This window comes from Arachis hypogaea, chromosome 2, assembly GCF_003086295.3.
Source record: "Arachis hypogaea cultivar Tifrunner chromosome 2, arahy.Tifrunner.gnm2.J5K5, whole genome shotgun sequence".
Classification (NCBI taxonomy): Eukaryota; Viridiplantae; Streptophyta; class Magnoliopsida; order Fabales; family Fabaceae; genus Arachis; species Arachis hypogaea.
In genome coordinates this window covers 178,170-239,117 of record NC_092037.1, presented here as the reverse complement: position 1 = coordinate 239,117, position 60,948 = coordinate 178,170, and the positions used below count along the sequence as shown (strand labels likewise).

The 60,948-nt window shown below is 35.8% G+C and overlaps 7 protein-coding genes across 8 annotated transcripts; 5 read left to right on the top strand and 2 right to left on the bottom strand.

Annotated features, from left to right (window-relative positions):
- The first annotated feature begins 2,209 nt into the window (after positions 1-2,209).
- On the top strand, positions 2,210-2,806 carry LOC112708264 (probable calcium-binding protein CML41). The gene has a single exon (XM_025760450.3). It carries the CDS (start codon positions 2,210-2,212, stop codon positions 2,804-2,806), a length of 597 nt encoding a protein of 198 aa, XP_025616235.1.
- Positions 2,807-3,824: 1,018 nt separating this feature from the next.
- On the top strand, positions 3,825-5,765 carry LOC112708265 (lysM domain receptor-like kinase 4). Its single transcript, XM_025760451.2, has one exon. It carries the CDS (start codon positions 3,825-3,827, stop codon positions 5,763-5,765), a length of 1,941 nt encoding a protein of 646 aa, XP_025616236.1.
- Positions 5,766-6,164: 399 nt separating this feature from the next.
- LOC112708266 (probable hexosyltransferase MUCI70) lies at positions 6,165-9,050 on the top strand. The gene is made up of 6 exons (XM_025760452.3): positions 6,165-6,821; positions 6,917-7,119; positions 7,287-7,463; positions 7,550-7,705; positions 8,002-8,278; positions 8,500-9,050. Exons 1-6 carry the CDS (start codon positions 6,479-6,481, stop codon positions 8,736-8,738), a joined length of 1,395 nt encoding a protein of 464 aa, XP_025616237.1. The 5' UTR covers positions 6,165-6,478; the 3' UTR covers positions 8,739-9,050.
- A 16,935-nt stretch (positions 9,051-25,985) lies between these two features.
- LOC112708267 (exocyst complex component SEC3A) lies at positions 25,986-38,197 on the top strand. Its single transcript, XM_025760453.3, has 26 exons — positions 25,986-26,614; positions 27,205-27,275; positions 27,814-27,894; positions 28,059-28,126; positions 28,219-28,321; positions 28,627-28,784; positions 29,068-29,185; positions 29,554-29,658; positions 30,600-30,701; positions 30,792-30,929; positions 31,251-31,379; positions 31,470-31,550; positions 31,665-31,739; positions 32,379-32,552; positions 32,632-32,761; positions 32,862-32,944; positions 33,351-33,521; positions 33,632-33,711; positions 34,538-34,619; positions 35,487-35,584; positions 35,736-35,844; positions 35,938-36,009; positions 36,501-36,566; positions 37,175-37,264; positions 37,540-37,652; positions 37,831-38,197. The coding sequence occupies exons 1-25, from the start codon at positions 26,437-26,439 to the stop codon at positions 37,648-37,650; spliced, it is 2,673 nt and encodes an 890-aa protein (XP_025616238.1). The 5' UTR covers positions 25,986-26,436; the 3' UTR covers positions 37,651-37,652; positions 37,831-38,197.
- Positions 38,198-38,402: 205 nt separating this feature from the next.
- LOC112708268 (uncharacterized) lies at positions 38,403-40,643 on the bottom strand. The gene is made up of 4 exons (XM_025760454.2): positions 40,273-40,643; positions 39,804-40,103; positions 39,203-39,543; positions 38,403-38,712 (listed from the first exon to the last, which is right to left on the bottom strand). Exons 1-4 carry the CDS (start codon positions 40,427-40,429, stop codon positions 38,494-38,496), a joined length of 1,017 nt encoding a protein of 338 aa, XP_025616239.1. The 5' UTR covers positions 40,430-40,643; the 3' UTR covers positions 38,403-38,493.
- A 524-nt stretch (positions 40,644-41,167) lies between these two features.
- Positions 41,168-44,383, top strand: LOC112708269 (uncharacterized). 2 transcript variants are annotated; one of them, XM_072212261.1, is made up of 6 exons: positions 41,177-41,350; positions 41,469-41,526; positions 41,666-42,034; positions 42,510-42,850; positions 42,940-43,062; positions 43,330-44,383. In XM_072212261.1, exons 1-6 carry the CDS (start codon positions 41,273-41,275, stop codon positions 43,411-43,413), a joined length of 1,053 nt encoding a protein of 350 aa, XP_072068362.1. In that variant the 5' UTR covers positions 41,177-41,272; the 3' UTR covers positions 43,414-44,383. The 2 variants fall into 2 exon arrangements, with proteins under 2 accessions (XP_025616240.1, XP_072068362.1); XM_025760455.2 differs by lacking the exon at positions 43,330-44,383 and having other exon boundaries at positions 41,168-41,350; positions 42,940-43,275.
- A 2,325-nt stretch (positions 44,384-46,708) lies between these two features.
- LOC112708270 (uncharacterized) lies at positions 46,709-48,414 on the bottom strand. Its single transcript, XM_025760457.3, has one exon. The coding sequence runs from the start codon at positions 47,901-47,903 to the stop codon at positions 46,947-46,949; it is 957 nt and encodes a 318-aa protein (XP_025616242.1). The 5' UTR covers positions 47,904-48,414; the 3' UTR covers positions 46,709-46,946.
- Positions 48,415-60,948: the final 12,534 nt, after the last annotated feature.

Here is a 60,948-nt window from a genome sequence, read left to right as displayed (position 1 = left end):
AATATTAATGACTAAATAATAGCTAAAAAAATTGATAGTCCCTAATATTTCTCAATTATATTAAAAATTTACAAAATACTTATTTACGTCTATATTTTTAAGTTTTATTTCTTTTGTTCCAAACTGACTACTATATATTTCTTTTGGTCAACATCAGAGAGTAAATGAGTCTAGTCAAGCCGAATTTTGACTTTAATGAGCTTAACTTATGTTATAAATAGACGGTCTACGTCTAGCCCTGTTACCTCTTATAATTTTTTTCTACTAACTTATGTTATAAATAGACAGTCTACGTCTAGCTCTATTACCTCTTATAATTTTTTTCTACTCAGGTTCAAATTCGATCTGTTTAAAACTTGACAAATCTATGAACCTATTTAAAAAGCTTGTTTGGTGAATTAGAATTCAAAAACAATAAACTTAAGAAATTTAAATTCACTTTAAATGGATTCTAAAATTTATAATTCATAATTTATATATTACTCCGTATTCACATATCATAACTATATTTAGAATTTATAAATTTTTTTAAACAAAAAATTATTATCTTAATTAATATTAACTATTGATTCTTTTTAGTCTTATTTTGTATGTAATATAAATAAATAATTAAAAATTTAAATTAATAATAATTTATTTTTATAAAAAAATATTTTGATAAATCAATCCAATAAATTTTGTAAGCTTTTTTAAAAGTTTATGATTTAACTTTTTTAAATCCACCTCCCGTTCATTCTGTTAAATTGAATTGTGATGCTAGTTGGTTTGCTCCTTCTGGCTATGCTGGTTTTGGTTGTATTATTCACAATCCTGATAGATGTTGGTTGAAAGGTTGCACTGGAAAAGTCGAAGTGTGCAGTGTTCTTTTTGCTGAATTGTATGCAATTTGGAGAGGTTTACTTCTTGCTTGGGAGAGTGAATTTCGTGAGGTTATTTGTGAAACAGACTGTTTAGAAGCTCTTTTCTTGGTAAACCAAAGAATGCTTAGTAAGGATATTCCGGAATGGGATTTGGCAAAGCATATTCAGGAGGTTATGAATTGGAATTGGAGAGTCTCTATTCTTTTAATTCAGAGGACTGCAAAAAGTGTTGCAGATTGTATTGCTAAAGCAGCTGCTTCTGTCGTGGACATTCACTCGAATTGGAGCCAACCATGGAGTGAGCTTCAACATTTAATAGATTTAGATATGATCCTAGCCAATTAATTTGATTTTGTCTCTTTTTTCTTTCTTTTCTATTTAGTCACCAAAAAAACTAATACATTTTACGAAAAATCTAAATCTAATATGTTAAATAAAATGAGCGAGTCAAGCCAAATTTAAAACGAGCTGAGTCACTCGAATCACTTACACCCCCTAGTCAACACCTAAATAACTCAACTCGGACAGGATCAGTATTATGGATTTGTTTTTTTTATTATGGATTTGTGGAAAATGGCAATGTCATAAGTATTGGGCTTTGAAAGTTTGTTAAGCTATCTGAGCTGTGGGTTAAGGCTCTTTCTCTGACAGCCCAGCCAAAAGAAAAAGAAAAAAAAAAGAAAATTAAATTTAATATGTGTATGGCGAGGCATGTGATGTAATGGCAAAGATGTATGCCTCAAATGAAGCCACACAGGATGGAATTCTAGTAGAGCTGTTAGGTTAGTATGTGTGGAATGTGTGTGTCAGTATTTTGTATGACCAAAAAAAAAAAAATTTAATATCTGTAAATAAAGAGCTTTGTTGACTTGGCTGTAGGGACACATTTTTCCTTTGTCCACCAAGGCAAACCCCTTCTTCGGGTTCTGACAGGGAAAATGCGAAGAAAAGAAGTTACACTTATCATGGATAGATCTTTTTAATTTATTTTTAAAAATATTATTTTTAAATATTAATTTTATAATTAAAATAAAAAAACATAAAAAATAATAAATTATCTTTTAATTTTTTTTAACAATTAAAAAATCCATTCTCACATTTATCTCCTACCAGGTTGAAATTACCAAGGAAATTAATTGCTTGCTTGGTTTAAAAAACAAAAAGAAACGAGTCAAGTCTTCATATCCACATAGGTTGGTCAATCATGCAATTTCCTTGCAATCACAGGGAGCGCTCACACTCTTTCTGTTTTCCAACTTTTGATCTGATCTCATAATTCCTTTCTTTTAACTTCCTATATAAATTACCTAACATGCATTGCTTTGTTATTGTAGTAAAACACCACACCCATGGCACACGCCATTGTTTCCAAGTCCTCCAAGTGGTTATTCTCTAGCAAGACTACCTTCTTCCTCTTCTTCAAGTTAGCCTTTCCATGTTTAACTCCTCCTCCTCCTCCCACAGACACAGCATCTCAGTTAATTATGCCATCCAATTCCAACATGCACAACACAAAAGAAGATGACAAACTCAGAGACGTTTTTGATCACTTGGACGTTGACAAAGACGGCAAAGTCTCAAGCAAGGAGCTCGTGGATTATTTGGGTTCGGTAGGCGAGTCGGTGAACCATAAAGTGGCAAAGAAGATTGTGAATGAGTTTGACTCCGACGGGGATGAGTTGCTTCATTTTGGGGACTTCGTGAGACTGATGAAGCAAGAGGACAATGGCGACTTGGAAGATGTTCTAAGGAGCGCGTTTGAGATGTTCGAAGTTGAGAAAGGTTGTGGCTGCATAACACCCAAAGGGTTGCAGAACATGTTACACCAATTGGGGGAAGTTAAATCTCACCAAGAGTGCGAGGCCATGATTCGACCATTTGATCTTGATGGCAATGGATTCCTTGATTTCCATGAGTTTCAGCAAATGATGTCACCGGTTCCTTGATCCCACCTACTTTCCAAATTCAACTTTTCTTTTTTTTTTCTTTAAAAAAATATATATTTTCATGTGAAAGCCAAAGTTGAATCACAGTTTAATACTCAAATAATTTAAATGTATGTCGCTATGTAGTTTTAAAATGTTATTCCTGCAAAAATTGTATGCATACTGATTGATGTGCGATGTACATATATTATATTAAGGAAAATGTAAGAACAGAGTAACTTCTTGTGAACGTTCATCTAGAAGGCTTACTTCACCACAACGAACAGACCTACTTATTTCATTGCCTCTGAATCAGAAAGTAAACAACAAAAGAAGGTCATACTCCAACGATTTTTTAGTCCTTGCAAGCCACTAAGCCAGTAGACTCATTCTCTCATTCTGTGCTTTTTTATTTTTTCGAATTGAAGCTATCACTATAACAAAGTAACAAACAAATGGTGTTAAAAATAAAGATTTGGTTAATATTGTACACCAGAAAGGGATGATGATCAAGAATCAAGATGCCTTGTCACTTGTCAGTTTGCCAATAAATATTATTATTGGTGCCTACTCGAATGAAGATTTAATTATTGTCATCATGTGAAGATATATTATTTTACAATTCGATGATAGATTTTAGGGTTTGATTTTATTTGAAGTAAAAGTGTTACCTTTATTTAAAGTGTTGCAAAATAAATAAGTTACACTTTTTTACCAAGAACCATCATGAGAAGATATTTTTGGCATTTTCATAGGAGTAGTTGCGAATATTATTTAGCAATGACTATATTCATTTGTTTGACCAATTCTACCGCTTCTTTGGGTTTACGGTGTCTGGATCCAATTGCAGCAAAGGAGTGACATCATCGGCAGAATCATTGATGTCGACCCTTATTATCATAATTTGCTGATAGTAACGTGAAACTAATAAAAATAATAAATAATTTTATCACTTTTTTAATCCAACCCGCGTTTGCGCTATATATTACGTATTCTGATATGAGAAATATTAGTCTATCATATCACGAGTCTGAGTCCAATGGATAATACTATTGTTCTCTTCACACTAAGCTTTCTTCTTGTATCTTCAAATGGCATCATGTCACAGCAGAATTATTCAGGAAACTCAGTACTAAATTGCAACAACAACGACGCAGAGGGTCCTTCTTCAGATTTCCTATACACCTGCAATGGATTCCAAAAATCTTGCTTAGCCTTTCTCATATTCAAATCCCAAACTCCTCACAACACCATTGCCACAATCTCCAACCTCACTTCCTCAAACCCAGAGGACCTTGCAAGGTTCAACAACGCCACTCATTCCACACTGTTCCGAACCGGCAAAGAAGTCATTGTCCCTCTCAATTGTTCTTGTCCAACCACAGAACATGATGATGATTATGATGAGTACTATCAAGCCCAAACCACATACGTTCTGCCAAAAGATCCAACATATTTTACAACAGCAAATGATACCTTTCAGGGATTAACCACGTGCGATTCTCTCCAGCGTTACAATCCTTATGGGGTTCTTGATTTGCATCCTGGCATGGTGTTGCACGTGCCCCTCAGATGCGCTTGTCCGACGGCGCGTCAAGCCGTCAGCGGCACCAAGTATTTGCTGACCTACTCGGTTAATTGGGGTGATAACATCTCTAATATCGCAACACGGTTCCATGTCAACGCAAGTAGTATGGTTGATGCCAATGGTTTCTCCTCAGAAAATGAAATGCTCTATCCATTCACAACTGTCCTGATTCCTTTAACAAGTGAACCCAACAGCACAATAACCAAAGTTCAAAATGGTCAACCACCTTCTCCAACTACTCTTTACACTGTAAGAAATGATAAGACAAAGACAAAAAGAAAAAGAATCATAGTTGCTCTTACTTCCTCTTCGAGCTTCTTGTTTTTTCTGTTTGTCGTTGTATCCCTAGTGTTTGTGCGTAGAAAGAGATTAGAAATTTTCTTCAGGGGAGATAGAAAAGGCAGAACAAAGCAAGTGTTTGCAGAACAAATACGTGAAGGGTTAGCAAGCATTGAGCTTCTTTCCAAAGTGTACAAGTTTGATGAAATTAAAGAAGCAACTGAGAATTTCAGTGCAAGCAACAGAATCAAAGGCTCTGTCTACCGTGGGGTATTTGGTAAGGAGAAGGAAATCATGGCGATCAAGAAGATGAATTTGGGTGCCTCTAAGGAAGTGAATTTGTTAGGAAGGATCAATCACTTCAACCTGATAAAGCTGGAAGGTTACTGTGAAAAAGATGGATCCTTCTATCTTGTTTTTGAGTACATGGAAAATGGTTGTTTGAGAGAATGGCTTGGGAGAAGAAACAGAACCACAGAACACCAATGTTGGAGAAAGAGGATTCGAATTGCTGTGGATATTGCAAATGGACTTGAGTATCTTCATAACTTCACAGATCCTTGCTATGTTCACAAGGCCATAAACACTGACAATATATTGCTAAATAAAGATCTAAGGGCCAAGATAGCGAATTTCACTCTGGCTAAAGAATCAGATAGAGAAGTAACAAGCTCTTGTTCTTATTACACATCACATGTTGTGGGAACCAGAGGTTATATGGCTCCAGAGTATCTTGATTCAGGGAGAGTCACATCGAAGATGGATGTGTATGCGTTCGGAGTGGTGCTGTTGGAATTGATCACTGGCAAAGATTCTATTATTGTGCAGGATGATGGAAGTGAGACGATGCTTTCATCAATCATATTGAACCTCATTGACAAAGATGATGCAGAAGAGAAACTCAGTTTGTTCATTGATCCTAGTCTCGTGGGAAACAGTGAGAAGGTCTATGCAATTCAGCTAGTTAAGCTAAGCCTAGCATGCTTGGTTGAAGAACCTTCAAGGAGACCAAACATGGCCGAAGTGGTCTCGAGTTTGCTTAGAATATATACAGAAATTGAGATAAGAACGTCACCCTGCCGCATCAATGACAGTGGAAGCACGGAGAGGTGAAATCGTATAGAGTGCTTTAGCTGACTGCATATGTTTGTTTACTTAAAGTAAATGTAAAATTTTTATGCTCTGAAATTACTTTAATAAGCATTTTAGAATCATTATTTGTACATTAATATTTGAACTCAATGTTGTCAAATCCATAATTTTTTGGCTGTCAAAATAATTACTTACTCTTGCAAAAAAAAAATTAAGTGGATACTTGATACCACCTACTGTTTTATTTCGTTAATTTTCTTAACTCAACATGAAATAAATGTGAAAGAATTCAATAGAGAATTAGAAATCAAATTAAAAGACTTGAATGAAAAATATTACATATGCTTTTTACTTTTCAGTTTTCATATGTGAAATTATCAAAAGAGATTCGAAATGAAATTAAATAAGGAAAAGTTTAATGCGAGCAATTTTATTAAATTCTCACGTGATTTGATAAAATTTTACACTATTAAAAAATAAAAAATAATTAAAAAATAATTATGTATTTCTGTATGCTTCACAACCGCCATCGCGGCAGCGCCATGTGGTTTTTACTTTTTATAACCAAAAAAAATAAAAGAAAAAAAACAGAGCGACTCAATAGCAGGGAACCCATAGAAGGAGAGAACCGTCCCTTTTGCAGCTTGCTACGGCCACCGTTAACAATGAACTTTCTTCGTATTCGGAAAATCCTAAAACCACTCTGAATTTTTCATTAGATATTCTACTTTTCGATGTACAACAAGAACAGCGTATCGATCCCTATCTCCGACCATGAATCCGACGAACATGGTGGCGTGCGGGTTCATACGCGACGGAAGCGTAAGATAGTGATTCACAGAGGAAACCACGACTTCAGAGAAAAAGTGTTGAGGAAGTTACTTAGACACTGGATCCTAATCATCATTCTTTTAGCTTCGGCTTTGTTTGTGTTCGAGGCCTTCACCATTGGTCGCAAACCTGATTCCACTGTCACCTCAGAGCTACGAACTCCAAATAAAAATGGTGGAATAAACTCGCAACTTGCATTGGGAAAGGAACCCCAACATGACAACTTGAATCGGCTCGATCCACCGCGTAAGTTCTCAGTTATTGTTACCAGCACGCAAAAACTTGCAATTGTAATTGTAATTAATTATGATTATGATGTGTGATTTGATTGATCCTGGTAGGTTGCTTGAAGCTTCTGCCAGTTGAAGAACTTGAACACCTTGATATTCCTGTGACAGAAGAGTCTAATGGCCCTGTTAATCAGGTTCTATATGTTTCAGAGGGCGAGTCTTCTTTTGTAGGACGGAATGCTACCTTTTCTCTTGCGAGATTTAATTTGTTCACTGGAAATCAAACATTAGAGCAGAGAGATACAAGTTTTGAGGTAATTATCTGTTTATCCTTATTTATTTTAAGACCTAATATTTGAATATTATTAAACGGGGAGATGGATTTCTCCTAAAGTTGTAGCAAGGATTTACATGGTTTTGTTACTTAAACTTTTTAATATGCTTACTATGCTCATATTATGCTCTCTTTTTCTTCATATAGATTAAGGAATCTATGATGGTACATTGTGGTTTCTACAGTTTAAATGGAGGGTTTAAGATATCTGATGAAGATAAAACTTATATGCAAGCTTGCGAAGTTGTGGTTTCTACTTGTGCATTTGGTGGTGGAGATGATCTCTATCAACCTATTGGGATGTCAGAGGCCTCACTTAAGAAGGTTACTTGATTAGCATAAGAGTTTCATTGTTATTGTAACTTAAAAGTCACCAATCTTACCTTCCAAATATGTTTAGTGGTATGCAGGTCTGCTACGTAGCATTCTGGGATGAAATCACCTTAAGAGCACAGGAATTGGCAGACCACCGAATTGGAGAAAATGGATTTATAGGGAAATGGAGAGTTGTGATTGTGAGGGATCTTCCTTTTGTTGATCAAAGGCTGAACGGCAAAATTCCCAAGGTATTCAATCTTTAAAATGATTTCATTCTATTAAAATTTTCCCATGTATATAATTCTGTATTTGCCCATATTCTTGAATTATTGATGTAGAGGCATAGTTTTTCTTTCCATTTATATATATGTTCAATAAAATAGTGAGCAGAATGAAGTAGTTGTGTAGTTATTTGAATTTTTTACTTTTATGGCAACACTCACATAAATAAATGTTAGTATGCAAGTAAGATCTTTGCTGCTCTGTTATTCTTTACCTTTGCTTCATCTACTTGATTCAACTAGTTTGTGTGCCTATCTTCTAGATGTTAAGCCACCGCCTATTTCCTCAAGCAAAATACTCTCTCTGGGTAGACTCAAAGTCCCAATTTAGGAGGGACCCACTAGGTGTGTTGGAGGCACTTCTTTGGCGCCCACATTCAGTATTTGCCATATCTGAACATGGAGCTCGTAGTAGTGTCTACGATGAGGCTAAGGCTGTAGTCAAGAAAAATAAAGCCAAGCCAGAGGAAGTTGAAGTGCAGTTGAACCAATACCGCAAGGATGGGTTGCCTGAAGTCAAAAGATTTAGTGGAAAGAAAGGTGCACATTGCTATACATTTCCCCCCATTATTAGCTAAAATAGCTTTGACTTTTTAAGTTTTAAGATTTGTTTTCCCTGTTCACGAAAGCATACCTTGCTGTTCTATTTCACCTAGAATATCTTTATGCAATCATTTTCTTTATGACTATGCTAGATGCTAATCCTCTGTTATCGTTATGCTAATCCTCTCATTGAACACATCAAAACTTGTTCTGTGCAGCTCTGTGTGAAGCCTCTGTTATCGTGAGGAAGCATACGCCACTAACTAATCTTCTGATGTGCCTCTGGTTTAATGAGGTGGTTCGATTCACTTCTAGGGATCAACTCAGCTTCCCATATGTCTTATGGCGGCTTAATGCTTTCAAATACATCAATGCATTCCCTGTCTGCACCCGCAAGGATTTAGTCAACAGCATGGGCCACATCCGCAAGGCCAAGCCTTTGCAATTACAAAGATAGTTGAATGGGGACGGCCTACATGCATTTATCTTAACTCATTCTTTAGTTCGTTCATTTGATTAGCCATTTGAACTAGATATATATTTTTCTACCCTCATCTCTCGCTTGATCATTCAATATTCGGTGTATGGTTATAATTTGGAGAAATTGTTCCATGATCATTGAGGTTGAATATGTTTCATCACCATTTATTAGATGACATTTTTATCTTGATTAGTTGATTAGAGCACATTTACGTTGATGTACCATTACCACATAAGTATTTATATAATATGTGATGTGTCCGTTTTAACTCGGACTAGCACCCTCAAAGTAATGGCATATGATTATAACTTGGTTACGAAATATACATTTATTCTAGTTATAAATCCTAAAAGAAAGGTTGAGCATAGTTATAAAATCGACTTGAGTGAAAAGTAACACTCCACATGCTTATTTGGACGTTTGAGTGTCTTTTGCAGGTACTCCGGGCATTCTGGAAGCAGGAACCGGAGAGATATTGGCTCATAGGACTCTACCTCGGAGCAACAAGTAAAGTAACAATTTGTTTTTTTTATTTTTTGAAACAAAGGAGCTCAACACCAAAGTGGAGCAAGAAACAGAATCAAAAGATTAAAACAGACAGAAACTAACTAACAGCTTACAGAACCAAACAACCCCATGTCATCTTCGGCATAGCCATCAACAATTGCGAGTTTGAAGCTCATCACAGTCATTCAATCCCAGAATCCTACTCGGAATACCACAAACAAGGTTTAAACTTTCCGGATTTTCATGAATGCCACCATCAATTCTAGCTTATACCACGAAGACTCTGATCTCACGAAATAGAAGGCTCAGTTGTCAGGCGAGGGCAACCATGCATCGTGCACCAGAAATCTAAGAGATACACACTCTAGCTTTCACTTGTAGAACGGAAGTGGTTGTCAGGCACGCCTTCATAGGGATAGATGATGATGAGTGTCACGGATCATCACATCCATCAGGTTGAAGTACGAGTAGTATCTTAAAACAGAAATAAGATTGAATTTGAATAAAAGATGGTAGTAATTGCATTAAAACTCGAGGTACAGTAGAGCTCCACACCCTTAATCTATGGTGTGTAGAAACTCCACCGTTGAAAATACATAAGTGATGAAGGTTCAGGCATGGCCAAATGGCCAGCCCCCAAAACGTGATCAATAGTCTCCTAAGATGAATAATGGAATAAAACCGAGACCAAAGATGTAACGTGGTCAAAAGACACTGAATACAATAGTAAAATCTTCTATTTATACTAGACTAGCTACTAGGGTTTACAGAAGTAAGTAATTGATGCAGAAATCCACTTCCGGGGCCCACTTAGTGTGTGCTTGGGCTGAGCTTGATCTTTACACGAGTTGAGGCTTCTTTTGGAGTTGAATACCAAGTTGTAACGTGTTTTTGGCGTTCAACTCTGGTTCGTGACGTGTTTCTGGCGTTTGACTCCAGAATGCAGCATGGAACTGGCGTTGAGCGCCAGTTTACGTCGTCTAATCTCGAATAAAGCATGAACTATTATATATTGCTGGAAAGCTCTGAATGTCTATTTTTCAACTCCGTTGAGAGCGCGCCATTTGGAGTTCTGTAGCTCCAGAAAATCCATTTTGAGTGCAGGGATGTCAGAATCCAACAGCATCAGCAATCCTTTGTCAGCCTTTTATCAGAATTTTGCTCAGGTCCCTCAATTTCAGCCAGAAATTACCTGAAATCACAGAAAAACACACAAACTCATAGTAAAGTCTAGAAATGTGAATTTAGCATAAAAACTAATGAAAACATCCCTAAAAGTAGCTAGATTATACTAAAAACTACCTAAAAACAATGCCAAAATGCGTATAAATTATCCGCTCATCACAACACCAAACTTAAATTGTTGCTTGTCCCCAAGCAACTGAAAATCAATTAGGATAAAAAGAAGAGAATATACTATAAATTCCAAAATATCAATAAATATTAGTTCTAATTAGATGAGCGGGACTTGTAGCTTTTTGCTTCTGAACAGTTTTGGCATCTCACTTTCTCCTTTGAAGTTTAGAATGATTGGCATCTCTAGGAACTTAAAATTTCAAATAGTGTTATTGATTCTCCTAGTTAAGTATGCTGATTCTTGAACACAGCTACTTTTATGAGTCTTGGTCGTGGCTCTAAGCACTTTATTTTCCAGTATTACCACCGGATACATAAATGACACAGACACATGACTGGGTGAACCTTTTCAGATTGTGACTCAGCTTTGCTAAAGTCCCCAGTTAGAGGTGTCCAGAGCTCTTAAGCACACTCTTTTTGCTTTGGATCACGACTTTAACCACTCAATCTCAAGCTTTTCACTTGGACCTGCATGCCACAAGCACATGGTTAGGGACAGCTTGATTTAGCCGCTTAGGCCTGGATTTTATTTCCTTGGGCCCTCCTATCCATTGATGCTCAAAGCCTTGGATCCTTTTTACCCTTGTCTTTTGGTTTTAAGGGCTATTGGCTTTTTCTGCTTGCTTTTTCTTTTTTTTTCTATTATTAATTTTTTTTGCCACTTTTTTTTTGCAAGCTTTTGCTTTTTCACTGCTTTTTCTTGCTTCAAGAATCAATTTTCATGATTTTTCAGATTGTCAATAACATTCTCTTTGTTCATCATTCTTTCAAGAGTCAACAATTTTAACATTCATAAACAACAAGATCAAAATTATGCATTGTTCAAGCATTCATTCAGAAAATAAAAAGTATTGTCACCACATCAATATAACTAAACTAAATTCAAGGATAATTTTGAAATTCATGTGCTTCTTGTTCTTTTGAATTAGAAACATTTTTCATTTAAGAGAGGTGAAGGATTCATGGAATTATTCATAGCTTTAAGACATAGTTACTAAATACTAATGATCATGAAGTAGAAACACAAAACATAAACAAACATATAGCATAAAAATCGAAAAACAGAGAATTAAGAACAAGGAAGTTAAGGAATGAGTCCACCTTAGTGAGGGTGGCGCCTTCTTGAAGGACCAATGGTGCTTTTTGAGCTTCTCTATGTCTCTTCCTTGCCTTTGTTGCTCCATCCCTAGTGATTTTGGTGCTCCTAACCTTAGTTGATCTCAATAGTTGTGTGGAGGAAAATGTATCCCTTGAGATATCTTAGGAATTTCTTGATGAGGGAATTCCTCCTGCTCTTGTTGAGGTCCATGAGTGGGCTCTCTTGATGTGCAATCAAATGTTCTACCACTGAGCTATAGACCCTTGAGATGAATCTCTCAATCTCCTATAACTCGGAGGTGGAAGCTTTTGTCTTCCCTTTTCTCTTTCTAGAGGTTTCTCTGGCCTTAGGTGCCATCAATGGTTATGAAAAAACAAAAAAGCTATGCTTTTACCACACCAAACTTAAAATGTTGCTCACCCTCGAGCAAAAGAAGAAAGAATAGAAGAAGAAGAAGAAGAAGATATGGAGGAGATGGAGAGATGTCTGTATTCGGCTATATGGGTGAGATTGGGTGGGAAAGAGATTTTGAATTTTGAAGGTAGGTGGGGTGTATGAGGAAGAGTGGATGGATATGAGTGGTGAATGAAAAACAGAAGGGATGACCGTGAATGGAGAGAGAGTGTGTGAGGTAGGTGGGGATCCTGTGAGGTCCACAGATCTTGAGGTGTCAAGGATTTACATTCCTACACCAATTAGGCGTGTAAAACGCCTTTGCATGCAATTATGGCATTTAGACGCCAGATTGATGCTTGTTTTGGGCGTTCAACGCCCATGTGTAGCATGTTTCTGGCGTTGAACGCCAGTTCCATGCTTGTTTCTGGCGTTCAACGCCAGCTCTCCTCAGGGTGTATTCCTGGCGTTTAAATGCCAGGATGTTGCTTGTTTCTGGCGTTCAACGCCAGATCCATGTTCTGTTCTGGCGTTGAACGCCAGCCAGATGCTCCTTACTGGCATTTAAACGCCAGTAAGCTCTTCCTCCAGGGTGTGCTTTTTCTTCTGCTATTTTTGATTTTGTTTTTAATTTTAGTGATTGTTTTGTGACTCCACATGATCATGAACCTAATAAAACATATAAGAACAATAAAAATAAAATTAGATAAAATAAAAATTGGGTTGCCTCCCAATAAGCGCTTCTTTAATGTCAATAGCTTGACAGTGGGCTCTCATGGAGCCTCATAAGTGATCAGGTCAATGTTGTAGACTCCCAAAACCAAACTTAGAGTTTGGATGTGGAGATTCAACACCAAACTTAGAGTTTGGCTGTGGCCTCCCAACACCAAACTTAGAATTTGATTGTGGGAGATTTGTTTGACTCTGTCTTGAGAGAAGCTTTTCATGCTTCCTCTCCATGTCTACAAAAGAACACCCTTGGGTCTTAAACACAAGGTAGTCCCTATTCAATTGAAGGACTAATTCTCCTCTGTTAACATCTATCACAGCTTCTGCTGTGGCTAGAAAAGGTCTTCCAAGGATGATGCATTCATCCTCCTCCTTCCTAGTGTCTAAGATTATGAAATCAGCAGGGATGTAAATGCCTTCAACCTTTACTAACACGTCCTCTACCAATCCATAAGCTTGTCTTACTGACTTGTCTGTCATTTGTAATGAGAATATGGCAGGCTGTACCTCAATGATCTCTACCTTCTCCATTACAGAGAGTGGCATAAGGTTTATGCCAGATCCTAGGTCACACAGAGCCTTGTTAAAGGTCATGGTGCCTATGGTATAGGGTATTAAGAATTTACCAGGATCTTGTCTCTTTTGAGGTAAAGTTTTCTGAACCCATGTATCTAGTTCACTAATGAGCAAGGGAGGTTCACCTTCCCAAGTCTCATTACCAAACAACTTGACATTCAACTTCATGATGGCTCTTAAATATTGAGCAACTTGCTCTCCAGTCGCATCTTCATTCTCTTCAGAGGAAGAATAGTCTTCAGAGCTCATGAATGACAGAAGGAGATTTAATGGAATCTCTATGGTTTCTATATGAGCCTCAGAGTTCTTTAGGTCCTCAATAGGGAACTCCTTCTTGCTTAAGAGACGTCCCATGAGGTCTCCCTCCTTGGGATTCACGTCCTCTCTTTCCTCTCTAGGTTCGGCCATGTTGACTATGTCAATAGCCTTGCACTCTTTTTTTGGATTCTCTTCAGTATTGCTTGGGAGAGTACTAGGAGGAGTTTCAGTGACTTTCTTACTCAGCTGGCCCACTTGTGCCTCCAAACTTTTGATGGAGGACCTTGTTTCACTCATGAAACTTAAAGTGGCCTTAGACAGATCAGAGACTATGTTCGCTAAGTTAGAGGTGCTCTGCTCAGAAGTCTCTGTCTGTTGCTGAGAGATGGATAAGGCTTGATATTCCTGAGCCTATTTCTTCCACAATTATTAAAGCCTTGTTGAGGCTTTTGTTGATCCTTCCATGAGAAATTTGGATGATTTCTCCATGATAAATTATAGGTGTTTCCATAAGGTTCACCCATATAATTTACCTCTGCTATTGCATGGTTCTCAAGATCATAAGCTTTTTCTTCAGAAGATGCCTCTTTAGTACTGTTAGATGCATTTTACCATCCATTCAGACTTTGAGAAATCATATTGACTTGCTGAGTCAACATTTTGTTCTGAGCCAAAATGGCATTCAGAGCATCAATTTCAAGAACTCTCTTCCTTTGAGGCGTACCATTATTCACAGAATTCCTCTCAGAAGTGTACATGAACTGGTTATTTGCAACCATGTCAATAAGTTCTTGAGCTTCTGCAGGCGTTTTCTTTAGGTGAATGGATCCACCTGCAGAATGGTCCAGTGACATCTTAGAGAACTCAGATAGACCATAATAGAATATATCTATCATGGTCCATTCTGAAAACATGTCAGAGGGACATCTTTTGGTCATCTGCTTGTATCTTTTCCAAGCTTCATAGAGGGATTCACCATCTTTTTGTTTGAAGGTCTGAACATCCACTCTAAGCTTACTCAGTTTTTGAGGAGGAAAGAATTTAGCCAAGAAGGCCGTGACCAGCTTATCCCAGGAGGCTAGGCTATCTTTAGGTTGAGAGTCCAACTACGCTCTAGCTCTGTCTCTTATAGCAAAAGGGAAAAGCATGAGCCTGTAGACTTCAGGATCTACTCCATTAGTCTTAACAGTCTCACAGATCTGCAAGAACTCAGTCAAGAACTGGTAGGGATCTTCTGATAGAAGTCCATGAAACTTGCAATTTTGTTGTATTAGAGCAACTAATTGAGGTTTCAGCTCAAAATTGTTTGCTCAAATGGCAGGAATTGAGATGCTTCTTCCATCAAACTTGGACATAGGTGCAGTATAATCACCAAGCATCCTTCTTGCATTATTGTTGTTGGGTTCGGCTGTCATCTCCTTTTCTTGTTCAAAAATTTCAGCAACGTTGTCTCTGGATTGTTGTAATTTAGCTTCTCTTAGTTTCCTATTCAGAGTCCTTTCAGGTTCTGGATCAGCTTCAACAAGAATACCTTTTTCCTTGTTCCTGCTCATATGAAGGAGAAGAGAACAGAAAAAAAGAAGAATCTTCTATGTCACAGTAAAGAGGTTCCTTATTGTTAGTAGAAGAAGAAAGGGAATAAGAGTGAAGAAGAATGAATAATCCAAACACAAGGGTGAGGATAGGGGTAGTGATTTGAGATGAAGAGAAGTGTTAGTAAATAAATAAATAAATAAATAGAATAAGGTGAGAGAGAGAAGTTTTCGAAAATTATTTTGAAAAGGGGTTAATGATTTTTGAAAATTAAGATAAGAAATAAAATTAAAATTAAAATTTAAAACAATTAATCAATTAAAAAGAATTTTGAAAAAGAGGTGAGGTATTTTCGAAAATTAGAGAGAGAAAATTAGTTAGGTAGTTTTGAAAAAGATAAGAAACAAACAAAAGTTAATTGGTTAGTTTGAAAAAGATTTGAAAATCAAATTTGAAAAGATAGGAAGATAAGAAGACATTTTGAAATCAAATTTTTGAAAAAGATAAAATTTTGAAAAAGATATGATATAAAAGATATGATTAAAAAGATTTAATTTTTAAAATTAAAATTGTTTGCTTGACTAACAAGAAACTAAAAGATATGATTCTAGAATTCAAAGATTGAACCTTTCTTAACAAGAAAGTAACAAATTTCAAATTTTTGAATCAATCATATTACTTGTTAGTATAATTTTTGAAAATAAAGATAAAATTAAGAAAAAGAATTTTGAAAAATATATTAAAAAAATAAATTTCGAAAATTAATAAAAAAAATGAAAAAAAATTGATTTTTGAAAAAGTTTTGAAAAGATAAGATTTTTAAAATTGAAAATTTGACTTGACTTTACAAGAAATAACTAATTTTAAAAAATTTTGACTAAGTCAACTCAAATTTTCGAAATTTTGAGAGAATTAAGGAAAATATATTTTTTTATTTTTGAATTTTTAATGATGAGAGAGAAAAACACAAATATGACCCAAAACATGAAAATTTTGGATCAAAACCAATGATGCATGCAAGAACACTATGAATGTCAAGATGAACACCAAGAACACTTTGAAGATCATGATGAACATCAAGAACATATTTTAAAAAAAATTTTGATGCAAAGAAAACATGCAAGACACCAAACTTAGAAATCTTTCATGTTTAGACACTATGAATGCAAAAATGCACATGAAAAACATCATACGACACAAAACAAGAAAATTTAAAGATCAAACAAGAAGACTTACTAAGAACAACTTGAAGATCATGAAGAACACTATGAATGCATGACTTTTCGAAAATTTTTTAGAAAAATAAAAATAAAAGTATGCAATTGACACCAAAATTAAAAATTAACTCAAGATTTAAACAAGAAACACAAAATATTTTTTATTTTTTATGATTTTATTATTATTTTTTTGGATTTTATTTTATATTTTTCGCAAAATATATAGGAAAAATAAAATAAGAAATTCATAATTTTTAAGAAGAATTCCAGGAATCTTTCAATGTTTAGCCTAAAGCTCCAATCCAAGGGTTGGACATGGCTTAATAGCCAGCCAACTTTAAGATATAAATCAGGCATGCAACAGCTGATACTTCATCCAACTCCATATACATGCCTTTTATGTTGACAAGTGAAAGCCTCAATCCAAAAGAATTTGGATATGGCTTTACAGCCAGCTAGGCTTCAACTTGTTACCATGAAACTCTAGAATCAATTCTTAAAAATTCTGAAGCCATAGAATAATTTATTCTCAAAATTTTTTTTTGAAAATTTTTTGAAAAATAAAACAAAAAGAAAATTACCTAATCTGAGCAACAAGATGAACCGTCAGTTGTCCAAACTCGAACAATCCCCAGCAACGGCGCCAAAAACTTGGTGGACGAAATTATGATTCATACTTAAATTGTTGTTCGAAATTGATTCCCAGGTAATGGCTCCAAAAACTTGGTGCTCAATACCATAGTCTAAACATAATTTCACAACTTCGCTCAACTAACCAGCAAGTGTACTGGGTCGTCCAAGTAACAAACCTTACGTGAGTAAGGGTCGATCCCACAGAGATTGTGGTATGAAGCAAGCTATGGTCATCTTGTAAATTTCAGTCAGGTGGATAATAAATGGTTATGGAGTTTTCGAATAATAATAATAAATAAACTGAAAATAAAGATAGAAATACTTATGTAGATCATCGATGAGAATTTCAGATAGGCGTATGAAGATGTTGTGCTCCTTCTGAATCTCTGTTTTTCTACTGCCTTCATCCAATCCTTCTTACTCCTTTCCATGGCAAGCTGTATGTAGGGCATCATCGTTGGCAATGGCTACATCCCATCCTCTCAGTGAAAAAGGTCCAAATGCTCTGTCACGGCACGGCTAATCATTTGTCGGTTCTCGATCATGTCGGAATAGAATCCCTTGATTCTTTTGCATTTATCATCACGCCCAACAATCGCGAGTTTGAAGCTCGTCACAGTCATTCAATCCCGGAATCCTACTCGGAATACCACAGACAAGGTTTAGACTTTCCTGATTCTCATGAATGCCGCCATCAATTCTAGCTTATACCACGAAGACTCTGATCTCACGGAATGGAAGGCTCGATTGTCAGGCGAGGGCAACCATGCGTCGTGCATCAGGAATCCAAGAGATACACACTCTAGCTTTCGCTTGTAGAATGGAAGTGGTTGTCAGGTACGCGTTCATAGGGATGGATGATGATGAGTGTCATGGATCATCACATCCATCAGGTTGAAGTACGAGTAGTATCTTAGAACAGAAATAAGATTGAATTTGAATAAAAGATGGTAGTAATTGCATTAAAACTCGAGGTACAGCAGAGCTCCACACCCTTAACCTATGGTGTGTAGAAACTCCACCGTTGAAAATACATAAGTGATGAAGGTTCAGGCATGGCCGAATGGCCAGCCCCCAAAACGTGATCAATAGTCTCCTAAGATGAATAATGGAATAAAACCGAGACCAAAGATGTAATGTGGTCAAAAGACACTGAATACAATAGTAAAATCTTCTATTTATATTAGACTAGCTACAAGGGTTTACAGAAGTAAGTAATTGATGCAAAAATCCACTTCCGGGGCCCACTTAGTGTGTGCTTGGGCTGAGCTTGATCTTTACACGAGTTGAGGCTTCTTTTGGAGTTGAATACCAAGTTGTAACGTGTTTTTGGCGTTCAACTCTGGTTCGTGACGTGTTTTTGGCGTTTGACTCCAGAATGCAGCATGGAACTGGCGTTGAGCGCCAGTTTACGTCATCTAATCTCGAATAAAGCATAAACTATTATATATTTCTGGAAAGCTCTAGATGTCTACTTTGCAACGCCGTTGAGAGCGCGTCATTTGGAGTTTTGTAGCTCTAGAAAATCCATTTCGAGTGCAGAGAGGTCAGAATCCAACAGCATTAGCAGTCATTTGTCAGCCTTTTATCAGAATTTTGCTCAGGTCCCTCAATTTCAGCCAGAAATTACCTGAAATCACAGAAAAACACACAAACTCATAGTAAAGTCCTGAAATGTGAATTTAGCATAAAAACTAATGAAAACATCCCTAAAAGTAGCTAGATTATACTAAAAACTACCTAAAAATAATGCCAAAAAGCGTATAAATTATCCGCTCATCACATACCAGCTCTGAGTGCGAGTCATTTCCCTTTTACTCTTAAAGCCGCAAAGAGCTCTAAGCTGGCCATCTATTTCAAGTAAACCATATTCAAGTGGAAAAGTAAAGATAAAAGTCAAGGATTTTACCCACTTGAAGTTGGAGTTGGGTGGTAGTGGCCTTGGGATAAGTGTTTCCAGTGGTTCTACAAGCTCCACTCTCTTGTGGTCTTCAGTGAATTCCTCCACTTCTTTGCAAATTACTTCAATTTCAATCATGTCTTGATCAAAGTCTTCAATATCTTCCTCATCACTTGAGTCATAATTGGGAGGTTGAGAAAAGTCTACCTCTGCATCATCTTCATATTCACTTGGGAAAGATTCCTCTATCTCACAGAATTCACTTGCGGATGCAAAGTTCATTACTAAGAGAACTTGATTTGTGATTATCATCATCAAGGTAACTTGCGTTTTGTGTTATTCCGTCCAGTTCTTCATAGGATACCTGTTTCGGAGGTTGTGCACTATCCTCCTTAGCATCAATTGTAACGTCCTTGACGGAATTCTCCACAACTCTAGATTTCCATAGGGGTTCAGCGTCTCCTAAGTCTTCAATCAACTCTTCTTCTTCTATAATGACAGCTTCCTCTACTTGTTCCAGTACAAAGTCATGCTCCTTACTATCTGCTGGAGTTTCTAGTGGCTCCTTTATGCTACGTTCTTCATTAAATTTTTCACATGAAGTCATGGAGGTTCCTTGAGTGTCTGAACGTCTGGAAGATAATTGATTTATCGCTTGCTCCAGTTGATGAATGGTTGCATGAAATTGATCCACTGATTCTTCGAAGCGAACCTGTGATTCTTGGCTTGATGAATATGGATATGGTGCATAGGGAAGTGGTGGTTCTTGGGAGTGATTGGATTGAAATTGGGGTGGATAAGGATCATACGGTGGTGAATGGTGAAAGGGAGCTTGTGAGTGTGGTGGTTCGAAGCTATGTTGAGAGGATGGTCCATAAGCACAGGGTGGGGGCTTGTTGGTAACTACAAGGGGATCCACCATATCTATCATCTTGATATGCATTGTAGAATGGTCTTCATCAATGATACCTTGGAGGGTGTTGTTGCCTAAAAGGTTTATCAGTTCCTCTTGGCTCCATCCATCTTTGATTGCTTAGACCTTGATGTATATTCCTGTTATAGCTTCCATTCCTTTCAACAAAAGTAGAACCAAACTCAAAGCGAGAGGGGTGAGAACTCATAGTAGCTAATAGAAATAAAAAGGAAAAACAAAAACAAATAAACAAGTAAAAGAAAAATATTTACAATAACCAATAATAAGACACACGTTTGCAATTCCCCGGCAACGGCGCCATTTTGACGATCGGATTTCCTATCGGTAAAGAAATATAAAAATATGATCGTGTTGTAAGTATAGCTTCTAAACCAACAGAAAATCCTTTCGTACAAACGTTTGGTTGTCACAAGTAACAAACCCAATAAAATTTATAAACCAAAGTATTCAAATCTCGGGTCGTCTTCTCAAGGAATTGCAGGGAAGTATGATTTATTATTGGTTATGGAAAAATGTATATTTTTGGGTTTTAATGTATAAAATAAAAAGTAAGAATAGTAAATGGTAATGAAAATTAAATGACTAGAAAAGCTCTTGGCAAGGTATGAAAACTGGAAGTCCTATCCTAGTTATCCTTATCAATGGTGATGAGAATTATATTTTTGCTCCCACTCAGTCAACCTCTAACTATGAAGGTAAGTTAAGTGGATAAATCAATTTAACACCTAAAGTCCTAGTCAACTCCTAAGGAAAGACTAGAGTTATAGGAATTTAAATCAATCAGCAAAGATAACAATTATCAATCACGATGAGTTTGACAACTCAAGAGTTACCAATTAGTCAACCAAAGCCAAAAGAGAAAAATCTAAATTATTTATATAATAAATAGAAGAAAGCAATCATGAGTCTGAAATACCTCAAATTATATTAAATAGAAAATCAATCTAAACATAAAGAGTTCACAAACTAAATTGAGAAAATAAATAAAAGGAACATTGAATCTGGAACTCAAAAGAAATTGTAAGTTGAAATAATAAGAAATCCTAAATCCTTTAAGAGGAATCCTAATCCTAAATCCTAAGAAAGAGGAGAGAGCCTCTCTCTCTAAAACTACATCTAAATCCTAAAACTATGTATGAATGTATGTTGTATCATCTCCCTTGATGAATGGATGGATTCCTCAATTTATAGCCTTTAATCTGTGTTCTCTGGGCTTGGATCTGGACCAAAAAGGGTCCAGAAGTCGTTGGGGCCGACTTCTGCAAATTCTGCAGATCGCGCACGTCATGCGTCTGCGTTGGTCACGCGGTCGCATCATCTGGAGTGTTGCTCTTCCACGCAGTTGCGTCAGCCACGCGTCTGCGTCATCTGTGTTTTGCATGATCTACGCGTTTGCGTCATGCACGCGTTCGCGCAGATGCCAATTTGCACAAAACACGCATTCGCATCGTCCACGCGGACGTCGCTGTTAGTTTCTTCAAAAACTCCATTTTGTGCTTTCCTTCCATTTTTATATGTTTCCTTTCTATCCTTTAAGTCATTCCTGCCCTATAAAACCTGAAAGTACTCAACATACAAATCACGACATCGAATGGTAGTAAATGATAATTAAATTTAATATTTTTAAAGCATAGGAAACATGTTTTCTCATAAATCATAAAACAAGGAAGGAATAGTAAAACCATGCAATTTACATGAATAAGTGGGTGAAGATTTTATAAAAACACTCAATTTAAGTACAAGATGAATCATAAAATATAGGTTTATCAAGTACCAAATCAAATCCTCTTAGGATCTTTCCCATGTTTGATACCCAAAATAAGCCCCATAGTTTTAAAATGGTGTCACAGAAGTTTACAAGCTTGTTGAGAAGGTGAAACAGTTAAAAACAAAAGTTTAGTTGAAAAACATGGCATGTGCGTACGCATAGGGGTGTGCGTGTGCACGCCCAGAGAGATTTTCAAAGTGTGTGCGTATGCATACAGGTGTGTGTACGCACAAGTGCAAAATTTTCCAAACTCTGTTCGCTCGCTCAAGGCGTGCTAGCACTCTCAACAGAGTGCACCTTCCAACGTGTGTGTGCACACATGTTGTAAAACTTCATTGGATATGTGCACGCACAGGTCGTGCTAGCACTCTCAACAGCAAGCCTTCCCCTGTGTGTGCGTGCGCACAGGTTCGAAAAATCACAGGGATGTGCGTGCGCACACAAATCAGAAATCACAACATTCTGCAACATTGCAAAATTTCAGATTTTGACACCAAACTTTCCACAATCATATCTTTTTCTACCAAATTCGAATTTCCACAAAATTTAAACTATTTTAAAGCTTGTTCAATTTTCTTTTATTTGATATAAAATACATTGAGTTTCAAGCACGGTAGCGTTTTTGGTTCGTTTGTCTCAAATTCAGGTCAAACCTTTAAAATTAGGGCCCGATTTTTCATTTTAAATATTTTTCTAAGATTTTCTACTGTTTTTAATTATTCTTGCATAGTACTGAACAGACTTAAGCCGGTACTGCCGGTTAATTTATCGGTACGCATTTTTACGTAATTTTTCGAAGAAAATTACATTTTCCAACTCAGAAAAATCTATTGAGTCCAAATATCATATTTATATTTTCTAATTAATATTCTAAAATTTTGGACCTATTCCGGGCAATTAAATTATTATTATTTTACGTTAATTAATCAGTTAATTAATTTACGATTCTTACATGAAGTGAGAAAATGCATGAATGTGTGAAAAGTGAATAATTGGTAGTTAAGTTTTGTATTAGAATTGAATAGGTTGTTGTAGGTTTGGTGGGAGTTAAACTAATCAAAGGTTTAAATTCTTAGTCCACTTGATCAAACACATCTTCGCCTTTACCCTAGTCCCATTACAATTCTTAAAAGTCCTCATAATATTTGTATGCAAGTATTGAATATTTTGTTGGTTGTTAGAAGAAGAACAAGTCTTAAAAAACAAGATTAGAAGAGAATTGAGTGAACCAACCCTAACCACTTGAGCTAAAACGAACTAAACTAAAATTTGAAGAGCGTTGCATTCCGGTTTAGAGCTACGATGAACTTGAGCCTTAAACTTGTAAAATTCTAAACCGATATCTAGCACTTCATCAAGTTTTTGGCACCGTTGCTGAGGAATTTATAATGTGTGCTTGTTATTGGCTATTGTTAATATGTGAATAGTGTGAATAGCTTGCTTTTACTTGTTTTTTTATATCTTTATTAGTGGTTAGGAATTTACTTTTTGTTTCTTGATATCCTTTATTTCTATTTTATCTTTTCATATGAATTCCCATCCTTGTTGTTTTGAATATGGATGTGACTATGTTGTAGAAAATGGTAACTTCAATGATGGTTCGCATTATGGGATGAAAAATCACTTTAGGGAGGAGCCGCATTCATATGAACAATTCTCATGGCAATAACCTCCTCTAGACTACTATAATCACAATCCATCTTATGGCGTATACAAATCCGATGAATATGGTGATTCTTACTATAAGTATGAACCTCAACTACCATACTCCTATGGCCACCATCATCAATATTGCCCTCAACCACAATACTTTCAAGTCTCATTTCACCACCAAACACTTTCTCAGGATCCAAATTCCTGTCCACCTTATATCCAACCTTATGAGCCTTATGAACAACCACTCTTTAAACCACCACCATTCCAACATTATTACTCTTCTAACCCTAATGAACCACCTCCCATACACTATGACTTTCTCGAACACGATGAACTCTCTTTTTCTCTACAACCCTCGATAGAAGAAGCTCTCCAACCATTAATCCAACAACAAAAAAGAGCTTCGATCTATTCTCTAAGAGCAAGAAGAATTCTAAAAGAGGCAAGAAAACTTCATAGCTACCTTAATCGAAGTGTTAACTCATTTAGTCTCACTACACTCATGCAAAAATCAAGACACTTCCATAGATAAATGTGAAGAATTAACTCCAACTAAAGAGCGTGGTATGGATGAAAATTTAGAGCCTCAAAAGAAAGAAGAGGAGTTTAGGTGTGAATTGAAACAAGTAGAGGATGTTGAGTGTATTGAATCGGAAGGAGTGGTTGAAAGTTTAGGAGAAGTTGAGTAAGAAACGAACTTCACCATTGAGGATGATTTTGCAACAACCAATGACCCCATTGAACTTGTTGAACCTTACTCCATTGGGCATGAAAACGATGTTGAGGAGGAATGTGCACAACCTCCAAGACACAACCTAAGTAATGAAGATGACTTGAAAAAAGTTGGCGAACAAGAGATGGAGTTCGAAAAAGTTTGTCAAAAGGTGGAGATTGTTGAAGAAAGGTCAAAGGGTGTAAGAACAACCATGGCACATCTATTGAAAATCTCTTTTCCTAACTTACCATCTAAAATACAATTTGAGTGGGTAAAACTCTCATTCTTTAACTTTCTTGACCCACATCAATATGTTTTGTTAGAAACGGATAGTCAACTTAGAATTTTTCTTGGGATTCTAAGTAAGAAGGAATTGGATGATGGGTGACAACGTGAATCGAGGTTTACTAAGGGTAAAATATCAAGATTTGGAGTTTAAATATGGTGCAGGGCTAAATTCATAGGATTTCAAATGAGGATTTCGAGCTTAAAGAAGGATTCTAATTTTGCGTCACCCGAATAGAAGCAAGAAGATCAACAAGAAAACGGGTGGCAAAACAAAGTTTGGGACCCCATAATATACTTCAATAATAAACAATTTGAGAGCTCCTTGCTTGTTTAACGAATTTTCAAGACTTGGTGTATATAATTTGGAATCCCGGAAAGCAAGTTAAGATCAAACAATGGTGGAGATTTAATAATGAATTCAAATACAAGCCTCTATAACAAAAATTTTACCAATTGTCCAACTTAAGAGCAATAGATAAAAGTGCTAGGTGGGAGACACTCCACCATGATAAAACATTCCTAAACTCACTTACTTTTGTCATTCTTGTAAATATTTTTCGTCATTGTTAGCTCAATTTGATAGATTTTTATTGTTAATTGCATGTTTGAGTGATGGAAATACTTTATGGAAGTTAAAAATTTTGTAAGATGTCATACATAAAAAATTTTTATTGTCACGTAAATTTTTTATTAAAATTAGTCTTTTATGATTGTGATATGTTTATGATTTGATTTTTATGATTGTGATATATTATTTTCTTTTTATGTTAAGATCAATGGTGGAAATTTTATGGATGTTGAGTCAAACTTATAGTTTTTCAGATTGTGAGCGTAACTGGAGTATTTTTGAACATATTTACTAAAAAAAAAAATCGGTTAGAGCATAAAAAACTTAATGATTATATTTATGTTCATTACAACTTAAAGCTACAACAAAAGTACTTTTTTATTATTCTTTCTTGAAGACATTATTTTAAATTTTTAGTCATCATAAGAATAATCAAGTTAATTGATAATACAGGAATCAAATGAAAAAGCAAAATTATGATCCAATTTATCTTGATGCATTTGAGGATAATTCGAAATAGATAATGAAAGATTCACCACCATTTTTAATTTCTGAAGAAGTTGTTACAAATATATTTCTCCAATAAGCTTTAGATGATTTAGATATGTTTTTATTAGGGATGATTTTGTAATACTTTAACCAAATGTTTTATCTTATTATTGAATATAATTTGTGAAACATTATTCAAATGTTAAATTAATTGAATCTGGAAGATAATCGAGATGATGATGGAACTAATAATAATTTTGTGAAAAATATAAACAGAATGAAATTAATTAGGATATTATTTTAAATTTGTCAAATAAAAAAAATATTCAAACTTTAAAATTACTTTTTAGATATAATTTATAAATTATTATTTTTATTATGTTAAATTGAGATATTAATATAATAATACTAATAAATTTTATATTTATTTTTATATTAATTATTTTTAAAATTTAAAATTTATTAAAATATTAATAAAAATATATATTTTAAATTTTAATTTTATGTCTTTAATTATTTTATATTTTTTATTTATGTGAGATTGGATTAACCAATTTAATCTGTGATTCACCTGTTAAATGAGTAATTCAGTATCGGTTCAATTAATAGTTTGGTTGTGACAAGTATGGTGTGCACACATGCTTTAAAAAAAAAAAAAAAAGCCAACGTCCCCCTTCCTCTCTTTCTCACCTCTTCCCAGTGCAGCCATACCGAACCCCTCGCCATCACCATAACCTCGCATCACCATCACCTCGCAACCAGAGATCAACAATGTGGCCCTCCTCCCTTCTTTTTCTTCCTCCCCTTTTTCTCATCTTTTCTTCTTCTCCCTTGACCAAGCACCGCCGCCGCTAGCCAGCCCGTGCCGCGCGCTCTCTCTTTTTCCTCCCGTCAGTCTGTTCTCTCCGCCGGCCACCCTTCTTGCCGCCACGGTTCCACCTTCCCCCCTTCCTCTCTTCTTTTTCTCCTCCTCGTGCAAGCCTTATCCACCGTAGCATTCACCCATCTCCGTCGCCGAACCAAAGCCGCCGCAAGCCCCTTCTCTTGAGAAAAAAATGGCGAAATCGAGCGCCGACGATGCTGAGCTCCGGCGAGCATGCGAGGCCGCGATTGAGGGGAAGCAGAAGGTGGTGCTTTCGATCAGAGTTGCAAAGACAAGCGGGGGCTCTGCATGGGGTAAATCTTCCAAGCTTGGCCGCCAAATGGCTAAGCCTAGGGTCCTCGCTCTCTCGAGTACTCTCTCTCTCTCTCTCTCTCTCTCTCTCTCTCTCTCTCTCTCTCTCTCTGTCCATTTAGCATGCGGCTACTCGTATATGAACAAAATCTCGAATCACTATTGAACCTTATGAATTTTGATCTATATTGCGGTTACCATTAACATTCACGTATAGAGCCAAATTTGGACGATTGATAACTCACCAACATTGCAATGGTTCTCCTTAAATCTCAATCCCAAAGTTAGTACGTTATCGAGGTAGCTGGTATTTATATATTCTTGAACAAATATATGTATGTACTTTGTTGCGTCGTTGATGTATGAATATTGATTAAGAAGACACTAACAGAGAAGTATAATATTCATTCACTTTCATTTCCCTGCGCCGCAGCATTATTTTATTAGTGATTGCAAGTTCTTTTCCCCTTTAGATTCTCCGAACAAACAATGAGCAGGAAAATAGTAGAAGTGCTTTTATTTTATTTTTTGTTTCTTAATTCCGGGTTGGGTAATTGTATGTGATCACTTCACTGTGTGAGACTACTGTAATGATTTGGTTGATTCTAGCTTTGAAGCATTGTTGGTGACAACATGCTATTTTGTGCAGCAAAACAAAAAGGTCACAGGACGAAAGCGTTTCTTCGAGTTTTGAAGTATTCCAATGGAGGAGTTCTCGAGGTAATCATCTGGCTGAAAGGTTAGGGATGCAACCTAATATGCATCCTCAAGCATTAAGCATTTCCCTGACCAACCGCTACTTCAGGTTTATCTGAGGAATAAAATTGTGAGGGGAGGGAGAATTAACACCTCAATTTGTTGAAGCTTGGGTCCATTCAAATAATATTCAACCGTCATTGAGGCACAAAATGACTCCGTACTTTTAGTAGTATCATTAGCCAAGTTCCCTTGGTTGTGAATTATTCCCGATATCTCATTCATATTAGTTGGAAAGCATGTTTTTGTTTTTCTTCATCAATGCATAAAGTACTCATGAGGTATAATTTATTAAATCTAGCTACTCCCCATCAGGCGTATCATTAAAAGTGAAGCAATCTTAGACCTTTTTATTGTTAGTATGAGAAACAAATAACTGAAACTGGCTAGGTTGATCATTCAGAATATGTGGTAGCATAGTTGTTGTTGTCCTTGAATTTCTCTTGTTCATAGCTTCCATCATATTTTTCCTGCTGTCCCTGAGATTTTTTTCTGTGTGTAGCCTGCTAAGATATACAAGCTGAAGCACCTTTCAAAAGTGGAAGTTGTAAGAGAGGATCCCAGTGGATGTACATTTATACTGGTAGTGTTCATAATTTCCTGCTGTCATAGATATCCATATGTTCTAAAGATAATGTTCTTTGTTGCTGTATCATCTATGTAACTATTTTTAGTTTTGAAGCTTGTTTCTTGATGTCTTTCTTCTGTATCATATATTTCTGAGCTGATTGACTGCATACCTTCTAGGGATTTGATAACCTGAGAACCAAGAGAACGGCTCCTCCGGAGTGGACAATGCGCAATATTGATGACAGGTTGTATAATTGAGGGAAATGTATACTCCAAGCATGTGGTTTTTATGTTAGGAGTGGAGTTTTGCTCATCATGTCTATTAATTTTCTCTTAGGAATCGCCTCCTGCTTTTGATCTTAAATATCTGCAAAGATATTGGAGGTCGCATTCCTAAGGTTGTTGGCATTGACGTTGTGGAGATGGCTCTTTGGGCTAAGGTGCATAATGATTTTCTAATCTCTTAAACTAGAAGTTGCTTTACAATCATGCTGCAGCTATTGTTTGTTGATGCATTCCTTTTTAGATGGATGTTTAATGAAAATAACTTAGTCTTTTATTACTCTGGAGTTTGGGTGAATTGGGACTTAACTCATTACTGGTCATATGCAGTCCTTGATTTCAAGTTGAGAATGGTTAAACTACAATGAATTATTATTACTCAAGAATAAATTACTGTTAGTTTCTGTATACTGTTGGTTTCTTATATTTTATGTATTTATTTATTTTCACCAATGTGAAATAGGAAAATACATCCACAGTTTCCACTCAAACCCACACAGAAGTAGATGGTCCTGTTGAATCTGCTGCTATTTTTACGACAGAAACAGAACTGAATGTCAATGTCGAAAAGGAACTTGTCTCCCAGGCTGAGGAAGAGGACATGGAGGCTCTTTTGGGGACGTAGGGGCTCTCTCTTTGACTTAAATTGTATTTTGAGGTTAAGTGTTTGAGATGACTAAGAACATAATTAGAGCTAAGGCTTCATCATTCAAGCTTTTATTGCAATGTGGCAGAAATGGAAAAGTTCAAATGAAATTATGTTCATACAGGGGTTCTGTTATATTTCTATTGTTAAAATAGCTTTTGTCAAGTCAAAACTCTTTTTTTCAATACCAATTTGCAGTTATGTCCATGCCATAACTGTTATTTTTTCAATAAATTATTTTAGTTCATGACTGTGCAGTTATGTCATGGGAATTGGTGAAGCAGAGGTATTAACTGAAAGGTTGAAGAGGGAGCTGCAGGCTCTTGAAGCAGCAAATGTCCACGCCATTTTAGAAACTGAACCTTTAATAGATGAGGTATAATTTTTATTTGAGTTGATCACCTTTCTTTTGCTGGTATTACCTTACCATTTACCGCATGTTACTGTAAAAAGACCACTTGATTAATAGATTACGGACTGAACAAATCCTTTGTACTGCCTAAGCTATCGTAATTGTTTAAACACCATCTTGTGTTGAATTATTTTGCTCATCAATTGCTTTGTCCCCTTTCTAAACCTTCAAACTTAGTGCTGGTATTTTAAGCTGTACTTTCATGTTGCTATTTTCACTAAAAAATCTCAGCTGTTTCGTCTTACGGGTATTCATTTTTCTCAAAATTAGTTATAGATAGGAGTATATTTGAACATGTTTTAATGTAGCACATACTAATTTGTGCCTTTCAGGTATTGAAAGGGATTGAGGCAGCAACGAATTGTGTGGAAGACATGGATGAATGGTTAGGCATGTTCAATGTGAAACTTCGACACATGAGGGAGGATATTGAATCGGTAAGCACTTCTAGTTGGGAGAACAGTTTGCTTAGTCAGAAATTACTCTCTAGTTAACTTGTCATTTTTTACTTTAATTCTTCATTGTCCATTCATAGTTTCTTGTCTAAAACACCGTCTGACCCATGCAACAGTTTTGTAGTTTTATTATTGATCCAACCTCTGCGTTTATTTTTATAAAAGGAATTATATCAGAGATGTAATGTAAAGAGGATAAGTTATACTCAGATAGCTACATCTCTAAAACTTGAGGGAAATATTATGTAACATTGCATGACAACCCTTTTAATATCAACATTACTATTCTTTTAAATAGTTTCTATTTTGTGTTATAAAATTCTTCTCCCAGAATAGGTACCTAAAGTGATGTGAAAATGAAAAAAGTAAGTAGGAGAATCAAGCTAAGTAAACTTATATTCCCTGGTATTTGTGTCATGCATAGCTCTTACCATGTTTAATTGTTTACACTCGAACTTCCACTTTCACCAGGAATATTACATGTAGTAATGTAGTTTGATATTTTTAGTGAATCTCAGTCTGAGGTATGTCCTTTCCAAATGGAGTAGTTTGTGTTAGCTTAAAATAAATAATAATAATAATAATAATAAAAAAACTCTGATTGGAGCATAATCCTCCTGTCTTGAAGTTGATTTCTTTGGCAAGCTCCGAACAGCTCCTTTGGCATAAGATTTAGGCATTCTGTTTCAAAGGTCATGGTCAATTCAGGGCTTTTGTTACAGATTTGTTGAGAAGATGTGTACCTTTTACTCCATTGTTGTTTTCTTTTCTCTCTTTCTGTTTTCTGTTTTTCTTTTTATATTTATAAGCTGAATTTATTATCTTCCTATCCCTTCATAATTATCCTCTTTATGCTTTAGCGAATTTCTTTTAAAAATAATACCGAGTTCTTGCATCTTATCCAATACTTTTATGATATTCAGATCGAAACCCGTAATAACAAGTTGGAATTGCAATCAGTAAATAACAGACGTCTCATGGAGGAGCTTGATGGGCTTCTCCAGATATTGAAAATCCCTCCTGAAGTAGGCCTTCCACTTGCTATCTATTGTGATTTGGGTTTGATGAGCTTACTTTGCTTGATATTTATTTTAATGATGTTTCTTTGGGTGTAGCATGAAGCATTTTTGACAGGAGATAAATTTGAAGAACAACAAATGCTTCAAAGTACAGGAGCATTGGAGTGGTTGAGTGATGCTATGCGTGGTATCGTTGCAACTAAAGTAGATCCTGTTTATGGAAATATGACAGCTGTATGTTCTCTTCCTTACTTTCCAATTGCTCAAAACATAGAAAAGCAAGCTGTTGATATCTTGAGAAATTCATGGTACTGTTTGTATTTTTTTATTAAGTACAACAACAGCAGCAAAGCCTTATCCGACTAGGTTTTTGTAAAGTAAAAGGAATTTGATTTAGGGTGAAAGACAACTGATTTTTATTCTTGGTAAAATTTTGATGGGTGCAAGAAGCTGTTTAAGATGTCATATTGTGCAGTGTTGGCTTAGACTAGCATGGCAAATAAGCACAGCTCCTAAAGTAATCTGTTTTGATGGTGGTTTCTGCTATTCCTACAGGTTCACGAGAAGCGAGGGGAGCTTCAACTATTAAAGTCTACTTTTGTTTTCAAAGTTACAACATTCTTAAGAAATTATTTCGCTAATTTTGTGGAATACTTGTTAAAGGATAAAAATAACTTTTCTCAGGTATGGTTTGCATGAATTCTTTATAGAAAATTTAAAAAATTTCAAGGTCTTGGAATCTTCGTTTTTCATTTTGTTTGCTTCTCAAAACAGCGTGGACAGTTGAAAAGACCAGATCATTCTGAACTACGATACAAGTGCAGGACATATGCACGTCTGTTGCAACATTTAAAGGTTCAATTATGGATGAAAATCAATTTCTTCTAAGAATTTTGTTTTGCGCACATATTCCTGTTGGGTTATTATTTTTTGTTTTTATCCTTAAATTATCTTGCTGTAAACTTGCAGATGCTTGATAAGAACAGCTTGCTTCAATTGAGGAAAAATTATTGCTCTTCTATGAACTTGCTTCTTCGCAGGGAGGTCTGAGATTACAATCTATCACATGGCACATTGATCTGATTCTTTGTTATTTCTTATTCATCTGATTGTAAATTTCTTGCTGTCACGTGTACTTTAATTTCTATTAACCGAGAAGTTGCTGCAGGCGTAGAATTATATCCATTGGTGTGACTATTGTATTATAATCAAGATCTAAACACAGCTAATTTGAAAAAAAGAAGAAAAGAAAAGGAAAAAAGAAGGGGTAATCCATCACTATTATGAAAGGTGTGAAATAACCCAGTGACAGAAAAAAAAATCCCGATTTAATCTCTCCTTACAGTTATAACAAATTTGAGGTTGGTTCAGGTAAAGAGGTGAGAGGCCACTGAAGCTGTGGCAGTCTTACACCTTATGGCTCATTATTAGTTTTGCAATTTGGATGACCTGGCTTAGGTATAACTGGGGTGCTCATGAATGCAATGTTATTGAAATTAAGTTTTATAATTAGCTTTCAGCTTGAGTTTTGCTTCCTTGGTATCAACGTGAGCCGATCAGCATCTCCAGTATTCGTGCTTTGTGCTTTGTAGTTTTTAGTTGTGTTCGAGGTCAAATACTTATTTGTGTTATTTTGTTTGTATAAAGTACATACAGAGTAAAGTCTCATGAATATTTTTCCAGGCCTGTGAGTTTGCTAATGAAATTCGTGCTAATACCAAAGCGCCTAGAAATGTAGCTGTTTGGCTTGATAGTCCTGCAGGTGCTGGTCAGAATGTAAATTCTGCCGACACTTCTGTAGTTTCTGATGCATACACAAGAATGCTCACAGTTTTTGTTCCACTTCTGGTTGATGAGGTGAAAGTTCTTGATATTCACTAATTTTCAAAACTGGTTTAATATTTTGAATGTTTAACTGTCCAAAACTTATTTTCAGTGTTCATTTTTTGCACAATTCATGTGCTTTGAAGTTCCTATACATGCTCCTCCAGGAGGAGTTGACGAAGATGATGATAATGATGATGATTTGGGAATCATGGACATTGACGAGAAAGACGGTAAATCTGGTATATACTTTGTTTTCAGCAAATATGCTGTGTAAATACGGTTTGACTTTCATCTGTTGTAATCAGTTGTTCCATGATTTAACCATTTATTTACTGACAGGGAAAAATCCTGCAAATCCTCCAAATCCTGATGAGCTTGCAGCTCTAAATAATTCACTTCAAGATTTGCTTGATGGAATGCAAGTATGAACAGAATGTGCACTATCTTTTTTAATGTAATTTTTAGCTTCTGATAGTTTTGAGATGAAAGGGTGTAAATCCTCTCGTGTTAAATAATAGCCATGATAGTAAGAAGCTTCTTATATATATATATATATATATATATATATATATATATATATATATATATATATATTTGTGTGTGTTCTAATATATTGTATTGTTGTCTAGCATAGCTGTTAGGATCAAAATCCAAGAAGATATGGTGATAAAGCCAATTGAATTCTCCAGAGCAGCACTGAATATTTCATTTATAAGTCTAGTAGTTATCAACACTGTTCACTATAATTGGTCAATTGGACACTTTTGAATGTTTATCATACAATTTCATGCTGTTTAATAAGTTTCCTTTTAATTTATATGATTTCAGGAAGACTTCTATAATGTTATAGATTGGGCATTCAAGATCGATCCTCTACGCTGCATATCAATGCATGGAATAACAGAACGCTATCTCTTTAGTCCAAAAGCTGATGCAGCGGGAGTTGTACGCATTTTGCTTGGCGACCTGGAGTCTCGTATATCTATGCAATTCAGCCGTGTATGTAGATTTATAAGCAATACAATTTTGCCTAATGAATTTGGAGGTTTAGACTATTGAAAAATTGAGTTGCTAATCTAAAGCATTTAACTTGGGTCTCTGTTTTTCAGTATGTTGATGAAGCTTGCCATCATATTGAAAAGTTTGAGCGCAATACTCGCCAAACAGGTGTCTTGCCCTACATTCCCAGGTGAACTAATGAATCATAATCATTGAATGTAATGGTCAAATTGGCCCATCAGGCATTAGTTTATGTGGATTTGGGAAATGTAATGGTTCCACCCAAATTCGGACTTAAAATTATGAAACTCAAAATTCAGATTTTCATGAAGAGTCAGTGCTTTTGGAGCTATTGAAGTCGCATTCTACTTTTTAGAATCAAAATCAATTTGCAGGATCAGAAATCAATTAAACAATCAATAAGTATTTAATGACCAAATTGTTCTTTTACCATCTGATTTCCTTTCATACTTAAACTAATATGTAAGCAATTTACTGAATTTAGATACGGCCTTACTGTAATCAATTAGGTCTGACCTCAAGATTAAAAACAATATTTGCGACATTATTTAAGCAGATCAATGCACCCCAGCTAGTTGGAATTAGGCTAAGTTATCATCCTTATTTACTAGCTATGAGCACCCAATTATGCGTGTTCATAGAGGTGGAGAGAAAATGGGTTGAGAGAGAAAAAATGGCAAAGATACGGGTGGGGAAAATTAGGTACTGTTTTCAAGCGATGTGTCTGTAATATTATGTGAAGTAAGGAATGCCTGTAGACGTGTGCACATATACAACCCCATATTGTCTATTTGTTTAGTTGTAAATCATGTGAAACAAATTAGACTTCTGTTTTTTTCTTCTTAAGAACAAAACTGGAAGACGAAATCATCCTTCCTATGTTCTCTTTGTTTAGGTAGCCTTAAAGGCCGCTACACATTTACCTCCAGTCTCTATTTAATTTGTAAAGTCTAACATCAACTTAGGTACTAGTACTTTTTTAATTTTTCACATAGATTTGCAACCCTTGCAACACGGATGGAGCAGTACATCACAGGACAGTCGAGAGACCTGGTTGACCAAGCATACATGAAATTTGTAAGTGAGCACTGTCCTTTCTTGAGATGACTCTAATAATACTTTCCTTAGATACCTAGAAATCTAGTTGGTTTCTCTTAGGCATTTGCTTCCCAAAGTTGATGGTAAAATAAGTGGCAGAGCTTAGAGTATTTTGGATTTAACAGTAAGGTGCATAGATCAAGCAGAGGTATATAGTCCAGCGATTACAAATTTAACGATGGTTGCCACCACCTTTTTTCTCCTTTAACAAGCATCAGAATCAGCTGATTAACTAAATATGAAACATCGTCTTCCTTCACATTAATCGTGTGTGTGTATAGTTTTTTTTCCCCTTTATAGAGAAAAGTATAAGTTTTTTCCTTTTCCTTACAAAAAGGGGGGTTAAATTCAATAAATCATGCAAGGAATAGACTCTTTTTTTTTTTTTTTTTTTTTTGAACATATGATATACCATGCTTCCATATGATCTGTGTTTGACAACAAGTTGATATAGTTTCTAAGTAAAAAATTGTTCATCTTGGATCTAGTTTGCTAAATTTTAATTTTCGTCTATTCCTTCCCTTGGAAACTAGTATTTTTTATTTATTCATTATTGATTTAGATAATGATGGTTCATTGCAAATGAAGAATCAATAGTTCTAGTCCTCTTCAGTAATCATGTTGATAGATACTATAGTGAATATTGTTTACTGATTACCCTCTTTGTCTGCGCTTGAAGTATTTAATCATTTTTTAAAACTTCGTCTCCACACTCTTTTGTTTGATTTTATTCTTCTATGGAGTGTATCATTTCTTGTGTATTTATTCTCTCCATCTCGATAAGATTCTTCTTTTATCCAAAACATATTTGCTATAACTTTTGCTGGTGGGATTGTGGCTTGACAGGTCACCATAATGTTTGTAACTTTAGAAAAAGTTGCACAAGCAGAGCCAAAATATGCGGATATATTTCTTTTTGAGAATTATGCCGCCTTTCAAAACAGGCAAGTTCTTTTATCATTGATTCATTCCCCCTTCTCAGGAAGAGGCTCAAGGCTGTTATACAATTCTTCCTTCTTCTCGTTATATTGAATTTGTCAGGGAAACAGAAGCCAATTTTCATTTTTCACTAACTATTTGTTCACTTTTGCCCAGTTTGTATGACCTTGCCAATGTTGTGCCCACTTTGGCCAAGTTTTACCATCAGGCTAGTGAAGCCTATGAGCAAGCTTGCTCACGCCACATTAGCATGATTATCTACTATGTAAGGATTTTATTATCTATTTCTATCGTTTTGCTGATCATGAATTATGGATTTTAGAACACAATTCATCATTCCATTTTTTGCACTGTGAAGCAATTTGAACGCCTCTTCCAGTTTGCTCGAAAGATTGAGGACCACATAAGCAATAATGTTCAACTCGAAGAGGTTTGTTATATAGCATCTCTTACATTAATTGCGGTAGTTCAAAAATTAATTTCTCGGCATCATGGATCACCTTCCCTTCTTACTGCTCAAATCGGTCTGTAGTTTTCTGTTTATATGAGCGAGCTTGTAAAATTTAGGCCGCTACACTGAGCTATACATTTGTCCTCTCCTCTTCCACTTCTCTGCGATCCAATTCCTAAAAAAGTATAATATTGTTATGTGATGGTTGTAATCATCTTCAAATTGACCTGACATCTATCCTATTTTTATTTTCTTGTCCCCTTACGAGTGCTATCAGATTTAGTGCACACCATAATATATATGGGCTTAAAGGGAACATAGTTGTACATCCGTATCTCCAAAGTTGTCATTTAAATACCTCCTCCAGAAAAGAGAGTTGTAGTTTGAGCTTGATACTAAACTCTACATTTCTATCGTGGATAACTCATTTTCTAATTTGACAATTCTTTGATGTTCTGCATCAATTTCAGATTGCTTTCCAAGTTGGGATGTCAAAATCAGATCTACGGAAGACGCTAAAAGCCAGTTTATCTGGGGTAAATTGGTGCCTATCTTCTAAGTTGCATTGCTAGTGCCAAATATGAATATAGATATGGGGGTGCAAATTTTTTTCAAGAGATCTATTATATAAAATTGTAAATTACAGAGAAAAAATAAATTAATTAATATACAAATATAACTTGAATAATATTTGAGTAAAAGTATCTATATTAAGATATAATTTGAAAGAATTGTATACTAATTTGTTTCATCTAAACATAAAATGAGTAATTTAATTATAAGATTAGACATTTTATGAATATTAATTTATATTTAGATATTATTTTATTGTAATATTTGTATAAAAGGTCGAATACCTAAGCCTGTAAGCCATTTAAAAGTACCTTTGCCACATAAGGAATATTATATGTATCACTATTGTGCATATATTTTTTGTATATCTTCCTTTTTTTATAATAGAAGTGATTGATAAGAAGTGAAAAAAAATTAAAAAAATTGTTTATTATACTTAAAAAAAAATGTACAAAAAAAATTGTATACAAAAATAATAAAAACATTATTCCTCTTACAACATAGCCTATTTTTGCTCTAAAAACTTTCAAACTGGCAAAATTGTGGATCATATCTTTGCTATCCTATATAGGTGGACAAGTCCGTAGCTGCAATGTACAAGAAATTGCAAAAAAATTTAACTTCGGAGGAACTGCTGCCTTCCTTGTGGGAAAAATGCAAGGTACACTTTTTGCTCTTATTGTCTAAAAATAGACCAATAAAAATTCCTCTTATTAAAAAAAAAAAGCCAAAAAAGAGGGAAAAAAAAAGAAAAAAAGTATAAATGAGATAGTACACTTTTTGCTTCTTTATTTTAATTATTTTTAATTTTTCTTTTTGTGCTCAAGTTGATTCATATTTAATAAAATGAAATTTGTTTGTTTCGATTTTGGAACATTTCTCCTAAAACTATGTAACACTCAACAATTTTTTATTGTCTCCCAAAAACTATTGCAGAAAGATTTCCTTGCTAAGTATGAAAGTTTTGCCTTTCTTGTCGGTAAGATATACCCTACCGAATCAATCCCTTCTATAACAGAGATGAGAGACCTTTTAGCCAACATGTAAAGGTTCGTGTGTGTATATACATTTTTTCCATTTTTATTTTATGTCTAATCATTTTTTTCCTTACAATGTAGTTTGATTTCTTGTACATTTCTGACTAAACCCTATGGTTTACGTGATACAAAACAAGATTTAGTTGATGGATTGATTAGTAAAAAACCATTGTCAACTTTTTTTTTCCAGGAAATGAGAAAGTGGCTGTTGTAGATATGAGTGACTCATTGGACTCCTTACCATGAGTTTGCACTTAATGTTTCCCGTCAAATGGATCATCTCATGTGCCATATGTGATCGTCGGGTTGGAAGCATTGAAGATGGAACAAATGATTTGCATTCTATAGATGATGCGGTCTTATTCTTATATAAGTCGTTGATTGAAGAGTTCTCAAAACTTGAATACCATTACAGAACTATTTCTGTACCCATGCTATATGCTATATGATATATGAAAGAATCAAGTCTCTCTTGTTACATAAACAAAAAATTCATTTGTTTGATGTGCACCAGTCCTTATATATATATATATATATATATACCTTCTTTCCTTTAATGGAGTCGCTACCTTAGCTTCTGATCCAGAATGCTAATTGTTTGCAAAGAAAACCAAGTTATTAATGTTATGGACACATTTTCTCCGATGGTTTTGAGAAAAGATGAATTGAAATTCTCTGAAAAGGATTGCATTTACATATTCTGAGAAAAAAAAATGCATTCACCTTTTACGCATGAATAAAAGGACACACCTTAACAAGAAATTTAAAGATGAAAGTGGAAAGGATTTCATTGATATTGATAAATTAATAGACATCCCGAAAATTAATGCAATATACTCTTCTATAAGCCTACTCAATAATTGTCTGCTACAGGCCTAGAAGGGAAAAGCCTCACAAGAAATGTCATCAATGACCAAAGGCACACCATCCCTAGTAATTGAAAGGTCACCATGATTGCAAACAGAGCTCCACTTCGTTCCTTCATTGCTGGTGTGGAAGGAAGCTCCCTCATAGCAAACAACAATATCTCAGCAAAATTAGCCGCTTTTGAAACCTGATACATTCTATATACCTGCCAAATCAATTCAAAATGTAGCGTTAACAAAACCAGTTATTGGGAAAAAGAACTTGTTTGGGAAACTTGCAATAAGACCTCTCCTTGAAAATAATCATGTTTGGGTAAAAATTGAAAAACATATTATAATATGAAAAATATTATAATTCAAAAACAATATTTTGAAACTTCACAATAACAAGCAAAAGTTGATTAGTTTGAAATTGTAGGTTTTACCATTTCGACCCAAAGTATCACATATTAAATAATATAAACAATTATTTCATATCTACTTTTGTAATTATACCATTTCAAAAAACAGTTTTCATATATTCCAAACACAATTGATTATGTTAACTACTTTTCAGCTAAAATATGCAAACATAAATTGATTATCATGTAATCTTAAAAAGCAATTACACCAATAAGGATTATTGAATAGGTTTTAATTTTTCAAGTATACTCTGCGCTCATCAGGCAGAAAAGGAATCTCATTAAACAGACAAACCTCAAATATAATTGGGACTATAGGCCAGCAAGATGACTCGCGTTGGTTCAAATATGTCTCGAACGCAAATTGAGCAACACAACCAACTAAAAATGGACCTATAGTCACAATAGCTTCCAGGGAAACCACTGACCAGGTCATGTACAACAGAAGGACAGGAACAATAATCTTCAGACCCGTTGTGAAGATGGCAGAGTATAGGTATCCTTTGAGGCCAGTGATGAGACCCCATCTTTTTGAGCTAAACTCCAAATAAGGATTCTGGACATTATCAGCCACGAGCAGAAACGTAGCAAATCCAATGTAGAACAAGATCTCGGAAAATAATGAACTCACAATATCTGCAACATATTAACAAATGTGTATAAAATAAAACTTCTCTCCCATCCTATACAAGTTTTCAAAAAACAAAACCCAGAGTACAAGTATAATAGAAATAATGAGATGGCAATCAATAGTTTTCTATCAACAAGATCAAGTAACCGTGACAATTCTACTTTCAAACAACACAAACTAAACATCGCCCGATTTCAAGCACGAGACAGAAAGGTAATAGGTCTTAACTCAAACACATTTAACAGAAGGCACAAAGTTCTTTTACCTACTAGTCTCGGATCCTTAATGAAAGCCTCAACCACATCCCTAAGAAAAAATCGCGGCAGAATCAGACAGGATATGAATGCAGCAGGAGCTAAAAGCCAGAAAAAAGAGTTGTCCTTTTTTTCAAAGGAGGCATTTTTCAATTTTCCTCCTTCTACCGACGGGTATGTCATCCCATGAAAAGAACACGAGCCTGATTTACCACTTACTAGCTCCACCACATCATCAGAAGTAACAAATACATTAGAATCAGATGCATGCATAAGAGAAATTGAAGGCCTTGTATCTACCCACTTCAAACCTGAAATCAAAATGTTAAATTTGATGAATGATTGGGACTTGGGAGACCCAAAACGTTACAAAAAAAAAAAAAGAAAAAAATCTCAGCTCATTTATTTATTTATGTTAGTAATTTATTTCAACGCAGCGCATAAGCAATGCAATAAAAAGAGAGAAAAGAAAAGGTGTACATTTGGACGCGCATGCAAAGCTCAAACTTGGTGTCTGAAATCCGAATGTGGTGCGAGTTCCAGGCGCTTGTGGATTACTACTCACCGAGATAATACGGCGATTAGAGAATTGGAGAGGTTGAGAGGGAAGACTACAACAAAGGGCACCAAGTTCCATTCCTTCAATTTAGGGTTTTCGAAAACAACGAGCTTTGCCACCTTAAACCTCTCACTCACTCACCCCTGTCACCATTTATTTGCAGTAAGTAATTAACGGGCACAGTAATGTCAAGAAAGCAAATTTGTTTTTTCGTCTCTGTCCGTTATCTACACCCCAAAAGAAAAGTCTTATAAACATTAAATTTTTTATTATCTTAAAAATTTTTGAAAATGGTTTTCGTCAATATTTTTTAATACTTAAATAAATATAATAAATTTTATTATAAAATAATTAAATATGTAATAAAAACTTTTAACTAAATTAATTATTTTTAAATAATAGATAAATTAACCAATGATAATTTTAAAAATAAAAATTTATATACAATTATATTTATATAAAATTAATAATTAAATAATTTAATATACTTAATTATATTATCAATTAATAATTTTAAATTATTAACTCTATTTAAAAATTACTATACCTAAGTTTTTACTTTTTTTTAAATCTTTTAAGATAATAAAATTTTCTAACATAAACATGATTTTTTTAAAAATAATAAAAATTGAATCTATAATTTCTAAAAAAATATAAAAAAATATGCGATTTGAACTATAACTCCTAATACCAACATGATTGAAAGCATACAAATTTAAATTAAAAATTTTGCACGAAAAATCCATAAGTAAAATCCCTATTTAAAGTAACTATAAATAATTTTTAATTTAAATTTAATATAATTTGTTGAGTGAGAAAAGTTTTACAATTGTACTAGTGAACACTAGAACTGAAACTTGAAAGTATCGGACTAAAGACTGAGTGAGGATAGTAAGGTAAGGGGTTAAGGTGGAAGAAGGGATGGAACTTCGAACCCTTTGTTGTGGTCTTACCTCTCAGCCTCTCCAATTCTCTAATCATCATCGTCGTTTAACCTCAGTACGTTCATATTGTAAAACTTAATCCACGACTCCCTATCAATTTCTCATCTTTCCATAGCAACTCTTCTCTTCCTGTTTTCTCATTTTTTTTTTCACTTGTCACCGTTTCTTCGCAGTCACAAGCGCTTCGAACCCGCGCCCCATTCGGATTTCGGTTTGCAGACACATCCAAATGTACGTCTTCTTCTTCTTCTTTCTCCCACTAATTTCACTGCATTCTACTGTTTCAGTTTCTAAGATTATTTTTTTCAATTGAATTTGTTGTTTAGCATTTACATCAAAATCATTCAGCATAGAAACTCTTTGATTTCAGGTTTGAAATGGGTGAGTAAAGGGCCTACATATTTGGAATTGGATAGATTCCAAAGGCCTCTTCTAATGCACGCTTCTGATTCAAATGTAAATGGTGGGTTGGAGGTTCGCCCAAACCGAAATTCTAGTGTAGCGGTTACTAGTTATAATGGGATAGAACCATTTCGAGGTAAACCAGGCTCTGTTTCCTTCTACGGTATTACATTCCAGTCTGTTGAAGAAGGGAAGTTGGAATCTGCACCCTTTGAAAAAGAGGAAAGCTCATACTTCTGGCTTTTAGCTCCTGTTGTGCTCATATCCTCTTTGATTTTGCCACAGTTCTTTATTGGAAATGTAGTTGAAACTTTCTTTAACGATGTGATCCTAGTAGGTATATTTCTTGACCTTTGCATTTTTCTTACTTTCTTTGCATATTATTAGTCATGTGTTGATTCTGTCAACAGGAAGTTTATAGTTATTGGCCTGATATAGACATATAGTTGCAGGCTGAAAACCCAAGATAAAAACCATAATTTCTTTTAAGTAATCATATTTCTTAATGCCGATGCAATCTCTAGTTCTGTTTGAACTTCACATACTATGAATAAATAACCTAACCTTCAATGTCAAAGTAACATCTGGGGAAGAAAAAGTCAAAGAACTTAGATAGTTTAGTTAGTTACTTGAAAGCTAAGAAATTCTTAAGAGGAAATCACAAGATACGTGAAGTGTTGATCCCATGGGATTGTGGACATGTTATTGCACATTCTTTTGGATTATATTTTCTGGATTTGTATGTAGGAAAATTTTTAGATGTTGGTGAGAAGTATCTCTTTATACACATTTCTGCTGCCAACAAACTGCAGATGTTATGAGTTCATTCTTTGTTGAGGCCACATTCTACATTGGACTTGCAATATTTCTGCTTGTGACTGATCGCGTCCAGAGGCCATATTTGGAGTATAGCTCAAAAAGATGGGATCTGATCACCAGCCTCAGAGGATACCGCTACTCTGCTGCCTTCACAATGGGTTTGAAGATTGTTGTTCCTCTCGCTCTTCTGTGGATGACTTCTCCAGTGATTCCCATGGCAACTGTTGTGGCTATAACCCCCTTTTTAGTCGGCTGTGTTGCTCAAATTGCATTTGAGAGATTTTTGGACAAGCGTCGGACATCATGCTGGCCCCTTGTCCCAATTATCTTTGAGGTTTATTTATTTATTTATATATGTGTGCGTGCGCTCTCTTGCAATTTTCACATTGAGTTTTAGCTAACATTGATCAATTGGTTTGACAGTTATTCAGACTGTATCAGCTTACAAGGGCAGCTAATTTTGCGGAGAGGTTGATGTTCTCTTTGAAGGGACTTGCTTTGACACCAGAAGTGCTGGAACGAACTGGAGCTTTATTTGCAATGATGGTAACCTTCCAAGCACTGGCGATTTTGTGCATTTGGTCATTGATGACGTTTCTTTTGAGGCTTTTCCCTTCTAGCTCTAGGAATGTACTAGAAAACAATTACTGAGTTGGATTTCGGAAGATTATTGTATGTATTCTATTTAGTTGATATCTTTGTTAAGAGTAACTTATATGCAAGCCTTTTTCATAAAAAAGGTTGTATACATTTTGTGCAGTCCTGAACCTACAAACTGAAAGGCACTTATTTAATTTTGATATGGGGTGGCAGGTGGTGTATCGCATGGTTATGGGGTCTATGGTGCTTCATGCCGCTGTAATGGAGGTGTCAAACAAATCGGACGGAGTAATCTGATGGTCCAATTACTGAAATCGGCAGTGCACAAATTGGACCGTCGGATTTGCATACCGAGGACACGTGGTGCGGATGCAGCTCTCCCCAGCATATCACACTCCTTAATAAAGATAGAACATCAACCACGACTCAGATCTAGAAGATAGAACGCCGTACAAAAATGCGGACACTACACCAAAAGATACTCCCCAAATCAACAAAAAGAACTCCCCAAACAAGGGAGCCCTGGATGCATTTCAAGATCGGTTAAAACAACTTGAGGAAGAAGCTCTACGTTAACGAGAAGCTGAGAAGGACCTACAAAGAGAAAACAATATTCTTGCGAGAAGCCATAAGACCAACTAGTCCTACAATAAAGAAAAGAATATCGGATTACTAAAACACATCTCAGACAACAACAAAACAACTCGACTACACAACCCAGCATATTACAAGCAACAAAAGGAGTCCCCAGGACTTACACTAAAAATCCTGGGGCACCATTTGGGGGCAGTCATAATAAAGAACCCAAGAAGATTTACAAGATTCACACCCTAGCAACAATCCTTCCCTTTCAAAACCAGAAACAACAACCGAAGCAGAAATCATCAAGAAAACATCGTCTTCATCAAAAGAGAAACTACCAACAGAACCTAAAACCACTAAAGGAGCAACCTTTTTTCAAGCAGCGACAACATGCAAAACCCTAGAGAGACACTAAATGGAAGAGGACCAGAACACGTACATCACAGCGGCAGTCAAGCACGGCAATATGAAAAGATTCAAGCTTTCCAACATAGATGCAGGCAAAATCAAAACTTTATCACATTCCAAAAAGAAGTAGGGAAAAGAACCAACTTGAGGAAAAGAGGAAGCGCTGAAGAAAGTGAAGAAAGAAGGAAACCAAAATCGCACTCCAAGAGCAACACCAAACGATTGCCAAGCAAACGTCGCAGAAAGGAAATGAGAAAATCACAGAGAAAATAGAAAAGAGAGAAAGAAGGTTACAAAGAAGAGAAACCGTTTTTCAAATGCAAAGTTTAAAAATAAAGAGACCCAGAGAAAGCGAAGCATTAAAAGCCCATTAATGAGGGTGTTAAACCCTCGTACGTTTCCAAAGCTAGAGAGCTAAATGCAAAAGCGCGCGCTTAAAGAAGCAGAAACGTTCCACATTAAAAAAGGAGCTCTACAAAGATAAAGCGACAAAATGCTCGAGTTCGGCTTTGCCCAAGCAGGCTCGAAGACCAAGACTCGACCTCCAAATAAAGACCGAGCTCGAGCAGGGGCACTGTTCATACCCTGGATCAAGCTGTCCGACCCGGGATATTTTATAGAAAAAGCAACTGACCTCTTCAGGTCAGGACAACCCGACCTCTTTCCAAAGAGCTCGGCCAAGTCACCAGAAAAGCCCAAAGAAGGGCCCAAATAGAAGGATACGCCCCAAATCCTAAGGCAGCCCAAGCCTACAGAGAGAAGGGCGGTTCCTATGAAGATAAGCTGACCTCACCTAGAAGGTAAGATAAGATAAGATAACTAACTTATCTTATCCAAAAAGGTCACGCCTCATCACTATAAATACACTGGAGCACCCAGGTATAACTCATATTCTGATTCTACTAAATACCTGCTTAAGACCCTTACTAACTTAAGTATCGGAGTCCCTTGCAGGTACCCCCCACCCTCCGGGGACGTAGGATCAGCACCATCACCAAGTCGGACACAACAGCACTAACCAGCACAGAAGATCTCGTCCGAGATCGACCCACAGTTTCAGGTAACCCTCGGAACACTATCCATGCTGTAATTAAAAAAAAACATATGAAAATCAACAGCATAACACCCACAGTCGTTTGCAGCAAGAGTACATAGGCAGTCTAAAAAAATCAAGTTAAACAAAGTCCTTGGAAGCATAGGTGTTAAAAATTGAAGTTCTAATCACGTAAGTCACCAAAATAAGTCCTAATATAACCAGCTTGCTAGACTCCAATGATTTGCAACATCAAAAATTGCAACCTAAATGATGTAGATCATGTCACATTTTTGCATCCATGTTTTCTTACAAAATTGAACATCCGTAATTTATAGAAATTAAAGGTCAATCAAATGAACTAGAAACAGATAAGAAAAAGAATACTAAAATGGAAAAGCCCAGCTCCATCAAATTTTAAACATGTTTGCTTTAATCCAAGGATCCATGAACCATGTGATATTACTATCCATGCTATAATTAAAAAAAAAACATATGAAAATCAACAACATAACACCCATAGTCATTTACAGTAAGAATATATTGGCAGTTTAAAAAAAATTAAGTTAAATAAAGTCCTTGGAAGCATAGCTGTTAAAAATTGAAGTTCTAATCACGTAAGTCACCAAAAGAAGTCCTAATATAACCAGTTTGCTAGGCTCCAATGATTTGCAACATCAGAAATTGCTACCTAAATGATGTAGATCATGTCTCATTTTTTTATCTATATTTTCTTACAAAATGGATTAACAATGTTGATCTTTTAATAACCATCTAATTTATATAAAAATAAACATACGTCTAAAATAAACAAGATACATTGTTTACCTTGTCCAAATGTTCACTTTTCCCGTTGAACGAATTGCGCACGTTGTCGATCGAATGCGTAGTAATGCCGCCAGTGAAAGAATCTGGCACGAGACAACTCGGTTCAACGGAATTCTTCTCCATTAAATTGGCTATGAGAGGTCACGTACTTATGAAACGGAAACCGCAACTCTCCCGTGTATTACACCAGATCAGTCGTTGACTACGAGGCTGCAATGGTGGAGGACTTGGGCTGCAGGGGCTGCACAGTGCGTTTTCACGGAGACCTGGGACAGGCTGCACGGTGCGCTGGTTGTGGAGTGTGGTGAAAAAAAAAAAGAAACCGCTTGGGGGTCTGACCGGACGTCGGAATAAGGAGAGGCAACATCGGCAGTAAGTGACCGGGGAATAGTGGCTTTGTTATTGGTATAGGTGTAACTATTCCTTATCCAAAAAGATGACTTTTTAAATTTTAATAAATGGTTATTATTCTAATTAAATTAATTACATCATTAAATAAATTTAAGAGTAAATTACATTTGTAACCCCATTATTCATATTGTTCACTAAAATTATTGTTCACCTATACTTTTTCTAATAGTTAATACTAAAGCAATAATCGTCGATTTCGTGTAGTTGAACGGAATGAAAATCGTGTTCCACAGTACTCTCATGGATTCCTCATGGCTAAGGCTCAGGGTAAAAGCAGTTCATTACACTCTTATTTTCCACGTTGGGCTATATGAATGGGATTGCTCAAGCTAAGAAACCAATAATTTAATTCGTTTATTTTGACATTACAATCAAATAGCCTATTCAAAGTTTACAAGCCCATCAACATGCAAACATTCTATAAACGATCTACAGATAAATGAAATAAGAAATATGACCGATATAACAAGAGGGGACTAAGAGAAGAACAAAAACACACAGAAGAGCAGAACAAGAATAACTAACTTATATAAGTTTAATTTTGAAGAAAGATAAATTAAGAATTGTCTCAGGTTTTGCCTTCAACCCTTGCATGAGTGAGTCCAACGCATGCATCAACAAAGTCGTCATTAATGAAATCCGTGGAAAAGACTTGAAGTCTGTCAGCAAAGCCCTCGGCGAAGCACTGAGCGATGAAGAGCCTAGCATAGCCATGAATGCGGCCCGTGACGGGCTTCACACACAAAATGGGGTTATCTGCGACGGGGGTTGCAGTGTTCTCCACCCTGTAGAAGAATTTCCTGGACGAAACGGGCGGCTGCAAGCTGAGATGCTTCAAGTTGCCATCGAACTTGGTGGACGGCAAATCCGTGTTGATCCAATCATCCTTGAGAAAGCCCGCACTCCAGAAGGGGCTTCCCGGCTTGGGCTGAGGCGATTTTCTGGGCTTCCAAACACATATGATCCTCTTTGGCAACAACTCTGCGATGGTCTTCCCGAATACTGAGTCATCCTGGTGGATCAAGAACTCCCCCAGCTGCTCCTCCAGATAATTGTCGAAATCCGGGGGGTCTTCGTGGCCGAACTCCGTTCGAATCTCGAGGATGACGATCTCCGACTGAGTCTCGGACAAGAACTTCTTGACGTTGGCGATGACGACGTCGACGCTGTAAGTGAGGAGGATGCCGTGGCATATGCGGCGGTCCTCCTGGACACGGATGTCGAGGACTCTGGTGCCGCAGAGGAGCTGCTGGTAGATGGAGAGAGACTGGCACTGAGCGAAGGGGCGAGTGACGAGTGGGATGCCAATCTTGTTGGTGGCAGAGTCGTGTGTTCCAGGCCACACGATCTGGTTGATTCGAACTTTCTCTGGGTTCAGCTCTGACATCCAGTTCGTCCTGTCTTTAGGGCGGTACTCACTCCCTGGGTACTCTTCCTCGCTGCTGCTCTTTAGATCTGATAATATTTTCTTCTCAGCCTTTATCGCCTTTCTTCGCTCCAACTGTTTGGACACTTGAGAACCCATCTTCAATCAAGGTCAAAACCCAGCTTAGCTTGTTATTAGTTGTTGTTCCTCATCCTCCCCTTTTATTTATTAATTGAAATTGTAATTAACGATGGAGTTGTGTTTGGTTTTGATATGCCAGCTGATATTATTTTTATTTAATCTTAGTTGAAGGATTTTGGTAGCGCAGTCCACCTCTCATTGGATGTTGTGTGGGGAACCTTCGCTCTCATAATTGGTGGGGAGTCATTATACATGTAGGCTTTTAGTTGGTCCACCTATGTGGCTCTCCAAAGCTTCCTCTCATCATCTCTAATTTGTTTTGTTCTATTTTGTCTTTCATCAATTTCTTGTAGCTACTGATGACTTCAATTTGCTACCATTTACCTCTGTCGTTTACAACCTTCTCCCACATGCATATGGCATATATACAACTCCGATATCAATCTATCAAAGTCGTCGTGGGGCTAGAACTCTCTCTTTTCGTTTTGTGCTATCAAAGTCTATGTGCAATTAATTAATATTTAATAAAACTTCGGAATATCTCCTCTGATCCTCGGCGTGATTTAATAGGGAACACTTTTATATATATATATATATATATATATATATATATATATATACACTACCAGAAACACGGTGATTAGCCACGGAAAAAACCGTGGCTAAAATCAAGAAAAACCGTGGCAATGAAGCGGTAGCAACGAATGGGTATCCGTGGCTAACAAGGGCGACGCATTTTCAGTTAGCCACGGTTTTTGGCCTGTTAGCCACGGTTTTGTGATCCGTGGAGACATTTAAATAGCCACGGTTTTCACTATTTTAGCCACGCTCTAAACCGTGGCTAAATGACAACAATATAATCAACAAGTATAATTTTGTCACAATTTTGTCCGTGGCTAATACTGGTGGGCTGAGTTTTTTTGCCACAATTTTGCCCGTGGCTAATGTTAGTGGGTTATTTAGCCATGGTTTTTTCCGTGGCTAATCATAAAAGATAAATTAAATATATATATATATATATATATATATATATATATATATATATATATAATAAAGATGCTACTTAGTACAAAATTATATCGTATAAAATTAAAAAAAATTAGCCATAACCATATAAGTAGAATTCTTATTAATAAAAATATGAAATTTAAGTAATAATGTTGAAAAGCAAATATCCTGAACTAAATGAGTTTAAACTATTACAAAATCAAGTATCAGAATGCATCATTATTAGATCTCTAACGTCTTCATTGGAGTACCTACAAAAACATTCAAATAAGATTGTGTTATCTCTTAATTCATGAAAAAAAAATGTTCCAAGACATTATTTAAAATAATAGTTTAATGTAAAAAAAAAAAGTAAAAATGCATACCCAATAAAGCTGAGTTTTCATTTTCACAACATAAAACATATCATTAAACTCCTCATCAATCAATATATTATATATTGCTAGACTTATATCCTGCTAAACAATTTTTAATTCAATTGCTTCATGTAAGTAAGTAAGATATTAGATTACAATCAAAATCATTTAGAGACAGAATTTAAAAATAAAAATAGAAATGTATTAGCAATTAACAAGATCAATATTTTAGAGTAGAAAGTTGAACTTACCAGATAAATATCGAGCATATCGAGCATGCGGATCTTCCAGGTAAGTGTCCCTTGTTCCATGGCAACATGCATCCATTACTCTAAGTTACCATTGTTCACATATTCATCCATTAGTAGCTTAAATATTGAAACAAAAACAAATAAAAATGCTATTGATAATACAAAGAAATAGATACTATGTACTCAAGAGTTGTGAGAGCATAGATAATAACTTAAAATGATTTACTTTGCTAAAAATAAATACCTGTTAACTCCCTCTAAGCAGGCACATAAGATGTTTATGTTTAACATGACCTATAGCCTCCACTTCAATTATGAATTCACTTTTCTTATTCTTTATTAAATAATTTCAAATTTCAATCACACAACAACTTCGCTTTAATAATTGAAAGAAAACAGTCTCAACTACTGTCTAGTGTTATAATGAAAGAAAGGTTGAAAGAAGCAAATCAAATAAAGTATCCTTACAATTTTTTAAGAAGTTTTTTTTACTGCCACCTCATTTCTATTGATCAACGTATAGAATGCTTCTTACCATTCTTGGAAATTCCTTCTTCTTCATACATCAAACTAAAATCTCTCTCGTTTGAGATAGTTTGATCTACACTGATTAACATTGTTATGATCACAAAATAACACTCATATAAAAAGAAATATTCACAAAGATTAGGCTCTTAAAAAATTAAGTATATAAAAAATTACATGTTTGAAGAATGGATGCTACCATAGTGATCTAAATGGTGGAACTTCTTCTTATGAAGTGGTTTAGAATATACAAAACTAAATGCATAAAGTTAGACTCAAAAGTAAGAAACACAAGAAATGATAAGAAATGTAAATAATAATTCTTGTTTGCTACCTTGCTATGGCTATGAGCATTACCAAAATAATGTTGATTTTAGGAATTTTAGCATATAAAAGAGAACTAAAGTTAATTAGGAATATAATTAATCACATTAGTACGTACTACTAAGTAGATAATTATATTTATGCATTTAAATTATACTTTATACCAAAAATTCATTCTCTATACCATCAAAAGGATAAATGAATAAAACATGCAAATCCAAGACAATGCACTCATCTCCACCAGCAACAAGAAGAGAAAATTTAAATCGACCAGTATTTTAGAGAGGCAAGATTCAGAGCACTACCTCCAGAGAGAGCGACAGTGAAGGAGGTGCAATGAAGCAACCTAGGGTTCCTTCAAGTCTTCTTCGCGATTTGCCGTAGAATCAGATTCCACCGATTTTGCTTGCTTCTTCGGCGACTCGAACTGACGGTACTCGAACTGCTGCAAATCATGGTCCTTTCTCTTCCACAAAATGTCTAATGCGATCGTACTCATAATTTAAACAGGAACGGATTGAGCATAACGGATTTACTCTGAAAGTTAGTTGCAGGAGCTAAGAAATTACGGATTTGGAGAAACCGAAGAGAATGTTATTAGTGAGAGGGGTTGGTTGCATGTTATCAAACTTGAATCAATTACAGGAGCTAACAAATAGGGAATTTGGAGAAAAAAATAGTGTGAGGAAGTTATCGTAAAAACTGGGTGAGTGGGCTACTAGTTACATTTAACATTACCGCTAAAAATTTCATTTATCTTATTATAAATGTTAATTTGAATTTTGTTTAATGAAGTAACTATCATTTTTAATTTAGAATAAAATTTAATTTTAATAAAAATATTAAATTGTAAATTTTATAACTTTAAATTATATTTTAAAAATTTTACATACAAATTAGAATTTAGAATTTTGACCCGTTGGATTTAAAAAAAATGACATCAATAAAAATTAAAATAAATAAACTTAAAACTTAAAATTTTGATACCTTTGAATTAAAAAAGAATAAAAATGTTGTACATAGTTAAAAAATGAACTTCCATAAAGTTTATTTTATTTTATTTTTTTATTAAATTAATAAAATGTTAATAAATAGATAGAATAATAAAATGTAGTTATAAAACTAATATTCTGAATTTTAAGAGTTAGAACTTTGTTCATTAATATTGCACTAAATTAATAGTGAGTAATTAAATTAGTTATTATTCCAATCAATCATAGTTAATATTTTTTATTTTTTAGAATTAGCTAGAGTTATTTTATTAAAGATAAATATGTACTTTTTTTTGTACTCTTTTGATACTCTTTTTATAATTTTAACATTCATTTTTAATTGAATCATTTTATTTTATTACTAAAGTCTCTAAATTAATGCATAATGTGAAATTGAACACTGAAACTGTATTTGGCCAGAAAGAATACGAATAAAAAAAGTGACAACTAAAAAATATAAATAGTAAAATTGTATGTATATGAATTAGTCTTTTTTTATTATATTACAATATGATTTTTATAAATTAATGAACAACACAACCACACAAAAAAAATTACTTTTAAATCAAGAAAGAAAAATTAAAAAAAAATTCGGAGATATGGCAGAGTATAATTTTTCAGCGGCAGCACTAAAAAGGAAGAAGGGAGAAAAAACTAACAATTGGAGAATTGGAAAAGTCTGCATAAAAATTGAGAAAAAGTATAAACTGAATAAAAATATTTTGAAAGAGATGGAGAAAAACGCCAAATTAAAGACAAAATTTTGAAGTGAAAATCGTTTGAATTCATCACGGTGATCATTAGGTCTGTGGTAAATGAGGAAAGTCATCTCAAGTTAGCCACGAACAAATAAAACCGTCGAAAAAATCCACAAAATTTAGCCACGGAGATACAAGACGTTGCAAGTGATTATCACGATCATATAATTTGCCACTATTTTTTATTCGTGGGTATCTTCTCGTTGGTAATACCCGTATTTCTGGTAGTGATATATATATATATATATATATATATATATATATATATATATATATATATATATATATATATATATCAATTATTAGACGTGAGGCCTGGGTAGTATATATAATATTATTAAGGAAAAAATTACCAAAAATACTTATAAAATTTACGAATCCTGACAAAAGTATTCATGAATTAAGAAAATTAAAGTTGCACTAATGAAAGATGAGTTCTGTACGAGAAAAATATTCAAATTCTAACTTTTTAATAAAATTTTTAAATTATCCCACCCTCAACCTCAACTCACTTTTTTAACTTTTCATAACCCAACCAACACCTTTAAAATCCTTGTCATGGAGTCCGAAACTACTCCTACAACAAACCAAGCTAAAATTGGTGGTGGTGGTAGAGGTGATGGTGGAGGATCATACCTTAACCGGTTTAGTCATAAGTTTACAATTTATACCCAAACCAAATCAATCAAACACCAAAAAATACCCAAAACATAAAAATTTTCAAATTCATTCATCCAAGTATATGCCTCAGGCCCCCTTTTTATTGATTATCACCTTGAAGTAGCAGGAGTTGTTTCTTCTTTTTCACTTTTCTTTTCAATTAACCACGACTCTAAGTGTTTTGTCTCAAGACGACCCTTTAAGTTAGGCTTTTAATTAGCACTCCTAAACCAGTTGGTTTTAGGGTACTAGGTGTTGAAACACCCCTAAAAATTTACTTGCCCAGGTCTATCTTCTTGACATATCTTTACCACAAGTATCTACTAGGATCTTTAATTCTTTTGAGCTAATTGGTGCTTCCTTTCATCCTAGTAGGTGATGCTCAGAGCCTTGGGTCTTTTGTTGCTTACTACTTATTGGTTCTATAGATGTTCAAGGGATATCTTAGCTTTTACTTGTCACTCCCTTTAAGTCTAGTTGCTCATCATGACTCATTTTCTTTCAACTTCATTCAAGGTTCTACACTTAGTTCCTTTATCTCTTGGTTTTGAGTAGTCCCACTTGGTCTTAGTCTCTTTTACTCTTGTTTTTTTTTTGCAACAACTCACCACAGACTCTTATGGAAACAAACTACTCTTTTATTTGATGATCATGAAACTTAAACAACATTGCATTTTCTTTCTTTAATCATAAAGGACTCATAAAAAGACTTCAGGACATGAGGAAATTAAGCATTAAACATAAACTATCTTAACATTGCAACCATCATTAAACATAAGGAAATAAAACATAAGAAAATCAAACAGAAATTCAGAATTTTTTTTAAAACAAAGTGTCAACCATGGAACTCAACAACCTTGAGCAGCTTCAGTTCATTGGCCCTTTTCCTTTGTCCTTCTTCTTAGAGGAGGAGGAGGAGTCATCATCATCCATCTTGGAGGATCCTTTTTGTGCCTTTGTGTCCTTGGACTTCCAAAATCCCAGCCTTCTCATGTACGCCTTTACATTTTCTTTATACTGGTATGCAATTTCATCTTGCCTTGCACTGAGTTCCTCCATTCCTTGCATGAATATTGGGTATCCGGGGTTCAAGGCTGCCACAGCATTACACAAGGGATTCAGTTTCGCTTGCGTGTTGATATCATATTGCCTCCTTGAAATGATTCTAGCATCATAAAGATGCCTAAACTCAGCAAGGTTCCTCTATTGCCATTTGTTTTGCTCCACTATTTTGTTGAGTGCACCTTGCATTTCTCCCCAGTCGAACTGTTCTTGTTGCTCCTTCATATACTCCATACTTCCTTGGAGTTGTTGTATGTCCTTATGTACTTGATCCCATTGTTGTTATTGTTCCTTGAGTTGGTTGACATCCTCTTTCAGGTGGTGAATATCTCCTATCATTTGGTGTATGTCTCCTTGCAATTGCTCCCAGTTAAAACCTTCAGGAAATTGTTGAAATGGTAGTGGTAATGCCAAGTATTATGGTTGATCTTTAGCCTCCTCTTCTTATTGTAGTTGCCCTTGTGGTACATGAGCATGAGCTCTGTGCTCCCTTGCTCTCTGAAAAGGCTTGGCAGCCACCACTTTGGCCATCTTCTTAGCAGTTATAGGCTTTTCTTGTTCCACTAGCACCTCGTCAATGATCTTCTTAACCCCTGCCTCATCACATAGCCTTTGAATGATGCTGGAGGATGCCAACCTTGAGCTATCCTTGGTACTTTTCAGTACCCTATTGATGTTGTTGGCAATTAATTTCCCAACATTGACATTTTCTCCCTTCATTATGCTGTATATGAGCACAGCTCTCTCCTTATTGATGTTGTTGGCAATTAATTTCCCAACATTGACATTTTCTCCCTTTATTATGCTATATATGAGCACAGCTCTCTCCTTAGTCACCTCTGAAGTGTTGGATGTGGGATTGAGAGACCTTCTCACAAAATCCAGCCACCCACTAGCTTGGGGGCATAAGTCTCTTCTTCTAAGTTAGTTGGGTCTCCATCTTTGTTATTGATCCACTGCACCCTTTCTTCACAGCTCCGGGTGGAGTTTGTTTGCTTCACCATTAACATCCTATCTATGTTGGAGGGGCTATAGTCAATAGCTTTCCCCCTCACATAGCTAAGATATCCATAAGGTTGCCTAGGTTAAGGCACTGCATTGGCACAGAATTCTCTAACCAAGCTCTCCACCACCTTATTTGGTGGGTTGCATAAGAGTGCCCATCCTCTGTTATTGATTTCCCTATTAATCTCAGGATGTTTATTCCTACCAAGTTGGAAGCCAACCTCCGGAATGACATGCCTCTCACTCACCCAACCATAGAATTGGTTTTGGTTGAATGATGAGAGGAACTTGTACTCATTGAAACTTGAACTTGAGGATCCGGAAGTTGGTTCCTTGGTCTTTCTCTTCTTTGATGATGAGGCTCTTGGTGGTGCCATTGGGTGAGAAAAAAAGTTTGAAAGGTTGTAGAAAATAGTAGGAGAGGTAAAAAACGGAGAGAAAAGCAAGGGTTTGCTCCACAACACCAAACTTAGGACTTGATTGTCCCTAATCAAGTAGAAGAAAAGAAGAAGTAAGGGAACAAAAAGAGAAGAAAGTACAGAGGTTTCGAGTGTGAAGTTGGGTTTGGAGTGTGGAGGAAAGTGGAAGGTTGAGTGGTTTTTATAAGAGAAGGAGTAGTCTGGAGGGAAGGTGGGGAGGGAAAACAATTAATTGTTTTCCCACTTGGGAGTGGCGCCTAGTATGGGGTGAGGCGCCAGTCCTTTCCTTTTTACTTTACTCAGATGTTGAGTTCCAAAGTGCAAGTACACTTTGACTCCTTGATTGATGAGCTATCAATCATGTGGGTCCCGCCTCTTATGAAATTGAAAACCGACAACCCCATCAGTAATGACAAAAAAATCCTTCACATTCCCTATATTATGAGTCATTTAAATTGCCATTGATGAGTGTCCTTTGGGACACCAAACTTAATTTCCTTGCATCTAGTGAAATGGTTTCATCATTGGAATTTAATGTGTTCATAAGGGTGAAATAAATTCAATCTTTCACATTCCTTCCGAACACATTAAAATGGCATTGTATGCTTTACCAATTTACTAAGTGCATTCAACTAAGACCATGTTGGGCTTGCTTGTGTGAACTTCATATGGTGGTGGCCACACCAAACTTAATTTCTGGGCTTACTTTCAATATTAACTCATTCAAAGGGTTGTAAGCCTAAATTAAGTGGATTAGTGGCCATACCAAACTTAGCTCTTTAGCTAGTTCTCAGCCCATTCAACCAACTTCAATTGAGTGATTATGCAACCTTACACTCCCAGTAAATAAAAGAGAATAAACTAAAGAACTATCAACTAAGAGACTAAAATTAAACTACCTATCTTAATAGTCATAGACTACAAAAAAAAAATAAGATTTTAAAAAGGATACAGAGTGTTGGGGTGCCTCCCAACTAGTGCTTCTTTATCGTCACTAGCTTGATGTTCCTCTTTCTTTAGTTGAGATTGTAGCTCACTCTCTGCTCATCCAGTAAGTCTCCCAAGTAATGCTTGAGTCTCTGGCCATTTACAGTGAAGGTTCTCCGTGTTTTGTCCTCCATGAGCTCTACATGACCATAGGGAGACACCTTGAGGATGGTGAAAGGTCCATACCATCTTGACTTAAGTTTTCCTAGGAAGAACTTGAGCCTTGAATTGTATAGCAGCACCTTTTGACCTTCTACAAACTCTCTTCTTTCTATCTTTTGGTCATGCCATTTCTTAGCTTTCTCCTTATAGATTTTGGCATTCTCATATGCTTGAGATCTGAGTTCTTCTAATTCTTGCAGTTGCAAGATCTTTTTCTCCCCAGCAGCATTACTATCAAAATTCAGCAGCTTGAGTGCCCAAAAGACTTTGTGTTCAAGTTCAAGGGGTATGTGACATGCCTTCCCATACACCAGCTGATATGGGGTCATCCCAATTGGTGTTTTAAAGGTTGTCCTATATGCCCAAAGAGCATCGTCCAGCCTCTTTGACCAGTCCTTTCTTGAAGCTCCCACAGTCGTTTCTAGAATTCTTTTTAACTCTCTGTTGGATAGCTCTGTCTACCCACTTGTTTGAGGGTGATAAGGTGTTGCAACCTTATGTTTCACTCCATGTCCCATGAGGAGGGCTTCTAATGGTCTGTTGCAGAAATGGCTTCCTCCATCACTAATAAGGGCTCTGGGGACTCTAAATCGGCTGAAGATATTTCTTCTAAGAAAGTTCATGACTATCTTATTATCATTTGTTGGGGTTGAAATCTCCTCCACCCACTTAGATACATAGTCCACTGCCACTAGAATGTACTTGTTTGAGTATAAAGTGGGGAGGGGACCCATGAAGTCAATCCCCCCATACATCAAACAACTCAAGTTCTAGGATAAACTGCTGTGGCATCTCATTTTTCTTTGATAGATTGCTAGCTCTTTGGCATTCATTGCACCTTGATACTAATTCATTTTCATCTTTGAATATTATTGGCCAAAAGAACCCACATTGCAGCACCTTGGCTGCAGTTCTTTCTCCAGTAAAATGGCCTCTATATGCGAATCCATGGCATTGCCACAACACTTCTTGCCCTTTCTCTTGTGAAATACACCTCCTCAAGATTCTATCAACACCCTTTTTAAACAAGTAGGGCTCATCCCAGATGTAGTGTTTAGCATCATTGAGTAGCTTCCTCCTTATGTACTTATTGATGTTGGTGGGCAACTCCCCAATAGCCTTGAAGTTGGCTATATCAGCAAACCAAGGGCTTTCCTGAATCATCATCAACTGCTCATCAGGGAAGCTTTCATTCACTTCAAATTATTGTGCTTCATCCTCTTCATGTGGGATTCTTGATAGGTGGTCAGCCACCTTGTTCTCTGCTCCACTTCTATCTTTTATCTCTATGTTGAACTCTTGAAGTAACAAGACCCATCTTATCAACCTAGGCTTGGATTCTTCCTTGGTCAGCAAATATTTGAGGGCTGCATGATCAATGAAAACAGTAACTTTAGAGCCAATAAGATATGATCTTAATTTATCAAATACAAAGACTATGGCAAGAAGTTCCTTCTCTGTAGTTGTGCAATTTCTTTGATTCTCATTGAGTATTTTGCTAGCATAGTAAATAACATGCACCAGCTTATCTCTCCTCTATCCTAAAACAGTACCAACAGCAAAATTTGATGCATCACACATCAACTCAAAAGGTAAATCCCAGCAGGGTGGTGCTATGATAGGTGCAGAAGAAAGTCTATTTTTAAGCTCATCAAAGGCTAGCATGCAGTCTCTATCAAAGATAAAAGGTACATCAGAGACAAGCAAGTTACTTAAAGGTTTAGCAATTTTTGAAAAATCTCTAATGAACCTTCTATAAAAGCCAGCATGTCCTAGAAAACTTCTAATTGCTTTGACATTGCAAGGTGAGGGTAGCTTTTCAACCACCTCCACCTTAGCCTTGTTCACCTCTATGCCTCTTTCTGAGATCTTATGACCACGAACCACCCCCTCTGTAACCATAAAGTGGCACTTCTCCTAATTCAAAATGAGGTTGGTTTCTTGGCATCTCTTTAGCACCAAGGCCAAGTGGTGTAAGCATTTAGAATATGAATCACCAAATACAGAAAAGTCATCCATAAACACTTTAATGAATCTTTCAATCATATCTGAAAATATGGAGAGCATGCACCTTTCGAATGTTGCAGGTGCATTGCACAATCCAAAGGGCTTTCTCCTATAAGCAAAGACACCATAGGGACAAGTAAATGAACTTTTCTCCGGGTCCTTGGGGTCTACAACTATTTGGTTGTAACAAGAATAGCCATCCAAGAAGCAATAATATTCATGTCCCACAAGTCTTTCTAGCATCTGGTCCATGAAAAGTAGTGGGAAGTGATCCTTCCTGGTAGCTTCATTAAGCTTCCTATAATCAATGCACATGCGCCAGTGATGAGCGGATAATTTATACGCTTTTTGGCATTGTTTTTAGGTAGTTTTTAGTAGGATCTAGCTACTTTTAGGGATGTTTTCATTAGTTTTTATGCAAAATTCACATTTCTGGACTTTACTATGAGTTTGTGTGTTTTTCTGTGATTTCAGGTATTTTCTGGCTGAAATTGAGGGACCTGAGCAAAAGTCTAATAGGAAGCTGACAAAGGACTGCTAATGCTGTTGGATTCTGACCTCCCTGCACTCGAAATGGATTTTCTGGAGCTACAGAACTCCAAATGGCGCGCTCTCAATAACGTTGGAAAGTAGACATTCAGAGCTTTCCAAAAATATATAATGGTCCATACTTTGTTCGAGTTTAGACGATGCAAACTGGCGTTCAACGCCAGTTCCATGCTGCATTCTGGAGTAAAACGCCAGAAACACGTCACAAACCAGAGTTAAACGCCAAAAACACGTTATAACTTGGAGTTTAACTCCAAGAGAAGCCTCTACACGTGTAAAGCTCATGCTCAGCCCAAGCACCCACCAAAGTGGGCCCTAGAAGTGGATTTCTGCTCTTAGACTCATTTCTCTAAACCCTAGTAGCTAGTCTAATATAAATAGGACTTTTTACAATTGTATTTTCATCTTCGGACGTCTAGTCTTTGATCATTCGGTCTTTTGATCACTCATGGGGCTGGCCATTCGGCCATGCCTAGACCACCACTTATGTATTTTCAACGGTGGAGTTTCTACACACCATAGATTAAGGTGTGGAGCTCTGCTGTACCTCAAGTTTTAATGCAAAGTACTACTATTTTCTATTCAATTCATGCTTATTCTTATTCTAAGATATTCGCTGCCCTTCAACCTGATGGATGTGATAATCCGTGACACTCATCATCATCCGTCCTTATGAACGCTGATGTGCGGAAAATGATCTGACACAAAACTCACCGGCAAGTGCACCGGATCGCATCAAGTAATAAAACTCACGGGAGTGAGGTCGATCCCACAGGGATTGAAGGATTGAGCAATTTTAGCTTAGTGGTTGATTTAGTCAAGCAAACAAGAGTTGAGTTGTGTGATTTGTGATTGACAGAAGCTAAATTGCATGAAATGTAATTGGGAAAGGGTAAATTGCAGTAAATTAAAGAGAACAGAAAATAAAAGTGCTGAATCTTAAAGAACAAGAAATTAAATGGCAGAAACTTAGAAGGAAAGAAATGTAAATTACAGAATTTTAGAGTGCAAGAAATGTAAATGGCTTGAATTGTAAATGGGTCAGGGATGTGGGATTACAGAAATTAAACAAGAGAAAAGTAAATTGCAACAAGTAGGAAAGTAAAAGATGAATTTAATTACAGCAGGTCTCAAACAGAAAATGTAAATTAGCTTGAAGAAGCATTCAACAGAAGAATTAAAAGGAAATTTCAGATCTCAGGGGTCAAGAGACTAGAAAACCAAGTCTTGATCTTACTACCTTCCTTGATCTAATTCAGAAAACAACTGAAGATAAATTAAAGATCAAACAGAAGAAGAAGCAAATCCAAATTCAATTTCCAAAAGTTGCGGTAAAGTGGGACAGAGAGATCTCAAGGTGAGATTGAGACAGAATTTCCTCAATTCTTCAACCCAAGATTCAAGACAAGTGTAAATGAAATTGAAAACAAGAAAACTAAGAGGAAGAGAATTCAATTCTCCTTCCCCAAGACTCAGAATCTCCAAAAATAACTCCCAACCCAAAAGCTCTCCAAAAGTACCCAGCAAAACAAAAAGGAAAGCTCTCTAAAAATTCTCCAAAGAAAGCTCTCTCCGAAAAAGCTCTCGAAAAACTTAAATTCTAAGCTATTTATACACTCTCTTCAAATGATCTTCAAGCCTTGAATTGGGCCCTTGCTCTTGATGGAATTGGGTTGACAAAAGCCTCTGTTGATTGCTCTTGGTGTTGGGAAGAAACCCACTTGTGAACCGGGCCATGAACCATTTAAGCTTGAGTCAAAGTTTAGGGCAAACTTTGACTCAAGCTTTTTTAACAGATTGCCCCTTTGTGCTGCCATCCACGTTTGGCTCAACATTTGAGGTCAAACGTGAGCTCAAACGTGGTTCCTCCATTGCTTCTCTTTTGGCCAACGTTTGGCCCAATGTTTGAGGCAAACGTTGGTGCAAACGTTGGCTTATCCAAGGCTTCAAACAGAGTGCTCTTCCTTGCTAATATGGCGCCAACGTTTGACCTCAAGC

Coding starts and splice junctions, on each gene's coding strand:
- LOC112708264 (XM_025760450.3), top strand. CDS start 2,210: ATGGCACACGCCATTGTTTCCAAGTCCTCCAAGTGGTTATTCTCTAGC.
- LOC112708269 (XM_025760455.2), top strand. CDS start 41,273: ATGGAACTTCGAACCCTTTGTTGTGGTCTTACCTCTCAGCCTCTCCAA. Junction 41,527..41,665: donor GTTTGCAGACACATCCAAAT/GTACGTCTTCTT, acceptor CTTTGATTTCAG/GTTTGAAATGGGTGAGTAAA. Junction 42,851..42,939: donor TTGTCCCAATTATCTTTGAG/GTTTATTTATTT, acceptor TTGGTTTGACAG/TTATTCAGACTGTATCAGCT.
- LOC112708266 (XM_025760452.3), top strand. CDS start 6,479: ATGTACAACAAGAACAGCGTATCGATCCCTATCTCCGACCATGAATCC. Junction 7,120..7,286: donor AGAGAGATACAAGTTTTGAG/GTAATTATCTGT, acceptor TTCTTCATATAG/ATTAAGGAATCTATGATGGT. Junction 7,706..8,001: donor TGAACGGCAAAATTCCCAAG/GTATTCAATCTT, acceptor CCTATCTTCTAG/ATGTTAAGCCACCGCCTATT.
- LOC112708267 (XM_025760453.3), top strand. CDS start 26,437: ATGGCGAAATCGAGCGCCGACGATGCTGAGCTCCGGCGAGCATGCGAG. Junction 32,762..32,861: donor CGAGAAAGACGGTAAATCTG/GTATATACTTTG, acceptor ATTTACTGACAG/GGAAAAATCCTGCAAATCCT. Junction 35,585..35,735: donor TATGCCGCCTTTCAAAACAG/GCAAGTTCTTTT, acceptor ACTTTTGCCCAG/TTTGTATGACCTTGCCAATG.
- LOC112708265 (XM_025760451.2), top strand. CDS start 3,825: ATGGATAATACTATTGTTCTCTTCACACTAAGCTTTCTTCTTGTATCT.
- LOC112708268 (XM_025760454.2), bottom strand. CDS start 40,429: ATGGAACTTGGTGCCCTTTGTTGTAGTCTTCCCTCTCAACCTCTCCAA. Junction 40,104..40,272: donor CTTTGCATGCGCGTCCAAAT/GTACACCTTTTC, acceptor TTTTGATTTCAG/GTTTGAAGTGGGTAGATACA. Junction 39,544..39,803: donor TAAGGATCCGAGACTAGTAG/GTAAAAGAACTT, acceptor AATATGTTGCAG/ATATTGTGAGTTCATTATTT.
- LOC112708270 (XM_025760457.3), bottom strand. CDS start 47,903: ATGGGTTCTCAAGTGTCCAAACAGTTGGAGCGAAGAAAGGCGATAAAG.